Source organism: Gymnodraco acuticeps, unplaced genomic scaffold (genome assembly GCF_902827175.1).
Source record: "Gymnodraco acuticeps unplaced genomic scaffold, fGymAcu1.1, whole genome shotgun sequence".
Lineage (NCBI taxonomy): Eukaryota > Metazoa > Chordata > Actinopteri > Perciformes > Bathydraconidae > Gymnodraco > Gymnodraco acuticeps.
This window is the reverse complement of record NW_022991064.1, coordinates 1,097,330-1,169,418: the sequence shown is the minus strand read 5'-3', so window position 1 is coordinate 1,169,418 and position 72,089 is coordinate 1,097,330. Positions and strand designations below refer to the sequence as shown.

General features: G+C 41.6%; 2 protein-coding genes across 4 annotated transcripts; both read right to left on the bottom strand.

The window, feature by feature from the left end:
* Positions 1-16,082: 16,082 nt before the first annotated feature.
* LOC117559965 (alpha-2,8-sialyltransferase 8F-like) lies at positions 16,083-28,718 on the bottom strand. 2 transcript variants are annotated; one of them, XM_034236708.1, is made up of 8 exons: positions 26,832-28,718; positions 26,684-26,784; positions 20,444-20,503; positions 20,011-20,085; positions 19,397-19,541; positions 17,150-17,262; positions 16,926-17,018; positions 16,083-16,849 (listed from the first exon to the last, which is right to left on the bottom strand). In XM_034236708.1, the coding sequence occupies exons 2-8, from the start codon at positions 26,776-26,778 to the stop codon at positions 16,360-16,362; spliced, it is 1,071 nt and encodes a 356-aa protein (XP_034092599.1). In that variant the 5' UTR covers positions 26,779-26,784; positions 26,832-28,718; the 3' UTR covers positions 16,083-16,359. The 2 variants fall into 2 exon arrangements, with proteins under 2 accessions (XP_034092599.1, XP_034092598.1); XM_034236707.1 differs by having other exon boundaries at positions 20,444-20,518; positions 26,832-28,717.
* A 6,783-nt stretch (positions 28,719-35,501) lies between these two features.
* Positions 35,502-50,156, bottom strand: LOC117559964 (alpha-2,8-sialyltransferase 8F-like). Of its 2 annotated transcripts, XR_004571080.1 has the most exons (9): positions 49,860-50,156; positions 47,384-47,458; positions 47,043-47,117; positions 46,429-46,573; positions 44,133-44,245; positions 43,909-44,001; positions 42,551-43,832; positions 36,663-36,796; positions 35,502-36,504 (listed from the first exon to the last, which is right to left on the bottom strand). XR_004571080.1 is itself a non-coding variant. In XM_034236706.1 (7 exons), exons 1-7 carry the CDS (start codon positions 49,952-49,954, stop codon positions 43,331-43,333), a joined length of 1,098 nt encoding a protein of 365 aa, XP_034092597.1. In that variant the 5' UTR covers positions 49,955-50,156; the 3' UTR covers positions 42,372-43,330. The 2 variants fall into 2 exon arrangements, 1 of the variants encoding a protein (XP_034092597.1); XM_034236706.1 differs by lacking the exons at positions 35,502-36,504; positions 36,663-36,796 and having other exon boundaries at positions 42,372-43,832.
* Positions 50,157-72,089: the final 21,933 nt, after the last annotated feature.

Below are 72,089 nucleotides of genomic sequence, written 5' to 3'. Positions count from 1 at the left end.
ATCTCTACAGTATCTCTAGTTGTGAGAATGACCTTCAGAGATACACAAATCATATTATAACTTCAAAGGCTTCATGAATCATTTATGAGTCCTCGCCATGCTACATAAATGATGCCAGGAGTTGTGCAGCAGCCGTCTGAGTGTACCAGACTTAAATCCAGTCATATTCTACAATATTACCAAAAAAATGTGTTAATGGATGCAAACTGCCGACAGCTTTTTTTATCTGGAGTCATAAAGCTTTAGGCCATTGGTGTCAAACTAAATGAAATCACAGGCCAGATCTGGCCCTTAATTCCTTACATTTATTATAGCGCTTTTCTAGATGCTCAAAGCGCTTTACAAATACACATTACACATATTTTTTATACATGCAATGGTCACTGTGGACAATACCCACAGGAGCAAGTTCAGGAGAAGTGTCTTGCCCAAGGACACAACGGCTTTACAGACGCAGCAGCGGCGGGTTTCACCCCTTGATCTGATTATCATTGCACAGTGCACTGCGCCACACCGTCCATCTTCACGCCTCGAGGTCATCGAGGCGCTTTTACAAGTACACATTGATATCATACATGTACTGTGGACATTACCCACAGGAGCAAATCCGGGTGAAGTGTCTTGCCCAAGGATACGGCCTGACACAGTGGCGGCAGGAGCGGGGTTCGAACTAGAGTTCCCCAACGCCCCCCTTGATCTGATGATCAGATGCACAGACCACTGCGCCACCCGTCCTTGAGTTTGACAACCTTGCTTTAGGCATTATAGAAGAAAATGCAAGGTGGGATCTAATGTCAGCCTCCAATTTACTGAATATTGACGGTTGCATGCAGAGGCATTTCTTCTAATTAAACAGCGAGTATTAAAGTTAGTCTGTAGATTCTGTCCATTTATATAAGGTTGAGGAATGAAACAGCTCAGAGGAAGCGAGCTAATTTCATTGACCTTTGAGCCTTTTTATTGATCGAGGAATAGATTGAGAGGAAATTAACATTCAGCTCTCCTTTAACGACAAAGGATATGTTTGTGTTGTTGGCCTCCAGTGTTGAAGAGAATATTTTACTTTCTGCCGCAGTGTGATGTGTTAATGCTCCATGGTCTTACACAACATTGATCAGCAGAGGATGCAAGGCTGGAGACACGATGGGCTTCAGTGTAGGTAGAATATTCACTTCTAAACCTCAATCACTTTGTCAAAATGCTTATTGAGGTTGGTCTCGGCACGGCATCAATCAGTAAAAAAGCAGGAAATGTAATTGCATGACAGAGCAGAGCAAGGTGACAAGGCTGTTTATTCTCTGCTGGATGAATACACACACAAAAAAACTGAGTTGGAACATGATAAAAACAGATAGTTTGTATAGTTTGCATAGAAATACAGGCTTTAATACAGATCATGACACTGACCTAAAAGTTAGTTTTGTATTGAAAATATCTTTATGTATTATGTATCAGAGATATTTGATAGACGTCCAGTCTGGTGCAAAATGAAAAGACAAAGAAGTAGAGCAGTCCAGAGGGATGTGGACATTTATTTACTTAAAGTAAGAAGAGTTCTGAAAGTTTTGTTACTTGTTTGCTTGTGCTGGGATTTGGTGTTTTGCTTCTGCCAGTGGTGGCGGAAGTATCAAAACCCTTTAGTTAAAGTGGACCTATCATGCTATATTGGAAACATATATTGTAGGGCCATACCTATAAAAAACATGTCTGTGAAGTTTTTTGCTTGAAATACCAAACAGTTCACTCGTTGTAGCCATGCCTCATACTGCTCATACTGTACCGCTCTTTTGCAGCCCTGTTAGAGAAACGCGGATTTTGGGTCCTTAGCTTGAAAAAAAAGAAAAGAAGAGGAGGCGGAGCTAATGCCTGATCAGAATTCTACCGGAGATAAAGTTAAATACTGCTGTGATAAAACGCCATCCTGTTTAAACCACATCAAGGATTCTTTCTGAAACAGTATGGAGCTCAAATGCTTTTTCTCTTGCGGGTTTATCACAAGGTGAGTTCCTTTTTTTATTTCCTGCTTTTTAAACACATGTGCTCTCTCCAGTACAGGTTAGCTCTGAGTGTTAGCGAGGCTTGCTAATGTAAACAAAAACGAGATTACGTCCAAAACACGTCAGGCATTGTTTCTGATAGCAACTCTCTGTGGGTCTGCCGCCGATTTGCTTTCAGACGGAGGGTGAAAAGAGGTGCTGCAGCAAAGGCAGTATGAGAAAAATAAAAAGCTTTTTGAACATTAAAGCATGGAGACATGTCACAGTAGAGAAATTAAATACGGATATGAACCTGAAAATTAGTAGAATGTTTCCTCTTTAAATAAAAAAAACTGTCTTTCCTGCTAATTTGACCGCATAGGTTTTAATTACTGATCCATAACATCAGCAGGCCGTGGGTAATTTTGACTTAATGACCCACTAGAACATATATTAAACATTGTTAAACGTTGTTGAGAAAACAAGGTCTTTGAAAGGTCTCCTTACTGTTACATGTGAATAGGATAATGAGTTATAAACATAGATCTCACACATTTAACATCTGGTGGAGAACTGACAGATGGCTAATGCTGAGAGACATTAACAGTCCTCAGTAGAAGCACAACACATCAATATTTTAAGGTCAACATTTGAATTAGCACCCCCGGGCATTTAGACCAGCGAGAGCTTTTTCTGTGGCTATTAGAAAGTATAGCGTTCGCTAAAGAAAAATCTCATAATCTGGAATCTAAAGCTTTGTTATTATTGAGGGAAAAATTCATAAAGTCGTCACTTATTGTTATGCCAATTTTGAATGAGGTTATTATTTAAAAAAAAGGGGAGATGACATTTCCACAGATACCATTTAAAGTGCTTTAAAGTTGACCTTAAAGAAAAATACTGATCAAATTGTCAGTAAATCACTTAAGTAACTTAATTCCTCACTTGTTTTAAGCATAGGATTCAATCATGTCCTTTTAATTGTAGTTTCTTTGACGTCAATCAACATTAGTCATAGTTTTAGTATTTGTGAATCATTGTAATATTATTTTGTGGCATTTCTTTTTGTATTGGTACCTTTCACTGGAGCCAGGGAGGGCATTACAGATAGAAGCCCCGAAATGGCAAAAGTTTGATCAAATAAAATCACTATATCTAAACTTTCAAGAGCATGACTCCTCACGGCACGGAGATGGAGCAAATGGAAGCTCTGGTGAGTCCTGCGACGGTAATGGAGTTAAACATGTATTTAGAATATCCATAGTTTGTGAATGTTTTATTTATTATTTAAGGTTAGGTTTCTTCTTCTAGTTAGCTGAGTTTCTTCCCGTTAAGTGGGTATGCATCATTAATAGGTTGTTAAATGTTAAGAAGCCACGAGATGCTGTTTCTTGCAAGATGCAAGCTTTTTTTTGTTTTTATTTGAATCCAAAATTGAACCACCTTTTTCATATTTTCTGTAAAGTAAAATTAGATAATTGTTGTTGGTATTATCTGAAAGTGTGAACCTAATGTTTTGCTTAATCTGTACTGTAGGTGACTTACAATCAGAAAATAACTTTCACAATTGTTTTTAGTGACTTGTGGTTGGTTGAGTGATAATATTTCACACCAGGTTCTCATTGTGTATCCTCTTTGTTAATTGCATATCCTATATATTGCTTTGGATTAAAAAAATCAGGTGAACACCAATTATAACATTAATAATAATAATAGATTTATTTTGCTTGCGCTTTTACAGATGCTCAAAGATGCTTTACAGATAGTGAAAAGAAAAGAACAACAAATAAATATATATATATATTAAAGTCAAATAAAAATTAAGCAATGCAAAAACAATCACACATTAAAAGCCAGATTGAAGAGGTGAGTTTTTGTGAGTGTTTTGAAGGTGGTGAGGTCAGTGTAGTCTCTGATGGGTTGTGGGAGTGAGTTCCAGAGGGAGGGGGCAGCGACGGAGAAGGCTCCGTCCCCCCAGGTCAGGTGCTTGATGTGGGTGGGGATGGATAGGATGTTGGCTTCTGATGAGCGGAGGCCACGGGAAGGGCTGTGGTGGTGCAGCAGGTCTGTGAGGGAGGGGGGAGCCTGGTTGTTGAGGGCTTTGTGAGTAATCAGGAGGACTTTGAAGTGGATTATTTGACGGACGGGGAGCCAGTGGAGGTTCTGGAGGACGGGAGTGATGTGGTCTCGGGTGTGGGTGAGGAGGCGGGCAGCAGAGTTCTGGATATGTTGGAGTTTATTGAGGAGGTTGGATGGTATGCCGTAGAGAGGATGCTATTGCATTGCTATTGGTTTCAGCAGCAGAGGAGAGTGATGGGCGGAGACGGGCAATCTTTGATATCGTTTTATATAGAGGTTAGGAACAGGGCAGTGTTTGGAGTAAGATGCTTGTGTCTTTGTATATGAAAAGTATTATCACCAATGAAGACGTATGCAATAATAATGTGCAGAAAAGACATAAAGAAATGTATATAGGCAGAGGTGGGAAGTAGTGGAGTATAAATAATTTGTAACTGTACTTAAGTACATTTTTCTGGTATCAGTACTTTACTCCACTACTTATTTTGACGACTTTTGACTTTAACTTCTTACATTTTGAACACAAATACCTGTACTTTCTACTTGTTACATTTTGAACACAAATACCTGTACTTTCTACTTCTTACATGTTGAACACAAATACCTGTACTTTCTACTTCTTACATGTTGAACTCAAATACCTGTACTTTCTACTTCTCTCATTTTCCAAACAGCTGGTTCCTTTAGTCTGAATGTGTGTTTGGTGCGTGATCATTATTCTTTAGAGTCATTGCGTGCCTATTGATTTGAACACGATCCGTGTATCCATCATTTCCTGGTCTTCTCTAAAGAAGAGGGACCAATGGAAACGTTGTCATGTTGCCGTTGTTCAGCATGGAAACATTCATTAGCTAACAATGACATTATTGTTCTATTAATATAAAGGGAGGTCAGGTACTCTTTAAAACAGCTGCTAGTTATGGGTACTTTTTACTGAAGTACATTTCAAAGCCTCTTTACTTTGACTTGAGTAAAGAAGTTTAGTCAGTACTTCTACTTTTACCAGAGTATTTTTAAACACGGGTAAAGGATGTGTGTACTTTTGCAATTTCTGTATAGGGTACAACAAGTGACATTTTATAACCATCTCCTCATGTAATTTGTACTAAATCTGTAAAAAAAATAAAGGATACGTAAACAATTGTTAGCTAAATGATGTTATGTAATGGATTTATTTGACCTCCTTAATCCTGAATATACTTTATTTAGATGATTTGTTTGCACATGTACGTCAGCTGTTAGCATGTTCTCTCCTTACTGTGGCCATGAATAAAACAGACAGCCGATGTTGAGGCTGACGGGGACAAAGACGGAAGACAATAGCGCGAGAGATTAATAAGAAATAATAGAGTGTATGCCCATACATGATTAATACCAATTAGCTGTTTGTGTGCAAGCTCGTTATCAGAGGAAGGCAGCGTTGTGTGTTCATAAAAACAAATGTCAGGGTGAGTAGAAAGCCTAAAGTCAGCGTAGCAAAACGTTCTCTACACGTGTTTGACTTGTGTTTGAGTTATAATTATGTTTAACCCTTGTATGGTCTTCGGGTCTGTGGGACCAGTTTTCATTATTTATCTAAAGAAAAATGATATGATCAATTATTTTTTCAAACTCACACTCAATGGCCTTGGCTCATTTTCTGTGAATAAGATATATCAGAACACATTTTCAATGACCACCCACTGTACCCCCCCCTACACATTTATATTACATACAGGGTGTTCGGGTCCCGGGGCTGACGTCCTGACCTTTAGTGTGTGTGTGTGTGTGTGTGTGTGTGTGTGTGTGTGTGTGTGTGTGTGTGTGTGTGTGTGTGTGTGTGTGTGTGTGTGTGTGTGTGTGTGTGTGTGTGACTTTTGTGTTTCTACCCCTGCCATTCCCGCACAAGGTTGCAACATTGTTGATAAGTTCAAGCATGGACACCTGTCTGCTCTCACATTGCCGCATTATGTTTTGCGGGAAACCAATCTTTATTTTTTTCATATTGTATCCCAGCTGCAAATTTGGGGCAAGACACAATAAATAAAGCTTTGTCAGTTTGGGTCCGTATTGTTATGATTCTGTTTAGTTTTATTTTTGTTGTGTGCTTTTGTGTGCCTTTTCCTGTCTCACCCCTCTCTTCTCTGTGCTCCTCTGCAGGGCTGGCGTGTGACAGGGAGTTGGCTGGCTCCTCCCAGGAGCAGACGAGGCACACCTGTTTCCACTCACCTCTTCACCTGTAGATTTATAAGCCCGGTCCTCATGCCACTTCCCTGCCAGATAATTCCTCTGTGTTTCGACCCTCCGGTGTGTCTCGCTGCTCTCCTCGTCGTTTGGATTAAGTGTTTGGATTTTTGCCTCCTGTCCCTGACGACTCAGTGCCAGCCAACTTCCTGACTCCACTGCCGTATTTTCTGTTTTCTGCTTGAATACAGCTTTTTGTTTATTGACCATCTCTCTCCAGTCTTTTGCTTTGGGGTCCAAAATTCTATAGGCCGTAACACGTATTACAACTGATCAAGATGGCCAAAAGATTCTCTGCCCAGAGGGCCTTGCAAATGATTCTGGAAGAGAGAAAACCATTTGATGTAGAGGAAGAGGCTTCAGAATGTGAGGATCACATTTCTGAGAATTCTGAGTCTGACAGTGACTTTGAAGAAGAGGATGAGATTGAGCATCAGCTAGTTACAAAAAAAAGACGAGCAACAGTACCAGCCGGTCAGCGGGCAAAACAACAAGTAGCACTTTAATTCATAATGTGCAGTGATGCGTCCTAAAATCCGGAAGTAAACTCCTTCCGGTTCCCTCGACAAAAAAGCAATGCAATTTCTCCATAGGAATTTGGAAAATAGCTCGAAATAACGTCTGTGGTTGACACACATTTAAGAGACGGATCACGTTTTGTTCAGTCGGATAATCTCCACGTCTACCCTACTTTTATAATTTTCGAATCATAAATCTAATTGATAGATTTATGATAGATAGATTTATGATTCGAAAATGATAAAAGTAGGTGAGACGTGGAGATTATCCGACTGAACAAAACGTGATCCGTCTCTTAAATGTTGCCTAAAGTTGCTCTTGTATTTCCATCTTTAAAGCAAAAATACATCTTAATCATTTGAGTTTCCACAATATTTAAGTTACCTAACTAGATTTACTCAAGTTCTCTACTTAAGTATAATTTTGATGAATTTGAGTATTTCCATTTCATGCAACTTTATACTTTTCCATCACAACATTTTAGAGTGAAATATTTTCCTTTTTACCTGACATGGCGCTTTCACATCAAGTACTTTTCCCACAAAGGTTCCTGAGAACTCTTTAGTTCTCATGAACTAAGAACAGATCGCGTTCACACCGGAAATTAGTTCCTGGGGGTGGATTAAGCAAATGAAGCCGCTGACGTCACTTCTTCTTCTTCTGCTTTGGGTTTACTGGCAGGCCGCAAACAACTTCACGGCGTATACTGCCACCCGAAGTCCCCGGAGTTGGGGACTGGGACTCCCAGCAGCTTCTACTGAAGCCTTCCGAGTAAACGGCCAGAATGCCGACACCTCCTCATCTCCACTGCTGCCATGTTTTTTGTGTTGTCATAAGTTATTCTCTCTGCATTTCTGCGCTGGGCTAATGCTAATGCTAATAATGCAATGCGAGGATAATAAAATGGCGGCTTCACAAAAGTTTTTGGGAGTTTGACGGGGCGTGGTTTGCATTCCGCCCAGCCAATCAGACACAGGAACCTTTTTCTCCCACGAAAGCTGAAAATGGGGTAAAAAAGGTTCTCTAGAACTAATTTAGTTCCTGGGACTTTTTGGTGTGAACGCAACTAAATCGTAGTTCTCAGGAACCTTTGTGGGAAAAGTACTTGGTGTGAACGCGCCTATATATTTGACAGCTTTATTTACTTTTCGGATGAAAATAAGGTCACCATATACATTATGATACAGTAAATCAAATTCCTAAAAGAAAGAAATACTTGTGTTAATGTTCATATTTAAATAGTTATGTATACATTAACATGCCGCTTATATGGTAATGCTTCATACAATTCATGTTGGCCATTTTTGCGTTTAACTTCTGGTTTCTAAAATAAACAGATATTTTAAGTAATGATTAAGCTTATAAAATGTTAACGCAGCACTTCTAGTCAACAGAGTAATATCACACTGCAGTTATCATTAGCAACTAAATGGGTATTGCCATAAAGTGCCATAAAAAATACTCAATGGCAGTGGTGTAACGAAGTATATTTATTTAAGCACTGTACTTAGGTACAGTGCTTCAGTACAATTTTCAGGGACTTTACTTTACGTACTTTACTGAGTATTTACATTTTTGGTAACGCTTTATATTAAGGTAAACAAATTAACCATCAACAAGTTGTTAATTAACATGCATATTAGCAGTATATTGGCTCTTTATTAGTCATTATAAAACACTTATTAATGCCTTATTCTACATGACCATATTCTATAAATAATAAGCCATTAGTTGAGAGTTTTTCCTCAATAACCCTCTAATTAGTGCTTATTTATTGCAAGTAAGGAAGTTGTTGTACATGAGTTTTGGTCTTAATATGCTCTGCTCAATATGGGCCTAATAAGGCAGTAGTACCACAAGAATAGTTATTCTCCCATAATAACACTTAACAAATATGATCTATTCTTATGTAACAAGACATGAAACTATAAGTGTTAATTGTGTCTAAATAACTCAAAATTACGTATTAATATCTAAGACCATGTTCCCTATTTTAAAGTGAAGTCTTGTTCATAACCAATAAGCTAGTAGTTTGACTCTAATTAGGTATTTCTATCTAAGAATATGTTCCCTATTCTAAAGTGAAGTCTTGTTCATAACCAATAAGCTAGTAGTTTGACTATAATTGATCTGAACAGGTTCCTTATTCTAAAGTTGCCTCTTCTTCACACTTTGTATACATTATAGCACACAACTACTGAAATTAACCTCAACAGTACATGAACAAAGTAGGCACATGTTGAAATGTCTGTTTTATTAATGAACCACTAAAGAGAGGTTCAGACACATACATGTCCCAAAACATGTCAAGTTTCACCAAGGCTGAGAACACATATGCAGCCTGTACTTTTGAATAAAAACAAATTTTTAACAGATTGTATGTATTTGTGATCATACTGTGCAACCCAGTCGCACAGCATTTTGTGTTATAGTCATGACATTTAATCTATTGATTCATGTTCACCAACACGATTTCCCCCTTTTTTTCGTGTCACACAAAACGATTTTAAAAGCAATGTATTTCTATTGGTAGAATGTTTCGTGCCTGCAGCACGTATTTTTGTCCGTTTGGGTCTTAGAAGACCGGAAGCTGTGGGGTTCATAAAAACATCTTCTTACTCAATATCAAGCCACGATTATTGTTTTTACCAGCAGCAGTATTTTGAAATATATTCTTTGACATACAGGAAGCCAGTGTAAAGACTTCAGAACAGGAGTGATGTGATCCACTTTCTTAGTGTTAGTGAGGACTCGAGCAGCAGCGTTCTGAATCAGCTGCAGCTTTCTAATAGATTTTTTAGTGAGACCTGCAAAGACACCATTGCAGTAGTCAAGTCTACTGAAGATAAAAGCATGGACAAGTTTTTCCAAATCCTGCTGTGACATTAGTCTTTTAATCCTAGATATATTCTTTAGGTGATAGTAGGCTGATTTAGTAACTGTTTTAATGTGACTGTTGAAACTCAGGTCAGAGTCCATGACTACACCTAGATTTCTGGCTTTATCTGTTGTTTTGAACATTGCAGACTGAAGCTCAGCACTAACTTTTATACGTTCTGCCTTGGCTCCAAAAACCATTACCTCAGTTTTGTCTTTGTTTAATTGGAGAAAGTTCTGACACATTCAGTCATTGATTTGTTCAATGCACTTACTCAGTGTTTGAATTGGAGCATAGTCTCCTGGTGAAATTGTTATGTAAATGTGTGTGTCATCTGCATAGCTATGGTAACTTATTTTGTTGTTCTTCATTATCTGAGCCAGTGGTAGCATGTAGATGTTAAAGAGAAGAGGCCCCAAGATGGAGCCTTGAGGTACCCCACATGTCATATTTGTCAACTCAGATTTGTATTTACCTATAGAAACAAAGTTGTTTCTGTCCTTTAAGTAGGATTCAAACCAATTTAGAACTATTTCCGAAAGTCCCACCCAGTTTTCCAGTCGGTCTAGTAATATGTTGTGGTCAACAGTGTCAAACGCAGCACTGATATCTAATAATACTAACACTGAAGTTCTGCCACTGTCTGTGTTTAAGTGGATGTCATTAAAGACCTTTACAAGAGCAGTCTCAGTGCTGTGGTTTGGACGAAAGCCTGACTGGAACACATCAAAACAGTTATTTAAATGCAAGAAATTACTCAACTGTTGAAAAACAACTTTTTCAATGATTTTACCTAGAAATGGCAGGTTTGATATGGGCCTGTAATTGTTCATTACTGAAGCGTCTAGATTATTCTTTTTTTAAGAGCGGTTTAATGACTGCAGTTTTCAGGGCCTGTGGAAAAATACCTGAGTGAAGAGATTTGTTTACTATATGAAGTAGATCTGAGGCCATGCAAGGCAAAACATCTTTGAAAAATCCTGTTGGAATAATATCAAGGCAGCAGGAGGAGGATTTCAGAAGTTGAATAATGTCCTCTAGGTTTTTATCATTAATCTGATGGAATTGTGTCATGGTGTTTGAATTGATATTAGGTGGACATAGGGACAACACATTTGCTGTTCCTGATGCAGAGGCACTGACTGCTTGTCTGATTTTCTGAATTTTGTCAATGAAGAAGGAGGCAAAATTATTGCATGCCCTGGTGGATAGAAATTCAGAGGCTACTGACACTGGGGGGTTAGTTAGTCTGTCAACGGTAGCAAACAAGGCACGTGCATTTTTTTTGTTTTTGGTAATGATGTCAGAGAAGAAAGACTGTCGTGCGTTTTTCAATTCCAAATTATAAAGGCCAAGTCTCTCTTTATAGATTTCAAAGTGAACCTGGAGATTTGTTTTTCGCCACCTACGTTCAGCTTTTCTGCTCTCACGGTCATGGCCTTTCTCCATGGAGATATTTTCTTCTCAGTCACTTCCTTTACCTTAGTTGGAGCAATGGCATTTATAAAACATTTAATTTTTGAATTAAAATGATCTACTAGCTAATTTATTGAGATGTTAGCAGGGGCAAGTGTGGAAGAGAAATTCTGAGTAAACATTTCCCTAGTATTTTCAGTTAAATATCGCTTTGTGGTTACCTCTTTTTGAACATTCTTGTGAACAGAAATAGAGCTCTCAAAGAACACACAGGAATGATCAGAGAGTGCAACATCAGTCACCACAACCTTAGAGATATTCAGACCCTTTGAGATAATTAAGTCCAGAGTGTGCCCCTTATTGTGCGTGGGCTCCGTCACATGCTGAGTCAGTCCATAGCTATCAAGAACACAAAACAGTTCTTTAGCCCCTCTGTCCTGGGGGTTGTCAACATGGATGTTAAAATCACCAACAATGACTAGACGGTCAAAGTCAATACACACTATAGACAGCAGTTCAGTAAAGTCATCAAAAAAGCTTGCACAGTATTTGGGTGGTCTATAGATATTTAGGAACAGAGCTCGAGAGGAGCATTTCAGCTGAAGGGCCACATATTCAAAAGAAGCAAAGTTTCCATACGATGTCTTCCTGCATTGAAGGGAATCATTGAACAGAATAGCAACTCCACCCCCTTTCTTATGCATTCTTTCCTGACTCATAAAACTAAAGTTGGGAGGGGTTGATTCGATAAGAACAGCTGCACTTTTATTTTGTTCAATCCAAGTTTCTGTTAAAAACATAAAATCGAGATTGTGCTCAGTGATAAAATCATTGATTAAAAATGTTTTTCCTGCCAGAGACCTGACATTTAATAAAGCTAGTTTAAGTTTGTTAGATACACTATCAGTAAGATTTTTTGTGACAAGCTGTGGCTGACATGGAATCACTGCTAAATTTGATAAACTCACACAAACATTTGAGCACTTCCTGTTTCTATGCTGATTCACCGCTCTTAATCTATTACCTACCAACACAGATATCGGCAAAGCTACTGGGAGGCAGGGCCCCGGCATGTCTTGGAAAGAGTTGAGAGTGCTATACGCCCTTGAGCCTGGACCCAGCACATATCAGTAAGAGTTTGTTGCATTTTGTACACACACACATCCTTATCAGGCTTCGGAGACTGCAGATGCTTTCTTGAAGGGAGGGGAGGTGGTTGACGTAGGCACGGTGATGGAGACGGGGGAGATGGTGCGAGGGTAGAGGACATGCTGCCAGGGGGGGGAGGTGGTTGACGTAGGCACGGTGATGAAGACGGGGGAGATGGTGCGCGTCTCTGCGGTGATTTTGGTGGGCGTCGTTGAGGAGCGGGGGTAAAGGACATGCTGCCAGCCCTGCGTATCGCCTTAGTTTGGTCTTTGAACTCCAGGAAGGAATCTGTGCCAACCCTCTGTATCTCCTTTGTGTGTTCAGCGATCTCCAGGAGGGTGGGCGAGGGTGAAAGGGTGAACGGAGAGTAGAGAGAGCTGTGGGGTGAAGGAAGAGTATCCTCAGAGGTGATAGGGCGGTGGAGACTCCTCAATTTGTCTCCCATAATCAAGACATTCCTGAGGCGGGTGTAGTGATAGATTTTCAAGGTTTTCTGAGCGATGTGTTGTGTCTTTCTCTTGTTTTGATTCCTCTTGTTGCTTGTCCTTGGCAGAGGGAACAGATTGATGACCCAGGCAGTTGAATACGTTAAAGATAAACAATTTCACTCCTGACTTGTTCAGGCAAACTCCATTTGCCTTAAAAAGATGTCTGCGGTCCCAGAAAAAGTTAAAGTTGTCAATAAAATGAACAGAATGGTCAGTACAGGCCGTTGAAAGCCAGGTGTTCAGTGCAAACAATCTGCTGAATCTCTCCACTCCTCTTTTGACTGGCGGTAGAGGGCCACTGATGAACACCTCTGCATTTAGAGAGCTGACCGTTTCCAACAGACATTTAAAGTCTTTTTCAGCACTTCTGATTGTTGTTTCACAACATCCTTTGTTCCAATATGTAGTACCACATTCTTCACAGTTGGATGTTCAGCCCCAATATGCAGGATCTTCTCAGCCAAGTCAGAGACCACATCCTTGGGAAAACAGAGTACTTTGGTGTTGTTCTTACTACACAGACCTTTTACATCTCTTACAGCAGAGTCACCCACAATCAGAGTCTCAGGCCCAGTCGTTAGCTTTCCCTCTAGCCTTTTACTTATGGAGTAGCTATTGGTCCTTACCCTGCTGTGTGAAGAGGACAGGTTATCCAGGTCATCAGAAAGAGATCTCCGGCTCTCGGTCAGCAGAGCGTATCTGTTCTGGATTGGCACACTCGGTGGTTTAGGAGGATTGTTTGTAGTTCTCCCTTTAGCAGCTGTCCACGGCTGTTTCCTAGTAGGAACAGGGGTTGAAGAGGCGCTCTTCCTGGGTGATAACAATGCAGGCCAGCCGGTCGCATCACAGATTTCAGAGCGCTGGGCTCTGCCTGTTGTTCGTCCTCCCAAATCCCATGGAAATGATTTACTCTTCGGCCTTGCACCCAGAGAGTTCGAGGGAGGACTACCACTTGTAGATTTATTACCCGGTACACAGCCCTCCTGTTCCTTGGAATCCTTGTAGCTGCTAACTAGCTTTGAGTTAGCATGCCTTTGTCCATTCTTTTGCAACACTGGTAAAGTGGTGTCATTCCAACCTAGTCCATTCACTTCCACGTTAACTTCCAACCGTTGCATTTTCATTTCCAACACTGCCATCTTCTGTAGAAGTTTGTGGAAGTCATCTGTAGAGAACGGAGGCATTTTGCTGCTAACTAGCTTAAGCTAAATAGCATGCAGTACCAGGCTTTAGCTGTTGCTAGGCCACGCTACTGTAAGACTGAGGTCGTCGTAAAAATATTGAAATATGGCTGAAACCCTCCGTCTATTTACGAAGAATAACTGTCCCAGTGATAGGTTAATTTCCAGGAGCCGCTGCTCGAAGTTTTCAGAAAAGAAAAATAGAAAAACAGCATAAAAAAGTAAGCAGAGGCAAGAGCAAGCAGAAACACGTCTGCACTGTAAGAAGGCTACACCACAATTATACACATTTTTAACTCTGTAACACATGGTAAGAACCGGTTTTCGGGTAAAAAAGAGCCGGCTCCGCTGCGGTGTGAACAGGAAAAACGGTGTTTATCAGGCTCAAGCTCCGAACCGGTCCTGGAACCGCGTTGGTGTGAAACGGGCATAAGAGCTGATATGGGGGGAGAGTGAGTGGCAGAGATGTTCACAAGTCTTTTTTTGCAAGTCCAAGTCAAGTCTCAAGTCTTTGGTCACGAGTCCAAGTCAAGTCTCAAGTCTTTGTGGGGTGAGACTTGATCAAGTCTCAAGTCTTTGGTCACGAGTCCATAAAAGTCATAAAAGTCTCATGTCTCTTCTGGTTGTAATAAGCCTTCTATTGTCTGCTGCTATCCAGTCTGTTAAGAATACTGCACAGCTATATCTAAGACATTCAAAGCATTTACTGTATTATTATCACTCCTACATCTATTAGCATACAGTATCAGTACTGATTAGTTGTTTGTTATATGATCACTTTAAACAGGCTATTGCAATGCAATATGAGGAAAAACATCACACTTTAGCTAAATGCAAACAACTTATAAACAAAACACTTCAGAATCAGAAATCAGTATCACAAATACTTTATTAATCCCCCGCAGGGAAACTGTGTTAAAAGTACTTAAAAGTAAACATTTGTTCTGTGCCATTTGCAACTAAAAAACTATTGCTGCAATATTATCTGAAATTTACTGAACTGGTGATATTAAAACATGACCTGTTCCAAAAGAGATATCTACCATTAACACCATTTACCAGCCAAATGCTGGTAAATCATGCAAGTGGCTGGTACTGTATGTTGCACGCACCAGCCACAAATAACAATGGCAATCTATTGAGTGGCTGGTAAAATTTCAACATTCACTAGGCTAGCCATTTGGCCAGTGGACAACATTTTTTAAATTTGACCTCTGCAACCGTATTGTTTAATTACACTGGGTCTCTAATGACATATTTTAAGTCTACTATAAATAAACATATTCCTCTATCCTCTCACTCAAACCCAGTGTAATGGTAACCTGATAAACCTGTAACATTAACGTTACGTGGTCAACAATAAACCTGTAACCTGCCTATAAACCGACAGATGTATTTATGTATGTAACTATGTATTTTTCTACGTTTAACGTTAGCCAGTAGATGGTGGCAGCGGAACGTAATGATTAACGTTACCGACCTTTTTTATGTCATGTCAAGAGTTGGATGTCAACGCCACTCAACGCAAACAAGTGTGACAAGCACTCATCTTTTCAAATATTCAGTTACAAAGCTAGTAGCAAGCTAAGTTAACATTACATAGCTGATGCTGAGCTAAACATATTTGCTAACCGTCCATATGCGTTAATGTGACTGACCTCTCCGGGTGAGTTTTCAAGTGCCTGATGAAATTTGACGTTGTTGCACCAGCATCCTTGATTTTAATATTGCAGACTTTGCAGTGTGCGCTCCTTTTGTTGGTGCCGCCGGCGTTTTGTTCGAAGTTTTTATAGTTGAACCTAATTACAAGCGGTACAGCTGCAGGTGTGCCGCCGGTCGCCATGGTGTTACCATGATGTTAATGTTAATGTTAAAGGTGGGGTAGGTAAGTTTGAGAAACCGGCTCGAGATACACTTTTTGTTATATTCCATGGAATGCTCTTAACATCCCGATAGCCGGCCCGACTAAAATAACTGGATGGCCTACCTGCCTGTCAGCCTCCCATCGGGGCACAAACTTATCTCGTGCCCTCATTGGTCATGTGCGCGTTCGTGTGTGTTGGAGGAGGGGCTCTGTGAGGAAGTGGCAGATTTTCTCCGGTTGTGTATTTTCAAATTCTAGCGATCTCGAGCCGGTTTCTCAAACTTACCTACCCCACCTTTAATACGCCAAAAATAGAAAACACAATGATTGTTCACGAGTCCCAAAACACGAGTCCAAGTCAAGTCCGAAGTCTTTTGAGCAGGAGTCCAAGTCAAGTCTGAAGTATCTGTGTGTGCGACTTAAGTGCGACTCGAGTCCGAGTCACAAACTCGAGTCCCCATCTCTGGTGAGTGGATTGGATTGAAAAGGCATAGTTTAGAGACAAATTCTGAGATTAGTCCTCAGTCCACCAGGAAATGTCCCAATTTTTCAGATGCCCAGTCTCATCTGTCTCTGGACCTGGGAACTAATTTTTACCCGGTCGACAGTTCCCCAGGTGAAGCCTGAGCACACCTTGACTGTGCAGCTGCAACAACAGGTTAAACTCAGCAGACATGGAATGCGTTCCCCAGTTAGCTGTTTCATCATCAAAATAGTGGTTTTTCACGGCATTGAGTTCAAATGGATGAATACTGAAGGGCCAGAAACCGTACACATGCACGTTGGCACAGTTTTCCAGCGCTATGTTAACCATCAGTAAGCCGGTGCTGAGTATGCCTCTGTTTAGGACTCTGTGTAGGCCTCTGGAGCGCCAGAAGTTGTTCAGTCTCCGGAGGTAATCAGGGTTGAAGTAGGTGGGCCTAATTGGACTTTCAAGGTCCCTAATGCTGTATGCAGCCTTCAGGCACAAAGGAGTACAAAAGTCAAAGGCAAAGGCAGGTAGAAGCAGCAGGGACTTGCCGTAGATATGTAGACTCTCCACAAATGGACGTCTAGGCCCGTCTAAGGACCCATACCTGAAAATAGAAAGAATGTTTGGCAACAAAACTAAAACAAATGTTATGGTAAAGTGAGAATAATTGTTTTGCTCACTTTCTAACGAGGATGCTCGGATTTGCTGTCACAATGTCAGTCTTGTTGCCCACATGTTTCTCATAGCCTTTTCCCAAAGAAGGTAGGTTGCACCTGAAAAGCATAACGGACGAATCAGAAATTATGATTGGGAATTTTATGATCTTTTTAATTCTTTATGTTTAATTCTGTAGATTGATGTCGCCATCAGCCTTTCAGTCCCCTAATCTTGACAGCTTTCTCACCTGATAACAAGCTGAGCCGAATCGATCATCTCTCCACAGTTGCTGTTTGTCAGAATCCCTGAGTTCCCAACAACAGCACACGTGTCAAATATTTTCTTTGGAAATGGATTCTCCTGGAAATAAAACCAATGAAAAAATATATTAGAGAACAATAACATGCATATGATTATATAATGTGTGTGAATGAGCAAGAGCCATGGGGATGTTTACAAATCCCCTATAACAGTTCCAACATGTGTTAACGTGTGTGAGTGAGAGTATTTATTTAATGTACACTCGAGGTGTGAGAGATGCGTTATTGATTTCCAGTGTTGTGCTAGTTACTGAAAACCAGTAACTAGTTACCATTACTAGTTACTTCATTTCAAAAGTAACTCAGTTACTTTACTGATTACTTACACCAAAAAGTAATGCGTTACTGTGAAAAGTAACGTGTTAGTTACTTAAAAAAGGGCTCCCATTAATGCCCTTATAGCCTTCATTTCAGTACTGTTATTGCATTGGAGAATAATACAATCTGTTGATCAACTTGACATGCATTATATGCAATCTGGATTGCATCGATATTAGCTGGCTTTCCATTTTTGTATATTCTTTCTCCAGGTAGTTGGAAAAAGTTTTCTAGCTCCCTGAAAGTGGGTGCCTCCACTGTAGCAATAGCCTGCATGTGTTCTACAACATACCGTGAAATGGCTTTATCGACTTTTCAATGGCTAGCAGTCCCTTGGTTGAAATACAGCCGCTGTTGCTTAGGTGGAGGTGGAGTGGCGTCGGCTGAGTCTGGGTCTGTGCCGGTCTTAGCTACTAGCTTCGTCCCAGCATGTTGTTTCTGCAGATGTTTTAAGAGATTTGAATGACTGGTTTGGGCAGTAGATAGGCTCTTTGACCCGCCAAGACACAACTTACATTTAACAAAAACTTTCTTTTCTTTGTGCTTGACAAAAGTGAAATAGTGAGAATATCTCCAGGTGGTGAAACTAGACTTGAGCTCCGCCGCCGCCATGATAGTCTTGTTAGTAAACAACACAAACACGCCCACAGCCCGTCTCCGCATGTGACACAGGAAGTATCTAAGTACATTTACTCAAGTACTGTACTTAAGTACAGTTCTCATCTCTGTTCGCCTGGCTGTTGACTATATAAAAAAACTAACTCAGTAACGGAGTAACGCACCATGTAGTAACGGTAACTGAGTTACTGCATTTAAAAAGTAATGCGTTAGAGTACTAGTTACTGCCAAAAATAACGGCGTTACAACACTGTTGATTTCCTACATTCTTTTACGATTAAAACAGCGCACAATTCTCCAAAATGACTGACTATAGTGTATCTATCTTTCAAAACACTGACCAAAACACACCTCTTCAGACTGGCTTTTAATTTGTGAATTATGCTGTGTTGCTGTTTTAATATTTATTTATTTTTTATTTCTATTTTTTATTCTATTTTATCATGTTTTATCAAACCACTGTAAAGCGTCTTTGAGCACCTGGAAAAGCGCTTTGAAATAAAATGTATTATTATTATTATCTGAGATCAAAATAAGAGAGTTTGAGCTAGAGGGTACAGGTAGTGGCCATTGGGCCCTCAACTTTGCGCCCCTTGGCCTGATTTGGCATCTCAGCTGATCACACACAGTGAAATGTAGCCTCTGTATTTGAACTATCCCAGTATCAGGAGCGGTGGGTTGTATCCTGGAACCTGGAACCTGAAACGTACTCTGAATCTGTGACTGTTTTTTTCTGAACTATTCCAGTTAGTCCTGACAAAGTTGTTGTGTCCATGGATCAGACAGTTGATATCAAAATGAATGCAAACTTTGTAGACTGGTGTTGTAGAAAGGGTACTGGATGCTCTTTTTTCAGGAGCTGAAGCCGGTTACACATTTGAGAATGAATGAAAATCAAAAACCGAGTCAGTACCAATTTTCTAAAAACTAGAATTATTTCACATTTACAAATCAGCAATTATATCATTAAAAGCAGACATGCTGTGTATTGAAATAAGATTGTAGTTTTTTTTTAGCATTCGTCAGATTAAGCAGTCCTCACTTCAAATCATAATTATGTTTGTTTGCGTGAGTGTGTGCGTGCATGTGTGTGTTTGTGAAAGGGTGGTCATAGGTGGTCGTTTGTATCAACCAGTCACCATAAACACATCATTTATAATCTCTGAGCCCTTTAAGGAACAATAAAGACAACAAGCAGAAGATGATGTGATACTATCCATGAATGAAAAACTACATACCTTTATGAAGGTGCTGAAAATCTCTGGAGTCACCATGCGGGTCGTCGTGCTTTCCGCAGAGTACACAATATTTGATCCCACTGGAGAGTTGGCCTGGGTAATTATGGCGCTGTCAAATCCCTGGCACTGACTTCTCAGCTGAGAACTGGGGTAACACAAGGACTTTGTTAAAAAAACATCCAAGTCAGGAGTTTTGTTGAACTGAAAGCTTTATGATTGACCAAACACAGTAAGTGGCAATTTGTTCAGATTATATATCAAACGTATCTTCTTTCTTATAAGGATTTTTAATTGATATAATCCTCAACGTGAGTTAAAGTTATCTTCAGGTGAAGTCCCTCTGTTTTACTCTCTGACTCGTGCTATACATTTGTTAAGATTTTTGATTACCAATGGATTCAGTTGCAAATTGTTGAATGATGTGGCACTCTTGGGCTTCTTCTAAATACTTTTAAAACCAACTCACAGAATAGTCTCAAACTGTGACAATGTTTAGTGTTTATACTCTTCCCCTGAGAAACAGCAAATATTTGCCTGCATGGACTATTAATTGCAATTCTGGCCAAAACCTTTTTTGTCAACATGTTATACAAAATGTAATGAAATACAATTACCTGAAGTTTCTGTAATTATCTTCTTGCTTCTTCCAAGTTTTTGAGTAGAGTTCTCTTACTTTTTCAATAAGCTCCCTGTCACACACACACACACACACACACACACACACACACACACACACACACACACCACACACACACACACACACACACACACACACACACACACACACACACACACACACACACACACACACACACACACACACACACACACACACACACACACACACACACACACACACACACACACACACACACACACACACACACACACACACACACACACACACACACACACACACACACACACACACACACACACACACACACAGTCAGGTGTGTGACCCCTCGTGATAACATGAATTGTTCTGATGAAGGCATTAACAGAAAGGTCCCTTCAAGGAGAAGCATGGACGGTGTTTGCTCTCACCTGCATCCTTTGCAAGGGTCAGAGGGCCAAGGGGGGATTTTCTTGGGTGAAGGTGGTTCACTTGGTAAAAGATGGCTGTGCAACAAACAAGAGACAAACAGCACAGCACATTCATTTATACATAGTCCACACCAAAAGGCAAATGAGCTATGATGACAGGTGTGGTTTACCAAAAACTACAAAAAAAACATCAACTAAACTCATTTTAAAACAACGACTAAGCAATCCAATACAAAACAAAGACTGAGAATAACAACTGATTGACAGAGGAGTTATTGAATGTCGTTCTGCGCTGAAAAATGTGAAAGGACTGTGTCATTAATTCAAAGTAAATGTTTTAAATGGTCTATTTAAAAATTGTGGTTTCTTTTTTCAGCAGGATTTCTTTTCGGTTGACCCGTGCAAAACACATTCCCCCTGAATCGACCTAAAACAATAATTTAACCTAAATAGTTTTTTTCACTTCAAATAATGTCACATGACCACATGATGTGGACAAAGCAAGGTCACTGCAAGATTTGCTGCGGCCGTCATTAACCCGCTACCCACTACACCGCGCTGTCCGTGAGAAGGACCAATCCAGAAACACTTAAATAATCTCTGTAAAATATTACCATGATTTCACAATATTTAGCTGTAATATTTTACAATAAATGACTGTTTTACCACTTTACAGTCTTTACCTGTAATGTTCACAATATAATACTGTCATTTTGAATTTCACAGTGAAATCTATACATTCACAGTTAATTACTGTGAATGTACAGGATAAATGATTACCAGGATTTCACAACATGTTACTATATTATTCCACAGTAAAATACTGTATTCAGGCCATCCTCTGTGATAACACAACAAATTAAGTGATTTTCTTGCTTTTACCGCTCTTGCTTGGCTTTAAATACTAATTTATTTCTTTGGTGCAGGTTTTACTTAAATTGAAAGGGGCACCGCTGCATCTGCCTTCAAATAAACGATGCAACATATAAATCTATGTAACATTTAAATTGTTGTCTTGGCTTATTGCTTTCAGGTGCTTCCTGGGCCTTAACCCTGAGACGGGCTGGAAAGCCAAAAAGAGGCATGGCAATTTGAGCCCCCATGTCAGCACATTCTTCAGAAAAATGGTTGACTTCGAGTGGATGTCTGTGTAGACATGTGTTACGTGCTCCCCTCCTTGATTTATTTTCTGTCTCCCGGCTGCGCAGGTGCACCGGGTCTGCCCCTGGCTCCGCCTCTGCCCAGGTGCACCTGGTCTGCCCCTGGCTCCGCCTCTGCCCAGGTGTTCCAAATTCCACTCAGCCGTGTATATATAAAGAGAAGCTGGAGGAGAAGGATGTCTCGCCTATCCTGATGCCGGGAGACACTCCTTAGAATACCTCTTTGCCATTTTGAGCTGTAGGCCATATTTTTGCAGATGTGTTTATGTTTAGCCTGGAGGACCTGGTAGTCCAGTTTTCACTGCTTTATTTTGTTTCCCATAGGGTTTATAATTTATTTCTGGTTAGTGGGGGAAGCTCTGGGTCCTACGGCCCGTGGTGTGGCTGGCTCGGGTTCCCTCCTTCTGTTTGCTCCTTTTGGCCAGTCCTCCAGACCTCTTTTTGTTTCCCGTTTCGCTTGTGTGAGCAAACGGCTGATTATCAATAAATGTGTTACGGTGGGTGAAGCAAGCAGGACCCAAATGCAGATAACGCTGAAAATGCCTTTATTTCAAGGATAACGAAAAAATACTAGGACAAAATAGAACACTCACCGGTGAACTCAGTCACAAACAAAAGACGAACCAACACTGAACACAGGAAGGGACAAGACTAAATATAGGGAGGGGTAATCACAAGACGAGAAACAGCCGGGCAGGGGAGGAGAAACACAAGGGCGACAGGTGAACACAATCAGACACACCAGGGAAACTAACAGGGGGAAAACACAGGAAGAAGGACCAGACAATATACAAGGGAGAAAACATGACAGGGAGAACAGCAAAACACCCAAAACAAGACATACAAAACGTGACATAACACAATAATCGTAACAAAATGCTCGTTACCAAGTACCGGTTATTGCGTGTATTCTTTCATGTTGCGGTCTCAGCACGAGCCACTACCGCGGAGTAGAGGTTGGGGCCGTAACAACATGTCCAAGACACTGTGAAATGTACTTTGCACTTCAATGGAGTAATACAAAGTTTAAATGGGCATTTTCTTTGTTTTTCTTTGTTGATTGAGCTGATTGAATTGTGTAGCTATGGTAAAATCCCAGTTAACTAGTCAAATGTACAATATATTTTCGTAAATTACTGGCTACTGTGTTGCATTACTTCTACAGTAATAGTGTGAAAATACAGGTAATTACTGTAATGTATGTACAGCAAGGTAACATAATACCACAGCTCTGTACTGCTATATCACAGTAATTCCATGGGTATGGCAACTGTAAAGTCACAGTATTTAGTTGTACTTTTATTCTAATTTACTGTCAAATATCTACAGTCAATTACTGGGAAATATTTACAGTAAATTACTGTGAAATCCATGCAAATACTAGCCAGTAATTTACTGTAATTTTACAGCCAAACATTTTACAGTGAAGGTAATGATTTGAAATTGTGTTGTTTTAAAGTTGAATGTCTTACCGCCTGTCTTAGTACTTGTCTATGTGTAAGCAAAGTTTAGCCGCGTGTTAAATACTTTTTTAAGGCTTGCTTAACCAGATCATTTTTTAAATGTATCATGCAAACGGCTAACTTTGTTGTTACTGTTTGACTATTGAAAAGTTTAAATTGTTGCATATGTAATATTGGTTTTGTGAGGGAATAATTCTCCTTCTACTCCTAAGATATCAAACCTTTTTGTGCCTGTTGACTAGGGCTGTGCATCTTCACTGGTCTCACGATTTGATTCGATACGATTATCCTGTCATTCGATTTGATATCCCGATGCATCACGATGCATCACAATTCATACCAATGCGTTGCATCCTCAATTTTCTATATTACTGCACATGGCTTCTTTTTCATCAATGAATACATGCAGTAAATACATATGAACTCTCTTTTTATTATTTAAGTGCTTCAGAAATCAATAACATAAATGTCTTGACATTCATTTATAAACCAAAATAAATCAATTGTATAGCTCTAGCATCCCTATACAGTATCTGTGTGTGAAATCCTCAAAAACAAAAAACTAATGCTTCTGCAGTCTAGCTGCAGCTTATAGCAACGGTCTTCTGTTTAAAGAAAGGACACTGAATGTGGCATCACTAACATGACTTGAGTCTGAACACAGCAGACAACAGGAGTATTTACAGCATATAAACAAAAATACTGCATGTGGGTGCACACTTACATTCTCTGTCTTACTGTTACATAAATCCCATTAATGTAGGAGATTAAGTTAGATTCATCATATCTCAATCAGTGATTAAGTGAATAACAAAGTTTATATCAGGTCACTATCAGCCTGTCACTCATTATTTTCAGGGGGGCGGGGTTTGGAGCAGCAGAGAGGAGACGGTGATCGCGGAAGCTTTCCTCCTGCCTTCACAAACTTTACACACGTATATCGTCTGAAAATAGCAAGAGGATATTCATACTCTGCAAACCAAGACTTAACTAAATCCACCAAAAACCTGACATGGTTGTAACACGAGTATTTAAAAAAAACATAAATCCCTGTGTGTCTGAGCCGCAGCGACACGGACTGATTCAGAGCGGGTCCTTCTGCTGTTGGTTCTGGACTGGTGTTCTTGTGTTGGTGGATAAAGCAGACTGCTCCGTGTTTGGTGTCGCTGTCACGTCTGTTCCCTGATCTCTGCGTCACCGACCGATTTTATATTAAATTGACAGAAAAAAAACGTGATTGTAAAGCCGCGGGCGTAAAATCAGGAAGCAACGTTACTACGCTATAATCGATTAGGTTCTGTCACTGCATCGATGCAGAATCATCCACGTCCGCATCGCGGTGCATCGTAGAAACGATTAATTTCAACACCCCTACTGTTGATGTTTATGACCAACCCTGAGTCTGTTATCTCTCTTAAGGAATGGGAGGCTCCAGCTATCTTGATAAACCAGTTTATGACCTGTCAACTCTCGGTCACAAAATGCCCAGCTGTTTAGTCTCCAAATATGTTGTTTACTCTCTCTGAACTAGTTAAAAGGGCTATCGAGAGAGAGGCGCGGCAGATTTGATGTGGCAACTCTCCGTGCAGTCAGAACCTCTGGCTGCTGTGACTTGTGATGTGAAATTCTCTAGCCGATACTCGTAATAAACCATCAGTGTTTGACATCAAAGCTCCAACTCTCCTCGTGTCTCTCTGAGTCCTGACTCTCCATTGCTGCAGAAGTTTCCCTTACAGGTTTCACATAAGGTATTTGGATAGGGCTATGGGTTAGCAAGTTTAGCCACGTGTTAGCTAATTTTTAAAGCTAGTTCAACCAGGTTGTTTTCATAAATGTCTCATGCAAGGGGCAAACTTTTGTTGAGTTTGACAAGTGAAATATGTAAACTGATATATATATATATTAGTGCTGTCAAAATGATCGCGTTAACGGCGGCAATTAATTTTTTGAATTAATTGCCTTAAAATATTTAACGCATTTAACGCATGTGCAGAATGGCCCACCCCATACGTGCCACCAGTGGCAGCGCCAGGGTATGGCTGGGGTAGGCTACACCCAAACCAACAAATGGCTTAGCCCCACCATGAAAAATGATGTTAAAGTAAGCAAAATATAAGTCCGCCAACTCGCGCGGAGTAAATTGCACAGACAGCAGTTAGTAAGATTGATTTCAGTAGCCACGGTTTTGAAAACTTTTGTCACGTAGTGATCGTCTTCTCAATAGAACATCTTTGATAATGTCTTCTGGCCAATCAGAATCAAGATAACGGCGTGGTGTTGTTGCAGGAAGTCCCGACGGAGAATACTTTTGCTGTAGTACAGGGGTGCACATAACTGGTACGCAGGTTATGTGCGTAATCTGAAATGCTTACCGTCACTTGTGTCACAAAGCGCATTTGCGTACCGACGTACTTGTGAAGCTTTTCCAGAAGGCGGTTAGATCACCGGACGATAGAGTTGGTCTCCGTGTGCACAGACAGGGCTGCTGTTAACGTCGGTCTGTACAACGGAATTGTGCAAAAACTACGCCACCCGGCTGGAGGGAGACTCCCCCCCTTCACTGGAGAACTGCGCTAAAACAGCTGATCACAACGTTCACACTCTGTGGTCACCAAGTACTCCACTAGCCCCCCCCCCCTCTGTCGACTTTCCTGAAGTACTCCCCCGTTGATAGAAATCAACATGTAATGAATTAAGACCCCACGGTTTGATGATTGATAGGTGTGTTGGTTGTCTTTCATTTTGACACACAGAACAACGTTATAATAAACATAGATACTGTATGTTAAATGGATATACCCGCCTTCTTTCACTTATCTTTCCATTCCCACAACAATATACATAAATAAATGGCATATTTTGGACATAGTTCGAATGGTGATTAATCATGATTAATTAATTTTTAAGCTGTGATTAATCTGATTAATTGTAATCGTTTGACAGCCCTAATATATATATACCTATAACTGTTGAGGAGAAAATGTTTAGGCGCACACACACACACACACACACACACACACACACACACACACACACACACACACACACACACAGAAAGACAGTTGACAGAAGCCTGAAATGCAAATTAGTGTGAGAGGCCTTTGGAATAAAAACAAGGGAGTTGTTGATTCAAGCGTTTTGAATATGTGGGACCTGCACATCTGACACAGAGCTTGAGCAGTGTACAATGGCGGTGCTTGGCATCAGGGTGGAGGACTATCCTCTCCTGCCACTGCAGCACATCGGACTCATTGTTGAAGATGTGGAAGTCTTCAATGAGATGCCATCAGTTGCACATGCATGTGCCATGTTATTGGGCTTCATATTTGCTCTAAACTTGAGCTATGTGAGTTCAAATACATGAACTGCAGAAAACATTCATGGCGAATGAACCAAAGAAAATGACACGCAGAGTTTACAGTCTGAGTGTCAAGCTTTAAGTATTGGAGTATTGGAACCCTAACCCTACAAACTCATATTTTTTGTATTCAAGTGCTCACATCAGGTTTTACACGCTCTCGCATTTTGCACCATATCTACCTTCATACATATCCTCATACTCGGGTAAATAAAAAACCTGATCCACAGGTTGTTGGAACAAGTACTGACACGCTTACCCGTTGTCCACAATGATCCAGAGGGCAGTGATCAGCAGGCTCCCCAAACAGAGTACAATTAAAGGGATGGATAACTTCTCAGGGTGTCGCTTCATCCCGATCTCTTTCTGCACACACACTTGTCCCCTCACCTCCTGTCCACACACACCTTGTATCTAGATGTCAAACTTTGGATTCTCTGCTCTCCCCTCAGTTTGTAGCCTATATCTCTTGCCTCTTTTCTCCGGCAAGTCCTCTGTCTTCTTTGCACTTGGTCTTTCCCCTTCTGTTTGCATCGGTGTCAGACGGGTCGAAGAACTGATGTCCTTGTTTGATTGAACTCCTACTTTAGTCTTCGTCATGTCTCTTTGGTCCGCCCATTTTTTACATGTCCCTCCCTCCATCATTTGTTTCAACACATGCAATACAATGACTCATACGGTGACAGTAGCAATAAAGAGGCTTGTTAAGTTAACCCAGAGGAACACATTGGCCTTTATGCTTTTTTAGTTACTTTGAAGATTTAGATCAATTATAGAAAAAGATAATCAACAAAAATAAAATCAAACAAAACTGATTGAACCCTAATATGAATAGTGTGACCTCTTGGCAGTTGGAAGTTCCTGTTCTATTGACGATTAAGTTCCCCCTTACTTTGCCATTGACAATCAGTATATGAATAGGCTATGAGATTATTATATGCTAATGATGAATCATTTATTTGCCTAAAGTTGCTCTTGTATTTACATTTTTAAAGCATAAATACATCTTAATCATTTGAGTTTCCACAATATTTAAGTTACCTAACTATTTACTCAAGTTCTCTACTTAAGTACCATTTTGATGAATTTGAGTATTTTCATTTTATCCCATAATTTCAGAGTGAACTATTTTCCTTTTTAGCTGACATCTATTTGACAGCTTTAGTTACTTTTCAGATAAAAAAACATGTTCTCATGAGGATTTGTATTCCATAATCATCAAGGTGAGTTAAAGTTATCTTCTGGTGAAGTCCCTCTGTGTTATCAAACTCTCTAACTCGTGCTATACCGTTCTTACGTTTTTTGGCCACTTTTTCAATTACATAAGAAAGCCAATGGATTCAGTTGCAAATTGTTGAATGAAATCGCTTCTTTTAACTACTTTTAAGACCTACTCATGTATGGGATTAGTTTTGTTTCATAAAGATAAAGCAACACTTTCTCAGATTCAAGCAAAACTAAGAGTTTAAGAGAAAAAAACTGAGTCAAGCAAAATAGATTTAATTTAAAAAATAAAACTAAGTTGCAAACAAATCATTAGTGTAATCATGTAAACTAAGTATTTTTTCTTTGTTTTAACATATATTTTTGTTTGCAGTTCTCTTTGCTTCTTTCTCAATGATCAGACTTTTGCTCTCACTGCAGCTCCCTCATTTTTTATTTTCAATTCTGACACAAACATCCCAGGTAGGCGGGACTTTCAGGGGTGCGTCCCCATTGGCTTGTTGGAACAAGTACTGACACGCTTATCCGTTGTCCACAATGATCCAGAGGGCAGTGATCAGCAGGCTTCCCAAACAGAGTACAATTAAAGGGATGGATAACTTCTCATGGTGTCGCTTCATCCCGATCTCTTTCTGCAAACACACTCCATGTCAAACTTTGGACTCTCTGCTCTCCCCTCAGTTTGTAGCCTATATCTCTTGCCTCTTTTCTCAGACAAGTCCTCTGTCTTCTTTGCACTTGGTCTTTCCCCTTTGGTTTGCGTCGTTGTCAGACGGGTCGAATAACTAATGTCCTTGTTTGATTGAACTCCTACTTTAGTCTTCGTCATGTCTCTTTGGTCCGCCCATTTTTTACATGTCCCTCCCTCCATCATTTGTTTCAACACATGCAATACAATGACTCATACGGTGACAGTAGCAATAAAGAGGCTTGTTAAGTTAACCCAGAGGAACACATTGTCCTTTATACTTTTTTAGTTACTATGAAGATTTAGATCAATTATAGAAAAAGATAATCAACAAAAACAAAATCAAACAAAACTGATTGAACCCTAATATGAATAGTGTACCTCTTGGCAGTTGGAAGTTCCTGTTCTATTGATGAGTAAGTTCCCCCTTATATAGCCGCGTTCACACCGCAGTACTTTTCCCACTTTAGTTCCGATATAGTTCCGAAATGTTGCGTTCACACCAAAAAGAGCCGGAACTAAAATGAGTTTATCAGAACCTTTTTTACCCCCTGCTAGAGAGGAGGGACTTTCGTGGGAGAAAAAGGTTCCTATGTCTGATTGGCTGGGCGGGTTGCAAACCACGCCCCGTAAAACTCCCAAAAAGTTTTGTGAAGCCGCATTTTATTATCCTCGCATTAGCTTTATTAGCATCAGCATTAGCCCAGCGCACAAACGGAGAGAGACTAACTTATGGCAACACAAAATAAAACATGGGAGCGGTGGAGATGAGGAGGTGTCGGCGTTCTGGCGATTTACTCGGAAGGCTTCAGTAGAAGCTGCTGGGAGTCCTGGGAGCTTCTACTGAAGCCAGTCCCCAACTCCGGGGACTTCCGGCCAGGGACTTCGGGTGGCAGTATACGCCGTGAAGTGAGAAGAAGAAGAAGAAGAAGAAGAAGAAGAAGAAGAAGAAGAAGAAGAGAAGAAGAAGAAGAAGAAGAAGAAAGAAGAAGAAGAGAAGAAAGAAGAGAAGAAGAAGAAGAAGAAGAAGAAGAAGAAGAAGAAGAAGAAGAAGAAGAAGAAGAAGAAGAAGAAGAAGAAGAAGTCATAGGTTGCGTTCCGATAATCCAAAAATCAGCTCCTAAATTCTAACCCTATCTCCTATTCCTTGACCTCTGAGTGAAACGTCACGGGGTTAAGGGATAGTGTATAGGAGAATTCAAAAGGACTTAGGAGAGAGAGACTGCAGTACTTTAGAGAATCCGAATGCACTTTCACTATCCGACGTGTTTATGATGCGCCAGCATCATATTTATCTTTTTGATTATAATACTGATGAACGTTCAAAACAAAGCACTTTGGCAAGTTACCACTTACGTTTTAAAATGCTTAATAAGCATCGTAACTTTCATGATATAACTTCTCCGTCATAATAGTTTGTTTCCGTGAACGGCCGACTGTTGTGTGATGCCAAATGCTGCGGCTGCAAGGCATTGTGGGGCAGCATTTTCTCCTCTCCTTTTGGTAAGGGAGGTCCAGTGGTTCCTAAGCTAAAGGAGGTTATAAAGGAAGTTTGAAACCTCTTTTCCTTTCATTTAGAGAATTGGAACGGCACTTAACATGGCTGCCACTGACGTACTTCCGGGTCATTTCACTTGGTTAGGAAGGTTCCTAAGCTAAATGGACTATTGGAACGCAACCCATAGCTCTCCACTCTGAACTGAGCCACCTGGAGCATCGTGGGAGCTACGTCAGATTGCTCTTTATTGACTACAGCTCAGCGTTCAACACAATCATCCCGGACATTCTAGTTTGCAAACTATCATACCTAGGCCTTCCCCCACCTGTTCCTGGATCAAAGATTTCCTCACTAACCGCCCCCAGCGTGTGAGACTTGGCCCCCATCACTCCTCCACCCACACTCTCAGCACCGGCTCTCCTCAGGGCTGTGTGCTGAGCCCTCTCCTGTACTCGCTCTACACCCACGACTGCAGTCCAACCCACCCAGAGAACATCATCGTCAAGTTTGCTGACGACACCACTGTGGTGGGGCTTATCTCCGGAGGAGACGAGTCGGCCTACAGGAGTGAGGTACTGAAGCTCTCAGCGTTCAATCAATCAATCAATGTTTATTTATATAGCCCAATATCACAAATGTTACATTTGTCTCAGTGGACTTTACAGTTTGTACAAAATATCAGTATGACAATACGACACCCTCTGTCCTTAGACCCTCACATCGTACAAGGAAAAACTTCCGGAGAAAACCCACAGTTTAAAGGGAAAAATGGGAGAAACCTCAGGGAGAGCAACAGAGGAGGGATCCCTCTCCCAGGACGGACAGACGTGCAATAGATGCCGTGTGTAAATTGAAAAGATAATACATTTGCAACATAGGTAGTCCAAATGTTTGGAAATGCATGTGTGTATAATAGGAAGATGAATCCACGAGGATATCCATCCAGGACCTATGATCCAGGACCACAGCCACGACTCAAGATCCAGGGCTCGCGATCCAGGACAGAGGAGCGCAGGATCATCCATGACTCCGGATCCCGGCGTATATAGACACCAAAAAGAAAGACATTTGGGGAAGCTGGGTTAATCGGAACATGAGAGTACACAGGTATAGACAGAGAGAAGGAAGAAGTAAGATGTCCCCCGACAAACTAAGCCTATATCAGCAAAACTAGGGGCTGAATCTAATCAGCCCTAACTATAAGCTTTATCAAAAAGGAAGGTCTTAAGCGCACTCTTAAAAACGGATAGGGTGTCTGCCGCCCGAACACAAACTGGAAGCTGATTCCACAAATGTGGAGCTTGATAAGAAAAGGCTCTGGCGTGGTGTTCAGTGAACAACCTGGCACTGAACCCCACAAAAACCAAAGAGATCATCGTAGACTTCAGGAGGAATACTACCGACCTCGCTCCCCTCGATATTAACGGCGAGTGTGTGGAGAGGGTCCACACCTTCAAGTTCCTTGGCGTCCTCATCACCAACAACCTTTCCTGGAAGGACAACACCACAGCTGTCATCAAGAAGGCCCAGCAGCGTCTGCACTTCCTGAGGGTGCTCAGGAAGAACAACTTGGCCACTAAGCTGCTGGTGACCTTCCACCGCTCTACCATCGAGAGCCTACTGACTTACTGCATCACAGTGTGGTACGCCAGCTGCACTGAGGCCGACAGGATGAGGCTCCAGAGAGTCGTAAAAGCAGCAGAGGATCATCGGCTGCCCTCTCCCCTCCCTGATGGACATTTACACCTCCTGCTGCCTCAGTAGAGCCAAAAACATTATCAAGGACAGCTCACACCCCGGCGTTCACCTGTTCAACCTGCTGCCCTCCGGCAGGCGCTACAGGTGTATCACATCCAAAACAAACAGACTCAAAGACAGTTTTTTCCCAAGAGCCATCATTGCTCTTAACACCTGAAATCATGTGAATCAATGTGACTCTGTACATATATACATATATATCATTACTACTATTATTATTATAAATACACACTATTATTATTATTATTATTTATTACATTACAGATTTTATTTTTATACTCCTGGAAATAATTACTGCACTTTATTCCGTTATTCCTTATTCCTAAGTATGTATGCTGCGTGTATTTTGTTGTCTTATGTTGTGATGTTTTTGTTTTGATGGCACCCTTGAAAGGGAGAAGTATTTATTATTATCTCATTGTACATGTATAATGACATTAAACGATTCTATTCTAAGTGACGTCAGCGGCTTCATTTGCCTAACGGTACGTCCACACAGCAGCTTTAGACAAATCTTCCACCGCTTCCAATGCTTCTCTGCCCATTGACTTTGAATGGGGATGACGTCACTTTGCCTCGCTTTTCGCCGAACTGCATTGTGGGGGAGCGAAGCGAAGATTTCCAGGATTCAAAAGTTGAGCAATGTTCAACTTTTGAAGCTGAGCTGGAAGCGTCAGCCAATCAAATCACGTTTATGCAAATCTGACAGTAGAAGCGCTAGCCAATCAAACCGCGTCTAAGCAGGGAGAGCCAGACCGCAGTTCATTTCCTCATATTCCAAACGAGAAATTACGGTAGCAAATCACCCGGTTCTTTACGACCAGAACTATTAACGGGATACAAACCGGAGGAACCATGCATGGAGGGAGGTGGCAGAGACAGTGGGTGAAACTGGTAGGTTTTCGCCTGTTTGGGGAGTTTATATATATATTGCTCGCATAAAATCCCCGGGGTTTTTTGCTTTGTATGTCGGGGGCGGGAGATTCATGTGATTGGTTGTTGGTCGCGTTGCTCGCAAAAAATCTCCAAGCTTTCAGACACGCTCAGCTCCAAGATTTTCAAGATTTTTGAAAAGCTGCTGTGTGGACGTACCGTAATCCTCCCTCAGGGAACTTATTCCGGTGTGAACGTGATCTGTACTTAGTTCATGAGAACTAAAGAGTTCTCATGAACTAAGTTCTTATGAACCTTTGTGGGAAAAGTACTACGGTGTGAATGCGCTTTATGAGATTATTACATGTGTTGAGAGCTTTATAGTATGTTGAATACTTAAAACGAAAGTTAGTTATAATCAAATATAATCAATTATATTCTTGTATAACCCACAATGAAAATACTTCATATTTTAGGTTTTTCTATATTTACAGCATAAACAAAACACCAGTGGTTTGTTAAGTTGAGTGTAAGACCTATAAATGATTTATGTCTTACTCTCTGATAAGAGAGTAGGCAGTTTTCTCCCTCTCCTCTCACAAGGGTGCACAGGGAGGGGGGCTCCTGACTTAAGGAGAAACACATTGAGGCCTCAAAAAGGTGGTTATGTCATAGCCAGGGTTGGGTTGTAACGGAATACATGTAACGGCGTTACGTAATCAGAATACAAAAATCAAGTAACTGTATTCAGCTCGCGTTACATTTGAAAAACGAGTAATCTGATTACAGTTACTTTCGTAAACCTGAAGTGAATACATTTTGGATTACATATTGGAATTATTGGTGGAAAGATTTCCTCACAACATTTAATATTCATTACTAAAGGTACAGCCGAATCATCACAGCGCACAAAAACCTTTACCGCAGCAGATGTACCAAAAAAGGGAGCGTTTGAAAAAAAAGGGGCGGGTCCGCTCAGTGAAACAATAACAACGAAACATGGGGGAACAAAAGTCTGCGTTTAAGTCGTGTGTGTGTAGAGATGTGTGTGGTTAAAACACATCAGCCTGCGGTCGCTCTTTAGCCTTATGATTCTGAAGGTAAACACAGCGAAGGCGGTGCGTGAAAGGCGGTGCGTGAAAGGCACTGCGCGCTCGTCTTCTCAGAGGCTGAGTTAACCCTCCCGCTGCCTCCTGGCGCTGCAGAGATTTCATGAAGTGAAGGAGGTTTTCCTTCTATAAAACAGCTGTGGGCAGCAGATACTGTGAGTGTCACGGACATGAATTCATAGATCAAGGCAGACTGGTTCACACACTCTCCTGTTTTGTCAATCCGGTGGTTAAACAAATATAGCTCTACACCCCTGGCCGTAATGTCCTTAAAATGAAGTCCGAGTTTGACATTTTAATTCATGTCCTGCCAACACTGGCAGGACAGAAGGCGACACGCTCGTACTAAGCCGTGTCCCTCACTCCTCACATCCCAAGCTGCATCCCCAAAAAGTGTATTATGTTGTTACATCGTTTCAGATGTTGTGTTTCAGTTGTGCTCTTGATAAACCATTAAAACAGTAAAAACACGTTCAGTGTCCTTTTGCTTTTTGTGTCTCCTGTTCACCAAAACATACCCATCTGTGATGGAAAAAGAAAGTAATCCAAAAGTAATCTAAAAGTAATCTGATTATGTTACTTTTTTAAGACACGTAACTGTAACTGTATTCTGATTACTTTCAGAGCCATGTATTCAGTAATCAGTAACTGATTACATTTACAAAGTAACCCTCCCAAACCTGGTCATAGCCATAGAAAATGTCTAGTCATGTTTTAGTTTTGTTTATACACACATGGGAAGGTGTGTCTTAGGCCATAGCCAATAGAAGATGTTGGTTGGGAATAGAGGAGGTGTTTTTTGGGGTTTCGATCCGGTTTTTTGAGCATAAAGAGACTGGTTTTTTGAGAGAGCGTGAGAGAGAGGGGGAAACCCCTGGTATACTCTCTCCCGGTAGGCTCTGTCCTCTGTCCTTATAACTAATGGCTTTATTTAGATCCTGGATAGATGAGAAATATGAATTAAGGTTTTAAATAAAAATATAACCCCAGTATGATATGTTGCGTATGATTATAATGTGTTAAAAGGTAAAAACCCTGTATTAGTTTTGGACCTATTTTTCTTCAAATAAACTGATCTCACCTGTTGGATTGGAACAACTAAAAGAAAATCTGTGCTCTCCTCTCCTGCTTCAAAGGTAAGACTGCACCCTGCCACACACACACTTAGGTAGGAACACACTCCATTTACTGATATCAAAATCCTTCGGGATCCCTTAAACAGATTAAAAAAGAGTTGTCTGAATAGAAACAGCAGTTAATTGAACCTGGTTCTTCGGGGAGTTAATAGAGGTGAGATCTTCCTGATGTTGGTGGATCTGAGCCAAGCAGTAAACTTACATAGACTCAATAACTTCGGTCAGGTCAATTAGTAGGTCAGAGTAATTTACCGGAATAAATTATCAGGACCTCACCGACTCTAAACACATGCTAATGATGAATCATTTATTTGCCTAAATTTGCTCTTGTATTTCCATTTTTAAAGCATAAATACATCTTAAGCAGAGTTGGGTGTAACGCGTTACTGTAATAATATTACTTTTGTCGGTAACGGAGTAGTGTAACGGGCTACTTTTATAATTCAGTCACACTACAGTTACTAACATTGCCCCGACACACGTTACTTCGTTACTTTTATAAAATCAGTCATAATCACACTGACAGACAAGAGGGGTTTCCGCCGCAGGTTTATATGTACGTAATCTGCGCGACTTGCGCATCCACATCTCCGCGTGCAGTGCTGCATAAACATGGCTGAGTCAGCGATAACTTTCGAGGGGTGGAGGTATGCCCATTATTTTGAGTTTGTCCGAAGAATAGACAGGAATGTGACGGTGAGGTGCAAACTGTGTCCAGGCCAGTTATCCACTGCTGTAAACACCACGTCAAACCTCAACAAACACCTGCAAAGAACACATGCTAAGGTGAAGCTAATAGCTAAGGACCCCCGAGTAAAGTAACAAGTTACTTTATGTAGAGAGTAACGAAGTAGTGTAATATATTACTTTTTTGGGTCGACAGCCCAGAGGCAAGTCAGAGGAACCGGAGGTGGTCTCGGGTGGATGACCCGGGGGCAAGGCAGAGTTCGAGGAGGGCGTCTCGGGCGGACGGCAGAGTTAAAAAAGGGGTGAAGGCCACAGCGGGCCAACTCAGGGGGCCGGGCATGAGGGCGAAGGCAGCGGCTGGAAGAGTCAGGGGGCCGGGCTTGAGGGCGAAGGCCGCGGCTGGGGAACTCAGGGGGCCGGGCTCGAGGGCGAAAGCCGCTGGGGAACTCAGGAGGCCGGGCACAAGGTCGGGTAAGAAGGCGGCGGCCACAATGAGGACAGCCTCAAAACCCGAGCGTCATGCAAGCTCCCAGGCATTCCTGCAAACACATTCCAGAAATGTCCCTTTCCATCTACAACTCCTTGAAGGATGATGGAGTGCCAGCCTTTACGGTTGAAATAGTCGCAGTGGTATTCCTATGGTGCCAAGATGGGTATGTGTGATCTATCAATAGCACCTACACACTGAGGGAGCCCCCACCTGTTCTCAGTGTAGGCAGCCATTTCTGCAAACTGCTCCCGGTCTGGTGAACAAATTAGTTCCGGTACTAACAACGTCTCTGCAGCAGCACAGAAGTCTTGCACACACCGGCACACAGTTGTGTTGCTCACTCCGAAAAGATGTCCAATGCTTCTGTACTCTGAGCCGGTCGCAAGCTTCCACAGTGCGATGGCCACCCTCTTCTTTAGAGGTATACACTCGCGGAATGGTGTGTCCTGTCTCTCCATCGCTGGCCGCAGTTTGTTGCACAGGTAGACGTAGGTTTCCTCAGACATCCTGAAGTTCTTCACCCACTGAGTGTGTGTGAAAGATGGAACAATCACACCCCACCACTCGGTTGCTCGGTCAAGCATCCACACACATGGTCTGCGGTGGCAACCTAACTTCTGAAATACACAAACAAAAGCATACATATTTTAATACGTAAAAGTGGTAGCTACAATTAATTAAATACTTGAAACACTTTTGTCATATAATGAGCGTGAAACACTTTGGTCGTATAGTAAGCGTGAAACACATTGCTAGTTAGCGAACGTTAGCTTACCGAGTAGCGTTGTCGTTGAGTCGTCCTGGAGTAGTCTCTGCCGCGTTGTACGATTGCCATAAGTCTCCCCTCAGCTTCTTCTGTATTACGTCTTGCAATTAGCAGCCTTTTCCGAAACAAAGTTTTCCTTCTTGCTGTGATAAAAAACCACATACCAAGAAGCAAGGACACGATGGCTTCCACATCCTCCATTGTTTTTGTGTGTTTTGTGAGTTGTGTCGCATTGAAGGTGACGTCACGGCAGTTGTATGCAGCGTTGCTCCGCCCGCCAAAAAGCTGATCGCCCCGCCTACACTGCGTTACTATAGTAACTACCCCAGTTCCTAAACTGTAATGGAAGCGCAGCATTAAAGTGAGCCGGGCCTAACAAGGCCAAACCAAACCGAGCGAGGCCGACGCGCCATTAGAGGCTTCAGACAAGTCTTCAGGACTACTTGTGAGAAGCTGTAGCCACTCAGGCAACAAGCTCCTGAGCCAGGGCTTGCGAGCAACCTCCTGACGTGCCTCCTTCAAGGCAGCCTCTCTACCCCGTCTAGATGAGGCGTTATTCCAAGTGTAAAAAATGTACTCCAGAGAGTACCCAAGCCTGTAGAGCAAAATAATCTGAGTCTGCTGAGTCCAAAGTTGGTCGGTTCATTCTGTTATGATCTCTGTTAAGATCGCGGAAAAAGGTAGGACCCAAATGCAGACTACAAAAAAGGTAAAATAGGTCTATAAACAAAAAGCGAGCTTTATTCAAAAGCCGATGACAAAAAACATGACATGAACACAACGGTAGCACAAGGAAGAAACATAAAAAACTGACCGTGACTGACATGGAGGAAGACAGGAGAAACAGGGGAACGACAAGACTAAGGGAACGACAAGACTAAATACAGAGAGGGGTAATCACGGGACGAGAAACAGCGGGGTATGGGAGGCAGAAACACAAGGGCAACAGGTGAAAACAATGAGACAATCAGACACAGGAGGAAAACAAGAGAGAGGGAGAACAGAACAGCAAAAACAAAACCCATTACCAGACAGACAACACTAAAACCGTGACATAGAAGACATCCAGAATTTCAACTTCACCATTGACAGCCACACTCTATCTCCCCCCCCTCACATCCGCAACCTCGGAGTCATCTTCGACAGTCAGCTCAAATTCAACCACCACATCAATCACATCACCAGGACCGCCTTTTTCCACCTCAAAAACATTGCCCGTCTCCGCCCATCACTCTCCTCCTCTGCTGCTGAAACCCTGATTCATGCATTCATCACATCACGACTCGACTACTGCAATAGCATCCTCTACGGCAGGGCTATTCAACTTCATTAGCAAGTGGGCCAAATAGGAAAATCACTGGGGGTTTGTGGGCCACACAATACTTTGTCAAGGAACCACTACAAATAACTTTTGCTTACAGTAGTGTTAATAGATACTAATACATTAAATGAACTAGTCAAGTGCATCCCTTTTTTTTTTAACTTTAATTGTATCAACATAAATCATTACAGAAAGCAACCAGTCCATAAAAAAGTAGGAAAGCTTCGGTTACAAGGCTTGACACAAAAATAGAAAATGTTGCATCTTTAAAACTAAGGAGACATGAGTTTTTTCCCCCAACAGTTCCATGTCCACTAATGTACAAAACAAGATGAATATAATAAAACAGTATTCATCACATTAACAGTAAGTAGCCCTGTGTATAATATCCTCAACACTTCCAAGCATACATAAGGTGCATTGAAGACAACACAAGTCCATACAATGTAATACTAAATGCAAATAGAACATAGTAAAACAATAGCCATCAGACTCACAATAACATTCATATCTTGGAAACATTTTTACAATTTTCGAAACAGTAAGTAGGCTTGTTTGAATGACCATAAAATGAATGACCATAAAAACAGATCTGCATACATACCATGAATCAGACTTCTATCATGTTTAGCCTGTTTGAGTCAGTGAGAGAAATTACACTGCCTTGATTTAGGTATTTCAGCATAGTTTGTCTGAAGTGGTAAGAGCAATCCTGAGACACTCATGCAACTTCTCATTGGTCATGGAGCGACGTGCCCTCGTTTTGATGGCATTCATATGAGAAAAGCTAGACTCACAAGTATAGGTAGATCCAAACATTGTCAGCATAAGCAAGGCCACCTTCCTCATTGTTGGCCACTTGACTCCGTTCAAATTATGCTAGCAGTCCCTGTACTTTCCTTCTCCGTTCCTCTGAGCCCACGGGAAAACTGGCAGAAAACGAGCCGTGATTTGAGTTGTAGTGTCGCTTTACGTTGTATTCTTTCATCACGGATATACTTTCGTTGCACAATAAACACACCGGTTTATTACTTGTTGCGGCTGGCAAAGTAAATACGTATTTGTCAGTCCATTCATTCTGGAATTGGCGATTTTCCGAATCAACTTTACGTTTCTTGGGCTTGGAGAGAGACATCTTGAAGCTGTTGTTAACTAAAGTACTTTCTCTGTGGCCCGCGAACCTAGTGTGTAACGTGAGTTTGACTGAGCCAATGACAAGTGAGGACACAGTGCGTTTTGTTTTTTTAATGAGCAGAGCGCGGCAGGCAAAATAATGGATTCAAAATAATTCAAATGAATGGAAAAACCAGCGTTTTCGCCGCATCGTCAGATTTAGTGTGATCAGACATTAGTTTTATTTATGCTATTACACATATGCCATTTCGATTTGCAGGTAACCTCTTGTGGGCCAGAAAAAAGTTCTGAAGGGCCTGATTCGGCCCGTGGGCCGCTAGTTGAATAGGCCTGCTCTACGGCATACCATCCAACCTCCTCAATAAACTCCAACATATCCAGAACTCTGCTGCCCGCCTCCTCACCCACACCCGCTCCCGAGACCACATCACTCCCTTCCTCCAGAACCTCCACTGGCTCCCCGTCCGTCAAAGAATCCACTTCAAAGTCCTCCTGATTACTCACAAAGCCCTCAACAACCAGGCTCCCCCCTCCCTCACAGACCTGCTGCACCACCACACCCCTTCCCGCTGCCACATCAATCACCGGACCTGGGGGGACAGAGCCTTCTCCGTCGCTGCCCCTTCCCTCTGGAACTCACTCCCACAACCCATCAGAGACTGCACTGACCTCACCACCTTCAAAAAACTTACAAAAACTCACCTCTTCAATCTGGCTTTTAATTTGTGATTGTTTTTGTATTATTTGACTTTAACTTTAACTATATATTTATTTGTTGTTCCTTTATTTTATTATACCAGTTTATTTATGAATTGTACATCTAACATAGGTCCACCCCAAATAGATCAGCTTGCTGAAAGTGCTAGCTGCATTAGAATATAATATAATATGTATACTGAGAGGGCAAGGTATGTGTCACTGTCAACCCTCAAAAACTGGCAAGTAATACCCTAATCATAGTACATACAAATAAGGCGGGACACACAAGTGATGGTCTTGTATCCAAGCATCAAGCAAAGTATCAGAAACTAGGGCTGTGCGATTATGGCAAAAATCATAATCACGATTATTTGGGTCAATAATTGATATCACGATTATTTTTACGATTATTCATTGACCATTTATTGAACTTTAAAACAAATAATATTTTACCAATAAACAAGATCAACAAATATGTTGGAGCGCACTTCCAAAACCATACTAAACATATATTATTAATATGATAAATACAAATAAATTAGACCAAAATAAATTAAATCAAATATGATGCAGTGCACTGTCACAACCTACTGAAAACTCCTTAACATATAGCCAACATTTTGGTAAAACATATTCAACATATTCCACTCAGTTAAACGTTGAAGGCTGGCCAACCGTCATGGTCCAGAAGTAACAGGAAATAAATGTTGAACTACAATTTAAGACCAAATAAAAATGTTTAGGCCACCATGGCAAATGCTGGTAGGGCTGCTCATGTCATCTCTTAAAGATTTTTTGCAAGAAACACCAGCCTGTTTACATGGTCTGGTTTCAGAGATGAGCGCAGGCAGGTGACAATATTGCCACCTGTACTGAAGACCCTCAGCCACGCCCCGACACATGGGGTGACGCCGGCCAATCACAAAGCTTTGGTGCGTTCAAGTGTATTATTCTGGCACAGGAAGATTATGATACAGGACATTAACGATAAAACAGAATATTGTTGTTCTATTTTTAGACACATCTCGCGATCGACTGGTTGGGCACCTCTAGGACCATAGGTCTGTTGTGGTAGCAAAGTAGTCAGCTGAAGCCACATCTCTCTCAACTTCCCCACGGCATTTGTCATATAGTGCAGGCAGCGCAGACCTGCTGAAATAATACCGAGACGGCATCGCGTAACGCTTGTCCAACGTGTTGACAAGTTGTTTAAAGCCCTGGTTGCTAACAGTGCTAACTGGTTACATATCTTTAGCGATGTGAAATGTAATGGCAAAGTACTTGCAAATAGTGGAAATAGTTGTACCCTTCTTTTTAACGAGTTGCTGCTCTTGTTCTGACATCTTCGCTCGTGCTAAACACTCACAACACATGTCACTCCCACGTGACCGAGTGGGCTTTTAGGGAGGGGCGAAAGCGCACCCAGCAAAAATAATCGTATTTTGTCAATTTTGCCTTTTTCATAATCGTCGCAAGCCATAATCGTAATCGCGATTAAAATACGATTAATTGCACAGCCCTATCAGAAACTATACATTACATTCCATTACATTGCATGTACACCCATATAATTATTAGATGTTAATTATGCCCAGTCCCAAAGCCACCACTGTGTATTTGTATCCAACTGGAATTCCTTTACATCTCACAATATGTCAGTAAACACACATCTTTTCAAATATCAAAACCTTTCCATGACTGAAAGTTATATTTTCAATTACCATTACCTTGCAAGTTTGCTGGAAAAAGTAAGAAATGATTATGACTATTATTATGGCCAAAATGACAATACTAATTATTTTTGTACCAAAGTTGAGATCATAATTATTTATCAAATGTATTAATTGGTGTAAGTGACAATATATTCTATCGCACTTTCTGCTTTTGCCCTCTGCTCAGAGGGTCTATTGCCCCTTTCACACCAACGCAGCTCCCGTTTTAGCTCCGTGTTTGCGCTCTTCTCGTTCGGAACAGGTTTTTCTTTTCAGCCCCCGTTTTGTTAGTACCGCCCAGAGCCCGAGTGGTGCTGAGTCATTGCGTCATAGTTTGCGTCATGACGTAACCGTTTACGTGCCTGCTTCATAAAGCCAAACCGTGCGGAAACCCCTCACATCGACAACAACAAAAATGGCTGATTGTATTGAAGCGCTGCTCGTTTTGCTTTTGCTTTGTCGAAACCAAATGCAAATAATAGGTACACGGTACGGTCATAACCAGCGGTTGCCATCTCTCGCTGCAATTGCTGTAAAATTGCTTTGGACCGCGTGCTCCCCTCCAGCTTCCTCTGTACCTCTTGGGAAGACCAGATTCCCAGTAGGTAGCTGGTCTCTTCAGTGGACCACTGCTGTTTAAGTTTGGGGTTTTCCATCGTTGTGTACAAACTGGACAAAACGTGGGCTTTTTGTTGTTGTTCAGGAGGTTGATCCCGCCCCTTCCCCTCCCCCCGCCTCCGACGTAAGCGTGACATATGCAGTTCTTGCTTTTAGACGAAAATGTTTTCGAGCATGTGTAACGGGTCACAACCGTAAGCGACCTGTTATCTATCAGGAAATGACAGCGAGGGATCTGGGTGTCTTTTCTGGCATTTATTCTGAGAACAAAAATAATATTCCCTTTGCATCCGCGTCGCACATCCTCAGCAGTGCTCACTTCAATGTCTTCTAGTATTTATTTATACATTGAGAAATTATTAAATTACCAAGAAAATCTTATTTTTAAGTTATCATACAAAATACAAACATACCTGAGAACAAAAATAATATTCTCTTTGCATCCGCATAGCACATCTTTACAAAAGAAAAGAAAGAAAAGTCAGAAAGTGTAACCAATGTAAACAAAGAAAATGACGCAGAACGCGTCTATTTCCCGCCAAAACCACACCGTGGATATCGCTCAAAAATACAATTTCTTACGGTGGAAACTTAACAAAAACGGGTTAATAATATACCCAAATTGACACTTAACAACATACATCACTTTCATAAACTTAAATTGCCGGTTTAACACACAAAATTGTAATGAACTATAACACAATTCCTAGCACAGCTTACCCTCAGCAGTGCTCACTTCGATGTGAGGGGAAAGCGGAAATGACATCCAGGAAATAGAAAACGATGTGCAACGGGAAAGTGTTCCCACTAGAAACAATACTCAAAAATATTAAAAGGAAACAATCTCATAGAAATAAAATTCACAACCTATTGTAAATTGTAATTTATAATTAATAATTGTGTATACACATTTGTAACTCCGTAACACATGGTAAGAACCGGTTTTCAGGTAAAAAACAGCCGGCTCCGCTGCGGTGTGAACAGGAAAAACGGTGCTTATCAGGCTCAAGCTCCGAACCGGCCCTGGAACCGCGTTGGTGTGAAAGGGGCATAAGAGCTGATATGGGGAGAGAGTGAGTGGATTGGATTGAAAAGGCATAGTTTAGAGACAAATTCTGAGATTAGTCCTCAGTCCACAAGGAAATGTCCCAATTATTCAGATGCCCAGTCTCATCTGTCTCTGGACCTGAAAACTAATTGTTACCTGGTCGACAGTTCCCCAGGTGAAGCCTGAGCACACCTTGACTGTGCAGCTGCAACAACAGATTAAACTCAGCAGGCATGGAATGCGCTCCCCAGTTAACTGTTTCATCATCGAAATAGTGGTTTTTCACGGCATTGAGTTCAAATGGATGAATACTGAAGGGCCAGAAACCGTACACATGCACGTTGGCACAGTTTTCCAGCGCTATGTTAACCATCACTAAGCCGGTGCTGAGTATGCCTCTGTGTAGGCCTCTGTGTAGGCCTCTGTGTAGGCCTCTGGAGCGCCAGAAGTTGTTCAGTCTCCGGAGGTAATCAGGGTTGAAGTAGGTGGGCCTAATTGGACTTTCAAGGTCCCTCATGCTGTATGCAGCCTTCAGGCACAAAGGAGTACAAAAGTCAAAGGCAAAGGCAGGTAGAAGCAGCAGGGACTTGCCGTAAATATGTAGACTCTCCACAAATGGACGGCTAGGCCCGTCTAAGGGCCCATACCTGAAAATAGAAAGAATGTTTGGCAACAAAACTAAAATAAATGTTATGGTACAGTGAGACTAATTGTTTTGCTCACTTTCTAACGAGGATCCTCGGATTTGCTGTCACAATGTCAGTCTTGTTGCCCACATGTTTCTCATAGCCTTTTCCCAAAGAAGGTAGGTTGCACCTGAAAAGCATAACGGACGAATCAGAAATTATTATTGGGAATTTTATGATCTTTTTAATTCTTTATGTTTAATTCTGTAGATTGATGTCGCCATCAGCCTTTCAGTCCCCTAATCTTGACAGATTTCTCACCTGATAACAAGCTGAGCCGAATCGATCATCTCTCCACAGTTGCTGTTTGTCAGAATCCCTGAGTTCCCAACAACAGCACACGTGTCATATATTTTCTTTGGAAATGGATTCTCCTGGAAATAAAACCAATGAAAAAATATATTACAGAACAATAACATGCATATGATTATATAATGTTTGTGAATGAGCAAGAGCCATGGGGATGTTTACAAATCCCCTATAACAGTTCCAACATTTGTTAACGTGTGTGAGTGAGAGTATTTATTTAATGTACACTCGAGGTGTTAGAGATGCGTTATTGATTTCCTACATTCTTTTACGATTTTAAACGTACTGAAACAGCGCACAATTCTCCAAAATGACTGACTATAGTGTATAAGAGAGTTTGAAGCTGCGGTTTGAGCTAGGGCGCAGGTAGTGGCCATTGGGCCCTCAACTTTGCGCCCCTTGGCTGATTTGCCATCTCAGCTGATCACACACAGTGAAATGTAGCCTCTGTATTTAAACCATCCCAGTATCAGGAGCAGTGGGCTGTATCCTGGAATCTGAAACCTGAAACTTCTGAACTATTCTGGTTAGTCCTGACAAAGTTGTTGTGTCCATGGATCAGACAGTTGATATTTAGATTTACAAATCAGCAATTATATAATTAAAAGCAGACATGCTGTGTATTGAAATAAGATTGTAGTTTTTTTTTTAGCATTCGTCAGATTAAGAAGTCCTCACTTCAAATCATAATTATGTGTGTGTGCGTGAGTGTGTGCGTGCATGTGTGTGTTTGTGAAAGGGTGGTCATAGGTCAGGGGTGCCAAACCTTTTTTTAACCGAGAGCTACTTTTAAAGTTGCCAGTCTGCCGAGATCTACCAGTCCAAATAGAGAAGCGTAGCCATTACTGACAGCCTACTACCAGGTAAATACACTCTTCTACTTGTATAAAACTGACCTTTGTACAATTAATACTTCATAAAATACTGCAGATCCTTTATCTTACCTCTTTCTAATCTACACACATACAAGTATTTAACTGAAGCTACACAACAGTGTTGTTGATACAGAGTTGGAGTTTATTCACACGTCACATACTACAGTGGGTAATGTTTTCAAGAAACATTGAACAGTGCTGCCACATATGACACAGGACAAAAAGAAAAGACTCTGAACCCTTTCTTTGCCATTAAAATTAGGCTTACTAATAAGACAACTCAGATCTGAAGCTACACAGGAATCTGCTGCAACAGTGCAATAAAAAAGACAACATTAATAGAATCAAACCGTTTTTTTTGTTGCATTTTAGTAGAGTATAAAAATAAATGCCTTTAAAATAGGATGCAAGCAACACTAGTTTCTTAACCTGAACTGATAATAGACTATAATCAATTTCAGTTTGCATTCTTATACCATTTTGTACAATAATTATAATGAATAAGTTCAAACAAACTAAAACTTACAGCTGATTAATAACGGTATCTAACTTGAGTTTTTATCAAAAACCTGTTGAAATACTGCTGTTATTTTTACTGTCCCCAAAAAGCGCGTCGGCAGCCTCCAGGAATGCTTCTTTCACAACTTCGCCGTCTTTGAAAGACTTCATGTGTTTCTCAAGAACGTGACTGACACGATAAGATGCTCTGGTAGCAGCCTTGCTCTTGTTGTTGGGCCTGGTGAAAATGGACTGCTGTGCATTTAGCTGTCCTTTCAGGCCCCTCCCCTTTTGGAGCGTAGGGCAGAATTAGGAGGGAATTCCGTCTCGTAGCGTTTGTGCACTGTTTTGAAATGCCGCTCCTAAATTACCCTTCTTCGATAAAGCCACGCTCGCATTGCAGATGAGACAGATGGACTTTGAATTGGAATAGATACAAAAATAATCATCCTCCCACTCGGAGTGAAAATTATATTTATTTTTTTTTTGCTTCTGCCATAATTGCGGTCTTGTGTGTGTGTGCACTGTCACTCCTGTTGACACGGACAACGTCAGCGAAATAGTGCCCACTGTCCGCCAGCCACGCCCCGACACATGGGGTCACGCCGGCCAATCACAAAGCTTTGATGCGTTCAAGTGCATTATTCTGGCACAGGAAGATTATGTTACAGGACATTAACGATAAAACAGAATATTGTTGTTCATTCCCGGTCGATCGCGATCGACTGGTTGGGCACCCCTGTGGGTGGTCGTTTCTATCAAACAGTCACCATGTAACTAAACACATCATTTATAATCTCTGAGCCCTTTAAGGAACAATAAAGACAACAAGCAGAAGATGATGTGATACTATCCATGAATGAAAAACTACATACCTTTATGAAGGTGCTGAACATCTCTGGAGTCACCATGCGGGTCGTCGTGCTTTCCTCAGAGTACACAATATTTGATCCCACTGGAGAGTTGGCCTGGGTAATGATGGCGCTGTCAAGTCCCTGGCCCTGACTTCTCAGCTGAGAACTGGGGTAACACAAGGACTTTGTTAAAAAAACATCCAAGTCAGGAGTTTTGTTGAACTGAAAGCTTTATGATTGACCAAACACAGTAAGTGGCAATTTGTTCAGATTATATATCAAACGTATCTTCTTTCTTATAAGGATTTTTAATTGATATAATCCTCAACGTGAGTTAAAGTTATCTTCAGGTGAAGTCCCTCTGTTTTACTCTCTGACTCGTGCTATACATTTGTTAAGATTTTTGATTACCAATGGATTCAGTTGCAAATTGTTGAATGATGTGGCACTCTTGGGCTTCTTCTAAATACTTTTAAAACCAACTCACTGAATAGTCTCAAACTGTGACAATGTTTAGTGTTTATACTCTTCCCCTGAGAAACAGCAAATATTTGCCTGCATGGACTATTAATTGCAATTCTGGCCACAACCTTTTTTATCAACATTTTATACAAAATGTAATGAAATACAATTACCTGAAGTTTCTGTAATTATCTTCTTGCTTCTTCCAAGTTTTTGAGTAGAGTTCTCTTACTTTTTCAATGAGCTCCCTGTCTCTCACACACACACACACACACACACACACACACACACACACACACACACACACACACACACACACACACACACACACACACACCACACACACACACACACACACACACACACACACACACACACACACACACACACACACACACACACACACACACACACAGTCAGGTGTGTGACCCCTCGTGATAACATGAATTGTTCTGATGAAGGCATTAACAGAAAGGTCCCTTCAAGGAGAAGCATGGACGGTGTTTGCTCTCACCTGCATCCTTTGCAAAGGTCAGAGGGCCAAGGGGGGATTTTCTTGGGTGAAGGTGGTTCACTTGGTAAAAGATGGCTGTGCAACAAACAAGAGACAAACAGCACAGCACATTCATTTATACATAGTCCACACCAAAAGGCAAATGAGCTATGATGACAGGTGTGGTTTACCAAAAACTACAAAAAAACATCAACTAAACTCATTTTAAAACAACGAGAAAGCAATCCAATACAAAATAAAGACTGAGAATAACAACTGATTGACAGGGGAGTTATTGAATGTCGTTCTGCGCTGAAAAATGTGAAAGGACTGTGTCATTAATTCAAAGTAAATGTTTTAAATGGTCTATTTAAAAATGGTGGTTTCTTTTTTCAGCAGGATTTATTTTCGGTTGACCCGTGCAAAACACATTCCCCCTGATTCGACCTAAAACAATAATTTAACCTAAATAGTTTTTCTCACTTCAAAGAATGTCACATGACCACATGATGTGGACAAAGCAAGGTCACTGCAAGATTTGCTGCGGCCGTCATTAACCCGCTACCCACTACACCGCGCTGTCCGTGAGAAGGACCAATCCAGAAACACTTAAATAAGGTAATGATTTGAAATTGTGTTGTTTTTAAAGTTGAATGTCTTACCGCCTGTCTTAGTACTTGTCTATGTGTAAGCAAAGTTTAGCCGTGTGTTAAATACTTTTTTAAGGCTTGCTTAACCAGATAATTTTTTAAATGTATCATGCAAATGGCTAACTTTGTTGTTACTGTTTGACTATTGAAAAGTTTAAATTGTTGCATATGTAATATTGGTTTTGTGAGGGAATAATTCTCCTTCTACTCCTAAGATATCAAACCTTTTTTTGCCTGTTGACGTTTATGACCAACCCTGAGTCTGTTATCTCTCTTAAGGAATGGGAGGCTCTAGCTATCTCGATAAACCAGTTTATGACCTGTCAACTGTCTGTCACGAAATGGTTTATGGTTGTGGGAACGCTGGCTTCGAGGCCATTAAGGGTCAGACGTAAGTGATTCAGGGTGCCCAGCTGTTTAGTCTCCAAATATGTTGTTTACTCTCTCTGAACTAGTTAAAAGGGCTATCGAGAGAGAGGCGCGGCAGATTTGATGTGGCAACTCTCCGTGCAGTCAGAACCTCTGGCTGCTGTGACTTGTGATGTGAAATTCTCTGGCCGATACTCGTAATAAACCATCAGTGTTTGACATCAAAGCTCCAACTCTCCTCGTGTCTCTCTGAGTCCTGACTCTCCATTGCTGCAGAAGTTTCCCTTACAGGTTTCACATAAGGTATTTGGATAGGGCTTAGGGTTAGCAAGTTTAGCCACGTGTTAGCTAGTTTTTAAAGCTAGTTCAACCAGGTTGTTTTCATAAATGTCTCATACAAGGGGCAAACTTTTGTTGAGTTTGACAAGTGAAATATTTAAACTGATATATATATATACCTATAACTGTTGAGGAGAAATTTTTTAGGAGTGCACACACACACACACACACACACACACACACACACACACACACACACACACACACACACACACACACACACAGAAAGACAGTTGACAGAAGCCTGAAATGCAAATTAGTGTGAGAGGCCTTTGGAATAAAAACAAGGGAGTTGTTGATTCAAGCGTTTTGAATATGTGGGACCTGCACATCTGACACAGAGCTTGAGCAGTGTACAATGGCAGTGCTTGGCATCAGGGTGGAGGACTATCCTCTCCTGCCACTGCAGCACATCGGACTCATTGTTGAAGGTGTGGAAGTCTTCAATGAGTTGCCATAAGTTGCACATGCATGTGCCATGTTATTTGGCTTCATCTTTGCTCTAAACTTGAGCTATGTGAGTTCAAATACACCTTTGATGCACTGCAGAAAACGTTCATGGCGATTGAACCAAAGAAAATGACACGCAGAGTTTGCAGTCTGAGTGTCAAGCTTTAAGTATTGGATACATGAAAGACTTTTGAATGTTTTTTGTTCTAAAGCTTGTGTTCAAATACAGTGTAATGCAAGGGTTCTTTGTTTAATTAAAATTTTAAGAGGAAATTGAATAAAAGAGGAACTATTCAGCAAAAGAAAACTTGAACTGCATTAATCTTATTATTATAAAACAGAATAGGTGATGCATATTTTAAAGACATCTCAATAAATGTTAAGGTCTTTTGAAGAGAATATTCCTGTCTTTATTGATATGTGAACAGAGTGTAAAGAAGTGTTTTAAGTTTAAAAGTCAAAATGCTTCTTTGATATATAGTAGTAAATGTAATGCTTTGAACTAAATAAATTATATTACTGTATAATTAAAAACTTTACTTTGATCTAATAATAAACATGAACTCAGTCCAAAAGGAGAAATGTAGTTATAACAAAGTACATGGTGCCTTGTGAGAAACATATCCTCATACCCAGGTAAATAGAAAACCTGCTCCACAGGTTGTTGGAACAAGTACTGACACGCTTACCCGTTGTCCACAATGATCCAGAAGGCAGTGATCAGCAGGCTCCCCAAACAGAGTACAATTAAAGGGATGGATAACTTCTCAGGGTGTCGCTTCATCCCGATCTTGTATCTAGATGTCAAACTTTGGACTCTCTGCTCTCTACTCAGTTTGTAGCCTATATCTCTTGCCTCTTTTCTCAGACAAGTCCTCTGTCTTCTTTGCACTTGGTCTTTCCCGTTTGGTTTGCGTCGTTGTCAGACGGGTCGAAGAACTAATGTCCTTGTTTGATTGAACTCCTACTTTAGTCTTCGTCATGTCTCTTTGGTCCACCCATTTTTTACATGTCCCTCCCTCCATCATTTGTTTCAACACATGCAATACAATGACTCATACGGTGACAGTAGCAATAAAGAGGCTTGTTAAGTTAACCCAGAGGAACACATTGGCCTTTATACTTTTTTAGTTACTATGAAGATTTAGATCAATTATAGAAAAAGATAATCAACAAAAACAAAATCAAACAAAACTGAATCTTACAACCGAGTCCCCTCTCGAGTTCCCCTCTCGAGTCCCCTCTCGAGTCCCCTCTCGAGTTCCCCCTTGGTTCCCCTCTCGAGTCTCCTCTCGAGTCCCCTCTCGAGTCACGTCTCAAGTCCCTACCCAATGTCCTGGTCCGTTGGAGGTTCTGCTGGGGGTCCTGCCAACTCCATGTCCAATCCCGTTGGAGGCCCCGTCGACTACTCCTCTGCCGGGGGTCCTACCAATCGTATGTCTGTCCCGTTGGAGGTCCCGCCGTCTACTCTCCTGCCGGGGGTCCTGTCAGCTCCTTGTCCTGTCTCGTTGGAGGTCCCGCCGACTACTCTCCTGCCGGGGGTCCTGCCAACCCTTTGTCCTGTGCCGTTGGAGGTCCCGCCGTCTACTCTCCTGCCGGGGGTCCTGCCAACCCTTTGTCCTGTGCCGTTGGAGGCCCCGCCGACTACTCTCCTGCCGGGGGTCCTGCCAACCGTTTGTCCTGTGCCATTGGAGGCCCCGCCGACTACTCTCCTGCCGGGGGTCCTACCAACCCCTTGTCCTGTTCCGTTGGAGGCCCCGCCATGCTCTGTCTCGCCGGGGGTCCTGCCAATCCTGTGTCCTGGTCCTCTTCCGTGGGTATCCTGCCGAGGCCTGTCCCACCAGCTCCGGTTCCTGTCCGGCCGACACCGGGTCCTGCCCGGCCTCCGGCGCTGGACCGTCAGCGCCTTCCTGCCCGGCCTCCGGAGCTCTCTGGTCTTCGCCCTCGAGCCCGGCCCCCTGAGAGCCGCGGTCTTCGCCCTCGATCCCGGCCCTCTGTGAGCCGTGGTCTTCGCCCTCGAGCCCGGCCCCCTGAGAGCCGCGGTCTTCGCCCTCGATCCCGGCCCCCTGAGAGCCGTGGTCTTCGCCCGCGATCCCGGCCCTCTGTGAGCCGTGGTCTTCGCCCGCGATCCCGGCCCTCTGTGAGCCGTGGTCTTCGCCCGCGATCCCGGCCCCCTGACTCTTCCTGCCACTGCCCTCGTCCTCGAGCCCGGCCCCCTGACTCTTCCTGCCGCGGCCTTCGCCCTCGAGCCCGGCCCCCTGACTTTCCCGGCCGCGGTCCTCGCCCTCATGCTCGGCCCCCTGAGTTCGCCCGCGATGGCCTTCGCCCCTCCATAACCCCCACCTTGGACTCTGCCTTGCCCCCGGGCCGTCCGCCCGAATACCCCTTTTTGAACTCTGCCTTGCCCCCGGGCCGTCCGCCCGAGAACCCCTCCTTGAACTCTGCCTTGCCCCCGGGCCGTCCGCCCGAGATCCCTTCCTGGTCCTCTGCTGTGCTCCTGGGCGGTCAGCTCAGTCCCGTCCTCCTGACCCCCTCCACCCACCCTGGTGGCCTAGTGATACGCACCGTGACACATTGTCAATCATACCAACACAGTCTCACTCCCTAAACGTCCAGGAGCGACGCTTGGTCAGGGTCCCGTGGCGTGCAGGTGGGACGCGCCGAGGCTCCTTCAGCTTCATAAACGGACGCAAAGAGCTTTCAACTGATTGCAATGTATTCCCATCGGCGGCGGTATTTGACGCTCAGGGAAGCACCGTTGCTGTTAAAGGCAATGTGAGCGTCCATTCCCATTGGATAACGGAGAATTGTACACCCGGAAGTAAGTATTCTCCTTACTGTCGATTGATTTGACAGTGATATCTCCACTACTCATCAACTCAAAAACACCATATTACCTTTGTTAATTAAACGACATTGATAGGTTTAAATTGTGTTCAATGCTTTTGTGTTTTTCCCCTTCAATTCTGAGAAACAACTTGTTTTCTCTGAAATGTGGAGCGCCAAAGAGACTACACTACCCACAATCCCCAGCTATTGTTGTGATGATGCCTGTCCGCTTTGCGACAAACCTCGTGATAAGTCAACAAGCTCTGTGATTGGATGAAACATAAATTCATACAAAAAAAATCCAACCCTGTCTCCTAAAAATTACGTTCCCACAGAACTAAACTGTATTCTCAATTACGTTTAGCTAGAAACGTATTTTCTCCCACGTTACGTTTGTTATGAACGTGTCTCAAATACGTTTATTTTCTACATATCTTCTAGAAACATATTTTCTCCCACGTTACGTTTGTTATGAACGTATCTTAAATACGTTTATTTTCTACATATATTTGCCATTTATTGTCTTGCTTATAATAATGATAATAGTCATTTATAAATATCATTTTAGAGCACACATTTGAAATCGAGAATCGGGCTCGATATATGGTTAAATTAAAATCAGTAGGCGAGGCTGTAATTTCGCCAGCTGTTACTCTCATGAGCGAGGCAGAAAATAATAGTTCAATCAGGAGAGACATTGATGTATGAAATACATATTTATTACTGGGACACGTCATATGAATGAAATAATGATTGCCAGAATTGAGACAGGAGAATGGAATGGTGTTTGGCGATTAGGCCCCGGTTTGCAGGGTTATCATTCTGGAGGGGAAGAACCGCTCCGAAGAAACCCTCCGGGGTCTAGTAGACACTGGTGGTGGTGATAAGTAGGTGGGACCGGTCTGAAGGGAGAAGGATTAGCTTGGTCCTGTAGGAGACGGGAGGCGAGAGGGGTGGAGGAGGGTTGCATATTGTCACCTGGAATGACTGCTGACAGGAGGGAAGAGCAGATATAAAGGGATTAGCGGGTGCAACGATAGGCTTGTGAGAATGGAGAGGAGTGATTGGTTAGCTGGGGAGTGACGCCCCCGATCACTTAATGAGGGAGGAGAGGGTAGAGAAGTGACGTGTAATATCAATGAAGAGCTTGGTCTTCCTGCTTGAACTTGCGCTAAGCTTCATTTCAATCAGGAGAGACATTGATGTATGAAATACATATTTATTACTGGGACACGTCATATGAATGAAATAATGATTGCCAGAATTGAGACAGGAGAATGGAATGGTGTTTGGCGATTAGGCCCCGGTTTGCAGGATTATCATTCAGGAGGGGAAGAACCGCTCCGAAGAAACCCCCAAAGAAGTGAAGTATGACATACTGAGCTGTAATGAGTGCGGTGATCTATGGATGAAATGAGAGATTAACATGTGGATTAAACAATCGGCCGGAATCACTGCCGGGTTTACTGTACATCATAAAATGCTTGACCCGAGAGCCGACGGCCGGAATCAGTGCCGGGCTTACGTACTACCACTAAACAACAGCCGGAATCGCTGCCGGGCTTACTGTACATCATAAGATGCTGACCCGAAGGTCGACGGCCGGAATCAGCGCCGGGCTTATGTGAACACTACCACTAAACGAACGGCCAGAATCACTGCCGGGCTTACTGTACATCATAAGATGCTGACCCGGAGGTCGACGGCCGGAATCAGTGCCGGGCTTACGTGAACACTAACACTAAACATTGCCGACACGATGGTCGATGACCTGCGATGCAGGGTTAAACATACACAGATGAACACTACCACTAAAATGCATAAATACCAGGTTAGAGAGATCTTTGGATGGCCTCGCGGCGCTGATGTCCGGGCGAATGTAGGATGTGAAGGCAGAGGAGGACCACCGTCTGGTTGTTGTAGGGATGAGGAATAATTACCTTGATTGCGGCAGTGTTGCTGCACCTATCCTGAATGAAGCCCTGAAATGCTATTAAGACACCACCACCAGTTATATGCATGTTTACCATAGGTAAACTGGAGAGATCTTGGATTGCCGGCACAAGCCGATGTCCGGGCGAAGAGGGAGATGTAGACAATGTAATGCAGCTGTTAGCTTGAGTACAATGATACATGAATATCATACCCTGGCTTATCGTAAGCCATGTGAGCATGAAACCAAATATAAATTAGTGCAATATGCACAGCATAAAATGATGTATGCTTAGGTAAATACTGAAACATGACCCATGATATAGGACTAGCTTAATTAGCAGTTTAATTACGCCACGTGAGACATAGATGCACTTGATTGGGTGATTAGACTGTCTTCTATCATCTTACATGAACTTCTCTTTCTCCCTGAAAGAAACCCCCCAAAACCACAGATGGGGCAGCATCCGTGAATAACAAAAAAGAAGACTCATTGAGTGTCTGGACTCAATGGCAATGGACTTGTCGCACTCCGGGGAAGGCAAAATAAGGCTGACGAGATTAATGTCTTTCCCTTAGAGAATTTTCGCTCTAAGCCGTGAGGCAATGTTAGCGGCTTGGGGAATGTAAATCCTGCTTGAAGGAGGAGCTGGGAGGGCGGAAGCCAGGGAGTGAGAGGGAGCTACCGCTTGTGGATGTAAAAGACCCTGACCCGGCATAAACCCTGGCAGTACCGAAGCAGAAGACCCGGCCCTGTTCGCGGAAGAGGTTGAAGCTCCAGCAGGGCCCTTTTCCATGGACTGGAGGCGAGCGTCGATTAGCAGCAAGGAGCTTGCCAGAGATTGCAGGGTGTTTGCTAAGCTAACGTCCGTGAGGGGCTGGTTTCCGGTGCTCCCGGGCTGGTCGGCGCTGGGGTGAGCCTGGGAAGGGGTGGATTTTTTTGACGAGCGAGCTCGTGGAGGACTCGCCTTCCTTGTCCCTTTTCCCCCGCGCCTGCGCCCGCGCCCTCACCCTGATCCCTCGGGAGAGCTGGCTGGAGCTGCTGGCTTGGGCTGGGGGACCGCGCCGGAGACTTGGTCCGAGAACTCCCGAAGCTGGGAGAGAGGGAGATCTGGGGCTGCAGAAATGCCCTGCTGCAGTAGATGGGAGAAGAGGAAGTCTGCCTCTGCCATACGTGAGCCGCCACGGGAAGCCAGACGGGCGCTCATGCGCCGGTGGCTTGAGGAGTTGGAAGCTACTTCTGGAGGTACGTCGGAGCCAGGATCGAGATCCTTCGAAAAAAGGTTTGTTGTCGGAAAAGTCTGAATTAGACATCTTGAGGTTATATATTCCTGAGTGTTTAACGGAAGAGGAGTATTAGTGTACTACCATTTGCGTATTGTCATCTGGAATGACAGCTGACAAGAAGGAAGAGCAGATATAAAGGGATTAGCGGGTGCAACGATAGGCTTGTGAGAATGGAGAGAGAAGTGATTGGGTAGCTGGGGAGTGACGCCCCCGATCACTTAATGAGGGAGGAGAGGGTAGAGAAGTGACGTGTAATATGAATGAAGAGCTTGGTCTTCCTGCTTGAACTTGCGCTAAGCTTCATTTTTAACATGCCAAAAAGCTGCTGTGTCGTTTATTGCACCTCAAACATTAAGAGTGCGTTCACACCTGCCTTGTATAGTCCGGTTGAATCGAACCCTGGTGCGTTTAGCCGCTTGGTGTGGTTCATTTGGGTCGGTGTGAACACAATCCGAGACCTCTTAAGTGAACTAAACAACCGGACTCTGGTCCGCTAAAATAGGTGGTCTCGGAGCACTTGCTTGCGAACTCTGGAGCGGTTCATTGCTGGTGTGAACGCAGTCCGCACCAAAGCATAGGAAGCGTAGTATTTACGTGTCACAAGAACGCGGATATCTTCAAAATGTTTAGCGAAAGAGTCTTTCAAGACATCTGCGGTTATTTAGTTAAAGAGTGAAGCAGAATGAAGTGTTGAACAGTGTTGTGTAAAGTAAAAATTCTCCGTCAGCTACATACAATTAAGAACACCTGTCGTCGGTGAAACGCCCCTCCTTACTGCAGAACGTCTCTCATTATGTGTTATAATTATTTTTAACGGACGTTGTCTGATTATATAATCATATGCGCGGGCCGCTAGGCGCTAGTGTCTGTTGATCTCCAGATTAACATCATCATGAGAATAACCTGCCGAAAGTGCCGATGTTCCATGGCAGAGGCTCCGGTAGAAATTGCCGGGTTTTAATAATAATACATTTGATTTATATAGGAAATTTGCGTTTTTACCCCCTTAACCTGTTAAACCCCAAGGTCCCCGTCGAGTGTTTCACGACACTGTGTCTCAGGGGATCTTAATATTTAAGAACCTATTAATGTGTTATACCAGATTAACGGAAATAATCTCAGCTAACTGACAATGCAAACCCTTTTTACCAAAACAAAACACAAGTCTCATAAGAAGCATCTAAATGACCCCTTAGCGAAAAATGCTAACGGACATTGGCACAGAACTCAAGATAAAAGTACCTTTATTACTTATCATAGCTGCACATACAAGATATCCGATTAAAACTGAGGTTCCACCGATTATTTAGGTATTGTTAACTGTGTTTAAGGTACATTATGCTATCAAAACATTGATTTTAATTTCTAACAGTATATAGTATCATCACTGAGTGATCCAGACTCGCGACAGGGGAAGCAAATACAGACATCACAACACGTACCTTTACGGAGCTTCTAGGGAGATCGTCTCACCGTAGCTGTCAATCTGATCAAAAGACGTGTTTAATGGCATTAAAACCAGAAAAAATGGTGGGTGTGTCTACAGAAGGTCCAGTTGTGATAGCCACGGTTCGCCACTGGTTTTCACTATAAGTATAAAATATTTTTTGGACGGACACTATAATTTACAGTTTTTTACTATGTTCAATCTGAATTTTCTTTAACATAAAAAACATCTATATTGAATCTGACTTTTCTACATCCAACTCACAGGTTTATCATTACTTTGAGAAAAAAGATTATTAATTTAACCCTTTTAGAAGGGAAGATATGGTCATTTGTTCTGGGAATGTCATTTTCGAGCCTGAAACCTGAAAAACTGGCTCGGGGTTTAACAGGTTAATGTCTGACCAATGGTTGAACAGCATTTCCGTGCACATGACTTGTGTTTAAAGTTTATAGTCCATTTGAGTTTTGCCCGTGTGAACGCAAACCGAACCTTCTGAAAAATGAAACAATGTAACAAACTGTCATCTGGTGCGCACCAGAAAACGGACTATTAGGTGTGAATGCACCCTAAAACAAATCGAGAGTTACGTGTTTCTGTACTTCCTCTAAGAAGAAAGGACAGTAAAGAAGAGCTCTGTGGCTTCAGGCTTGATCGCCATTCAAATGACAGCGTTGTTTTCCCCAAAAGAGGGCGGGGCTGTAAAGTGACGTATATTTGACATCTATTATTCAAAACCATTCTACAGTATTTATTCTAACGTAAATTACATGCCACTGTTTTACCTTTTTATTATTTATATTTGTATACTTTATTTGCTATGAGTTATATCTGAAGCAAATTATGTTTCTGAAGATGTGTAGTCAATTCCACCCTTCAATGTAGCATAAATGTGAACTCTCATTACAGGAACAAGACCGGAAACAGACGTAGGAAAGGTCCTCAGCTCGCTGATTGGATGTTTTAGCCGCAATGCACGTTGGGAAGCCTGTGAAATCCGAAAACATTTTTAAAAAATAATTATAATTATTCCGAGTTTTCTTGCTTTTCTCTTTGGAAGTCATCACATAACGGCATTGTAATACATGGTTCGGCTGCATTAAATATTACACATCTGCTGTAGTTCTTTATTTATAGAGCCCTGATGAGAAGACTTCTGGACAAACATGAGGAACTGCCGCCAAAACTGAATACGTGACGTGGATCATAAATATATCAACAATTAAACAACATTTTACATTTCTTTTCACAAAATACGTCTCCTTGCAGTATCAATAGTAATTCAGCTGACTTTTATATTTGATCCAATTGTTATTGTTATATTTACACCGTAACGGTGCACAGCTGATAGAAAAGGACTTGTAGTTTTTAAAGATATTACTGATTTTCTTTGAATATCAGAATGTAAATACTGAGTTGAGAGAATAGTCAGGGTTTTTGGGTGATGGGAGACACATCTATGGAATCACAATTTCAATAGCTTACCATTAAATGACGGATATGCCTTTCTGTCTGTGATGTTTTACAAATCAGATATTAATGTGTAGAAGTAAAACATGAGAAATAGTATAGCAATATCCTGTGAAATTATGTAAAAACATGAATAAAACTACACATCTTCAGATGTCATACATACATAAGTGTCCTACACTAATATTACAAAGTTATTATTAGTATGCTGTGTGTACCTTGTGTGCACCGCTTAGTGGTTAAAGCACGTTATTTAATTATTTTTGTTGAATAATGTTATTTGATATAAAAATTATTAAGAGTACATACTTTCATATGGGGAAAGTATAAGGTCAATGATAGAAATATTGAATATAAAAAATCAAGAAGATACTGTAAGTGATCTCTACAATAAAACAGTTTAGTGCAGGATGTTCAAAGATATTAATATGAGGATGTGCAAAACAGACAAACTAATTAACCTTTATTAACACATTAAAGAATACTTTAGGTTAAGGTCTTCTTTCAAATAAGAAAAAAGCTTTGGCGGTATCTATCTACAGATAACTATTAAGCCTGACAAAGTACTTAACGTCTAATATATTGCTTTCCTGCAATGTTAACTATGTTGAAGCACTTATTTTGACTGATATTATACACATTAATTATACTCTTATGTATGTAGATAGAAAGAAATGTGCAGAATTTGACAGTTTAATGGTGGACATATTGATAGATGTCTTGTAATGCACTGTTGAGGAACCTGTGACCCAAGTTTTTCATTCATTGCATGACTACACCGTAGTTGTGTAAATGCCAGGCCATGACAATATGTCAATAAACCTTAGAAAATCTTGAAATCTTGAAATGGATGTGCAAAATAGCCATACAGTTTTTAATTAACTATTAGTAGAGAATAACGATTAAGTTACCTACATTTACTCAAGTTCCCTAATTAAGTACCATTTTGATGAATTTGAGTATTTCCATTTTATCACATCATTTCAGAGTGAAATATTGTCCTTTTTAGCTGACATCTATTTGACAGCTTTAGTTACTTTTCAGATAAAAAAACATGTTCTCATGAGGATTTGTATTCCATAATCATCAAGGTGAGTTAAAGTTATCTTCTGGTGAAGTCCCTCTGTGTTATCAAACTCTCTAACTCGTGATCGTTCAGATTAATATTGTCGGGTTTTTTTAGTGTTCTTTTTCTGCTTTGCCAAACGCCACTGTGTCAAGTGTCCTATTAGAGTTGCCGTATGTAGTTGTCAAATATGGCGGACCATCTCGCACATGCACACTGCAGATCGGGTAGGGATGCGGATCGGGTAGTGACACTGCCCACTGGGAGCACAGAACCAGTGTGTCTCATTTGTTCAGAGACCGTGGCGCTCATTAAAAGTGCCAAAACGCCACTATGAGACAAAACACAAAGTGTTTGACCAAACATTCCCTCTCAAGTCAGAACTGAGGTCACAAAAACTAAATATCGTTCCAGGGTAGGCTAACCGAGGCTAACCAATGAGCAGTGGCGTTTTCTCCAGGAGGCCAAGGGAAGCCAGGCTTCCCCTGTTTTTTCGGATTGTAGTTATAATTTAAATAAATAAATAAAAACACTTTGTTTTGTTTCGATAATTCTCCTTTGCTGTGTGTTGCTGCCGGCCCGTCTCTCCCCCATTCTCATTGAGTATTTTACAAAGAGTGAAACAAACAGCGCCCCTCTAGATGTTATGGTGAAACAGTAGATTGCACTCACTGTTGCGAGAGGAGGCCAGCCGAATCTGGCTTCCCTTGGTGAAAAAAAATGGAGGGATTGACCAATCAGATGAGGCTCACGTGATACCCCTGCCAACCTGTGATTGGTCAGGGCCATGCCAAGGGAAGCCAGAGGCGGCTGGCTTCCCTTGCCTCACAATCCAATCAAATCGCATCAACTTAGTGTTGCAGTGACGCATCCTAAAACCCGGAAGTAAGCTGCGCTCGGTTTCCCTCGACAAAAAAGCAACGGGATTTCTCCATAGGATTTAGGAAAATAGCTCGAAATAAGGTCAGTGGAAAACGAACCTGTTAGATAAATGCAAGTTTTGTTCAGTCGGATAATATCCACATGTCTACCCTACTTTTATAATTTTCGAATCATAAATCTAATCGATAGAAGATAGATAGCGCCACTGCACCACTCTCACCGCCGTTAGAAAGTAGCAAGCAACTGAAGCAAGTGCAATTATGGAGGGTGGAGATTTGGAGGATTTCATCAAAAATAATTGTACTAAACTTCCGCTACAGCAGCAACAACAAATACAATCTGATGACAGGCCGATGCCCAAACTGGAGCTGTGTACAGCGAGGAAAAAAGGAGCGAATCGGACGTAAAACGTTAAAGGTCTCCTGATTTAGTTTGTGAATGAATGCTTATTAGAGTTTCGGCTGGAGAGTGCATGCGGACCTGTCGGTTAGATAACAGGCGTGTGTAAGTCCTGCATCTGATACAAATGTGTGTAAAATGATACCGGGTGCTGTAATCACTCATCTGGTTACGTTATTACATTGACCACCACACCCCCGACCCAAAAGAAAGGACGTATTATTGGCTTCCCCTAATTTTTTTCCCACGCCACGCTACTGCCAATGAGCACCTACATGTGTGTATGAGAAAGGCTCTGACACCATTTCAGCCCAGATTTAAACTCCTGGCAGGACAAGCTCAAGCTCAATTCTCGCACTGAACAGAACAAAGTGAGTGAGGGACTGCAATATAAGAGGGAAAGAAAGAGAAACTTTAAAACTGTTCAATTGTTATGATGTGTAAAGACTGATATTGTTCTATAATCGTCTGAAACTGTTAAGTCATGATGTGAAACGGTTAACAAAGAAAAAGGGAAACTCAAGCTGCTACACTTTATTTTATTTATATCTAAAATTAAAGGTGGGGTAGGTAAGTTTCAGAAACCGGCTCGAGTGCACTAAAATTTGAAAGTACACAGCCGAAAAGAATCCGCCCCTTCCTTCAGACTTCCTTACAGAGCACCTCCTCCAACACACATGAACGCGCAATGCACGCCCAATGAGGGCACGAGATACATTTGTGCGTGCATGAGATGGAAGGCTGACAGACAGGGCGGCAATCCAATCCGTTTAGCCGGGCCGGCTAAATTGATTGGTCGTGCTTTTTACAGTATTACGGCTTCCACAGATGACATTTTTTTATGTATTTATTGTCAAAGCACTTAAGATATTCATTGCTATCGGGATGTTAAGAGCATTCCATGGAATATAACCAAAAGTGTATCTCGAGCCGGTTTCTCAAACTTACCTACCCCACCTTTAAGCACTTTTAAGATGCACACATTTTCAAAAGCTATTTTATTTATTTTCTCTATTTTATTTTTTAAATGCAGCCCGAGAGGAACATTACACATATCCACAGTATTTACTGTATATTTGTATAGTTCAATGTTAATTGACAATAAATATTGTTGTTTATGAATTGTACTTTCTTTATTTGGCAGTCAGTTGTTGATTACATGCAGACGTTGATAAAGCTACAGGCTACTTCAATATATATCACTCTAATTCATAAAGCAAGTTAGACATTTTGAAGCTCCGGACCTTTGCATGGGGAGATTTTCTCTAACTGGACCTCGTTGAATTTGAGTTGAATACCCCTGGTGTAGAGGAAGAGGAAGGTGTTTCAGAATGTGAGGATCACTCTTCTGAGAATTCTGAGTCTGAAAGTGACTTTGAAGAAGAGGAAGAGATTGAGCATCAGCTAGTTACAAAAAAAAGATGAGCCACAGGACCAGCCGGTCAGCGGGCAAGATAACAAGTAGCACTTTAATTAATTAATGTGATCTAACAAATGTAAAAGGGCAAATATTAACCATATGTTGTTTATATTGCTTGTAATTGGGATGAAATAAACATCTGTTGAGTATTTTAACATAAAATAGTTTGATTGTGTTGAATTGAAACCCAAAAAGGCAGTAGGTCCACCAGACCCACGGACACTGGCTGAATAACAAACATATGAACACCACACAAGGGTTAATACTTGGATTATATGATTGAAGATGTCTTTTCCCTACATGTTAAGCCTTTTGAGTTCAAAGACTTTCACTTTGGTTGATTGGGGCGTGTGGGAGGATATTGGAGGGTCAGGAAAAGATTTCTCACAAAGGGTGAAGAGGTCCGGCTCATTAACACTGATTCAAAAACTCTTTAAGGATGGCAGGAGAGCAACAGAGGACATGTTTTGATGTTATTCATATTTATATCAATACATTTATCTTCTGTTTGAGACTAAGGCACTGGCTATATAGTTTATAGTATTTAGTTTAAAGAGGACACACACTGCTCATTTTCAGATTTGTTTTTGCTGCCTCTACTGTGGCAGAGTCTGCTCTGATTGGTTAGCTGGCCGGCTCTGTTGTGATTGGTCAACCGCTTAGATATGTCCCGCCCTTTAGCCTATCACGTACAATATGTTGGAGAGCTAGCCAATAGGAGCAAGAGTGTTACATAGTGATGTCACTTTGTGTTTTTTTTCAGGTGGGGGGGAGTGTGAGGGAAAAAACTCAGAACACAGGGATTTCAGCCTTTGCAGACCATTTACATGCACTAAATCCTATAGAACACACTGCAGTGAAGGGAAACCCAAAAAAACAGAAAAGGGCCTCCTTTAGAAATGGATAAACAACAGAACAGTTTAGAGACCTTTTATAATAATATGAACTATTTTGAGAACACTTGAGAAGACATAACCAGTATGGACATTTGTATAAATAAAATGATTAAATATGACTGATGTGCCAAGATCATTTGTTCCGTATTGTGTCCCACTGAACCACAAACTGTCCTGCTGCCACACGATGGTATTAGACACAGCCGTGATAATAACCTCATGCTGTTCGCTGTGTTTGATCTGAAACAATGCTTTAAATGCAGCTCGAGGATTGAAGATGCGCTCAGTCAAAGCTCATCAGCACTTCAAAACTGTGGAGCAGATAACAGGAGTTGAAAAGTGTCTGCGGTGATCCGAGCCTCTCTTTGTACTGAGAGCCCGATCGTAAGTAGATGATGTTGAGGAAATGATTACTATTGTTTTCTCTCTCTCTCTCTCTGTCTCTCTCTCTCTGTCTCTCTCTCCTCTCTCTCTATTCTCTCTCTCTCTCTCTCTCTCTATTCTCTCTCTCTCTCTCTATGTCTCTCTCTCTCTGTCTCTCTCTCTCTCTCCTCTCTCTCTCTGTCTCTCTCTCTGTCTCTCTCTCTCTGTCTCTCTCTCTCTCTCTCTCTCTCTCTCTCTCTCTCTCTCTCTCTCTCTCTCTCTCTCTGTTCACTTGCATGTTTCTCTCTTTCCTCTCTCTCTCACATCAAACGCAGAGTTTTCAGCTTAATGGGCCATTAGCACCGCTCCAAGTTTCCGTCCAAAAAACCTCCCCGGGTTTCTCCTCGTAACATTTCACTCACATGTTTAGGGGCTACAAGATAAAACAGATAGATTTGTGCTTCCTTCTGAGGAAAGATGTGCCTCCACTGCTACTAAAGATCATATTCATCTTTAAAGTAAATCCTAAAGTACAAGGAGAAGCCAGAACATGTGTAAGTTGATATTGGCTTAGGAAAGTGTGTATGCATTTAAAATCAATTTTCATTTGTTTATAAAATAATTGAACAAAATAGGAACGTTTCGGTGCGATGGATTTTTATTAATGTTTTTTTTTACTTATTCATCCCTTTCAAGTGAGTTAGGAGAGTATTTCCATGCATGCACGTTTAATATCTTTTAAATATTCTTAACATTTTCACACCTCTCTGATTCGCTCCCATTCAATTTCCACAAAAAAACAACAACTCTGAAAACGTTTTACTCCACCAAAAGAGGTAATAAGCATTGTTTCAGTAATCAAACATATGCAAACTCATTACAATGTTATAATCAGGCTTGTCAACTCAAGTCATATTAATGCACATTTGGTAAAAGTGTAAGAGACCGTTTATTTTTGCATCCTGTTTCCAAGTTTCCTAAAATTACACACAAACTAGAGCACTCTAAAATATTAGATCTTGCAACTCACAAAGCCTAAATTGTATAAAAGACCACGAATCTAGCATTTTAAAGAACAGAAACCCACATTTTATAAGTCCATTCTGTGTCTACACTGATTTTGTTTCTCTCTTTGTACAGGTCGATTGATAACCTTTAAACGTTCCTCGTGTTGGGATGCGTAAAGTTTTGTTCTGTTGAATAAATGTAAAGATGTAAGAAAAGGTCAGCAAACAGCTCTTTTTCCCAGAGTGGAAACGCCACATCCGGACGGTGTGCAGACCCCCCCCCCCTTTACACATTATGAGTGCTGAATATCATAAGTGACTCAGACACTGATCCGGCCGTGCCCACATTATCATGCACACACACTACGCCCTTGTCTCAGCACACACTGTCAGTGTCAGGTAGAAAAACTGCACGGACCAGTGAGCCATTTCATGCATGGATACCTTCCACCCCCCCCCCCACCAGTGTGACTGAGTGAAAGTTGTTGGAGTGGAGTTCAGTCAGAGCTTCACCTTCTGTCAAGGTGCACCAAGAACAGAGACGTCTTGAAGATTAAAACTGCAGCAACAGTTGGTGTACTAAAATATATATTACTACTGCAGGTCATACAATTATAACAAGCTACATTATGTAAGCCAGCTGATGTAGTGGCAGCTCGGTTTTTCTTCAAAAAAAGGACATTTCCGTACAACTATACTGCTTGGTATTAAGATAAGATAAGATAAGTAGTACTTCATTGATCCCAAGTTGGGAAATGTTTGTGTTGCAGCAGCATAAAAAGACATGGCATTGTACAATACAAATTAAAAGATGAGAAATAAACATTTCAAATTGTCAATATCTCAATAGCAAAATGTAGAAAATATACATGTTGAATTACATGACAAAATATACAGGATATTATACATAAGGGATTAATGGAATATTAAATATTAGATTGGATATACATGTACATTGTATAGTGTGATTTAGAGTCCAGTTGTCCAAGAAGCTATGGAGCAGTTTGAGGGAAACATATTTTGTCTTGGATTACTTTTGACGTAGAACAGACACGTTTCTTATCAAATGCTAAGGAAGTATGTAGAGGGACAGAGGATAAAGAGGCCCATTCTGCTTAAAAAAAGTAATATGTTACTTTACTTCGCGTTACTTTATACTCGTTACTTTATACTCGTTACTTTATACCCGTTACTTTACTTGTTACTTTACTCACAGGGCTGCCCCTCCCTACAGGCAGATCACGCAGACTGCGGAGGGTGCTTCATTTTGCGGAGGGAGCCTCATCTGAAGCGCAAATGTGGCGCACCTACAGTGTAAGCACGCCACAGTTTCGCCGCCTCGAGGCTCCACTAGCACCCCCGTGTCGGCGGCGCACACTCAACATCCTCACTCTGGATTCGAAGGTCCTCCTTAGCTATTAGCTTCACGTTAGCATGTTGTCTTAGCAGGTAATTGTTGAGGTTTGACGTTGTGTTTGCAGCAGTGGATAACAGCTTCTGGCCTGGACACCGTTTGCACCTCACCGTCACATTCCTGTCCTTTCTTCGGACGAACTCAAAATAATGGGCATACCGCCCCCCCTCTTCCCACATGTTTGATTGTCATTGTCAAATAAATTAAAAAAAATATATATATATATATTTTTTTTTTTAATGAACAAGGTAAATATTATATAATTGGTATCATTAAAATGTATAATCTACAATAAAATCTCGTTTAAAATTGTTTTACGATGTCTAACGTTTCTGATAAGTCACATGTTTCCTGCCTGGCCGCAGCGTGCATCATTACCCTCTCTCGTCCGGGCGGTAAGAAAGGAGCCCTCAGCCAGAGCAGCAGCAGCCAACAAGCTGACTGTTGCTATCTGTAAACTATGCCGCCGAAACATAATTTCAGCCAATCAGCGTCGTCAGATCTGATGCTCAAAGGACGCCCTGTCAGCGCCCTGGCCTGTGTGTCTGTGAGTTGTTTGGACTCGTATCCAAGGTGACGCGACAGTAGTTGTCAAGGATGGCTGCGTCTGCAGGTTGAGGCTCCGGGTGCTAATGGATCGCCGGAGCTGTAGATTAACATTTACATGCTTATTGTAGTTGTAAGTGCAATGCCTGCACCATGGAGCATATGTGTGGGCTGGACCTGTATTTTACAGGAAAGGAGTGAGCAGGGGGTCGAGTTGCCGATTCTTGTTCAGTTTTCTGTGACTCCTCACCCTCTCAGACTTTGAGTTGTGCGCGCTGCTAAAGAGACGCGCTACCAAGGAAACCAAACAATGGTGTAGCTGTATTAAAGTCAGAGTGGAAACAGTCGTGAGTAAATCTGATTTTGTCAGAAATCGGGAGAAATGCGGGAGAAATATGACCCCGAGAGGAAACCGGGAGAGGGCAATGAAATCGAGAGTCTCTCGCGAAAATCGGGAGGGTTGGCAAGTATGACACACACACACACACACACACACACACACACACACACACACACACACACACACACACACACACACACACACACACACACACACACACACACACACACACATAATGTTTGTATTCAGTCTCCTGATTTTAAATGGGAATTAAATCATTTGAGTGTTCCCAAAGCACCAGTGTCCTGCAGTTTGAGTGGGCCTACTGTACTGTTGCACAGTAGAAACTATGTCCAGGACAAGGTATTTGGAAGTTTTGGAAGATTCTAACCACACTGAAGATTATGGATTATCTCATATTTTTAAGCCTCAATTTGTCCTCTCCCCCCCCCCCCCCCCCCCCCCCCTCTAACATCACCAGAAGTCATAATTTAAGAGGTCATTTCTCAAAATGTTCTTCCAGGGGAGGCATCCCCCCGGGACCCCCCTAGTATGGTTTGGTCACCATTTCCATAGCCCCACCAAAAATATTTTCCACCAGCCGCCAGCCTCCACCCCTTGAAAGTTATCGCTGTTGACTCAGCCATGTTTATGCACTGCATGTGTGGACCATAGACTGGTGTGGAAGCGCAAGTCGCGCAAATGTTACGTAAATATAAACCTGCGGCGGAAATCCCTCTTGTCTGTCAAAGGGAGAATCTAGTCATTCTGTATGTTAGGCTAACTGTAGTGTGACTACTGATGTTATAAAAGTAACGAAGTAATGTGTGTCGGGCAATGTTAGTAGGCGAACTGTGGTGTGATTACTGAATTATAAAAGTAATGCATTACATTACTCCGTTACTGACAAAAGTCATATTATTACAGTAACGCGTTATGCAAAATGCAAAATGAATGCACACATGTAAGGACATCATGTCTGTGTGAAAGGGCTATGATGAGGCTAATGGTGCTTTAATGCTAGACATTAGCGAGATCACCTTATGTCACATATATTTATTCTCGCTCCCCTTCCAGTTGTGTGATTTCACATCCTTTGCAGTGCTTTGTTCAGCAGCCTGGAATAGCTTTTAGATAAACTAATCAGCCGTTTGATGATTAATTGAATTCATCGTTGTGCCTTATCACATTTTTTAAATTACTTTCTTTTCTTGGGTTTTGATTCACGCTATCAACGCTTCAGTTGTTGAATCTACCGGGTTTATTAAAAGGGAAAATTGTCAATCATATTTTGTTCAGTGAATGATAAGTTTCTTTTTGTAGAGATTCCTGATAAGAGTACGACTTAATAATTATAATTTTTAGACAGAAGAAGAAGGAAAGAGAGGGGAGGAAATGCAGAAAAAGGGCCAGGGTTAGGAAAGGACTCACAGGCTGCCCATCATTTAAAATCTTAATGAATAATAGCTATAAATATTTCGAATTTAGATTGCAAAGAAGCTAACGTTGGATTACTTTTTTTTAAGCAATTCTAAATAACATTTCTTTACCATTGACTCAGTTTGAGATAATTCCTTTAAGCAACAGCCCTATCCAAACATTGTTAGGATTCTCTAACATCTAACATTTACATTTCCTGTCATGGATTCTGAATATGACGCATTCAGCTGCTTTGATGAGATCTGAACCAGTGTATTTAGCACATTTATGCTACATTGAAGGGTGGAATTGACTACACATCTTCAGAAACATAATTTGCTTCAGATATAACTCATACCAAATAAAGTATAAAAATACAAGTAATAAAAAGATAAAACACTGTTATGTAATTTACGTTAGAATAAATAGAATGGTTTTGAATAATAGATGAGAGTAAAATCTACGTCACTTTACAGCCCCGCCCACTTTTGGGGAAACCAACGCTGTCATTTGAATGGCGATCAAGCCTGAAGCCACAGAGCTCTTCTTTACTGTCCTTTCTTCTTAGAGGAAGTACAGAAACACGTAACTCTGGATTTGTTTTAATGTTTGAGGTGCAATAAACGACACAGCAGCTTTTTGGCATGTTAAAACCTACATTCTCCCACACCACTCCGCTCCTCCGCTCCCTTCACTGGCTTCCGGTAACTGCTAGAATCCACTTCAAGACACTGGTACTTGCTTACCATGCTGCGAATGGATCTGGCCCTTCCTACATCCAGGACATGGTTAAACCGTACACCCCAGCGCGTGCACTACGCTCTGCATCAGCCAAACGACTCGCTGCACCCTTGCTGCGAGGGGGACCCAAGTTCCCATCGGCGAAAACACGTGGGTTTGCTGTCCTGGCACCAGGATGGTGGAATGAGCTCCCCATTGACATCAGGACAGCAGATAGCTTGCACATCTTCCGGCGCAAACTGAAAACTCATCTCTTTCGACTCCACTTCGAGCGTTAGAACTATTAACGAAGCACTTTTATACTAATAAAGGACTGGCTTATCTAAAGCCAGTTGAGTAGCACTTGAAATGTTTGGCTCTATGAAACCTGATGTACTTATATGATTCTGTTTTCTTCAAGTTTGTATTTTGTTGGTCGAACGCACTTATTGTAAGTCGCTTTGGATAAAAGCGTCAGCTAAATGCAATGTAATGTAAAACTATTATTTTCTGCCTCGCTCATGAGAGTAACAGCTGGCGAAATTACAGCCTTGCCTACTGATTTCAAATGTGTGCTCTAAAATGATATTTATAAAATGACTATTACCATTATTATAAGCAAGACAATAAATGGCAAAGATATGTAGAAAATAAACGTAGGCTATTTAAGATACGTTCATAATAAACGTAACGTGGGAGAAAATATGTTTCTAGAAGATATGTAGAAAATAAACGTATTTGAGTTCATAACGAACGTAACGTGGGAGAAAATACGTTTCTAGCTAAACGTAATTGAGAATGCAGTTTAGTTCTGTGGGAACGTAATTTTTAGGAGACAGGGTTGCCATAATACATTCTGACGAAAAATACAAATTACTATGAATACAAATAAAATAAAAGAAGCCTCCCGTGAGTTACTACAAGCTATAAAGTAGATTTTAAAAACGTTTTATAGAATAAAAGCTCACTGCTGGACGTTGTAGAAATGCGTGTGTGCACCACGACAAAGGAGCCTCATTCACTTTACTTTGCGGTTGTTTCCGTGGTGCAGACAGTACATGTAGCAAAGTTTGTCTCCACCACGCAATGCGGTGTTAAGGAGTCGTGGTGGAGTCACGCATTCTGGTGAGATCAGGTTGGACATTTACCTGCCTCCATTTCTCAGCATCTTGGTGAGAAATAATCCCCCAATATCTGTTTCTGCAGCATTTAAAAACTGATATACTACATGGTGTTTGAACCAAAAAACAACAACAACCATGCCTCGATACATTCATACAGACGTAAACGGCTCGTGTGATAGAGCACTGAGGGGGACTTCAAGCATTTACACTCTGAAAGCCTGAGTGTTACGATTATTGTGTTATGTCACGTTTTCTATGTCTTGTTTTGGGTGTTTTTCTGTTCTCCCAGTCATGTTTTCCTCTTGTTATATTGTCTGGTCCTTTTCCCTGTGTTTTTCCTCCCGTCGTTAGTTTCCCTGGTGTGTCTAGTTGTCTGATTGTTTTCACCTGTGGCCCTTGTGTTTCTCCTCCCCTGCCCGGCTGTTTCTCGTCTTGTGATTACCCCTCCCTGTATTTAGTCTTGTCTCTTCCTGTGTTCAGTGTCGGTTCGTCTTGTGTCATGACTAGTTCGTCGGTGAGTGTTCTGTTTTGTCTTTGTTTATCACCTAGCCTTGAAATAAAGGAATTTTCACTTTCATCTGCATTTGGGTCCTGCCTGCTTCACACACCGTAACACTGAGAAACGAGACGTGTCATTAACACACCGGTGTAGATTCAGCCGGTACAGATAGCACACAGGCAAAGGTAATCACATGGGATTAAAAGGACAGATGTGAGGCGAAGAAGATATTTTGGGCTGAGAGGAGGGGAGCAAAGAGGAAAAGGCAGAGATGATGGATTGAACATGAGAAGATAATGAGGAATGAAATACTGTTCAACAAAATGTCATCTCTCAGACAGCGGTCTGGGGAGCATCGCTGCCATTTCACCCAGATTGTTGCTGTAGATTAATTTCACCTACTAAGACATCCATTCCTCGGGTGCAGCATTTGCCTGATTTCGCAGCGATAGAGGCAGGCTTTGAAATCCCAGCTTTGAAAGCGGACAGCTCCAATGAGCCTGCTCTGGCATTGAGATGAAGGTTTAAAAGAAAAAGAGCACGCATATATCGTTAGATCAAGCATTGCTATGAATATTTCTTATATATACACATCCCCTATTCAGATCTATAAGGGAAAAGTGCAACTGTGGCTTTGTTGACTTTCTACATGGATTAGTTTGGCTTTAGCTAAACTGGGAAAGGTCATCTGTAGCTCGGGTTAAGTGGAATATGGTATATTTTTTTCTGAGCTCGGGATCTTGTGATTTTTCTGCAGAGATGTTTCTATCTGAGGTTTCCAGTGTTTTTAAAAGACGGTGGATGTTCGAGGTCTGAGAGAAGGTCGACCAACTGTCAATTAAAGGTGGTAAAAGGAGTTATATGAACTATTACCTTGTGTGACTTTGAAACTGAACTTTGTACAAACAAGGCAAAGTAATCGAAAGGTCTGTGAAAGCACACAGAGTACAACAATTTAAAAGTGGAGATGTTCCATTTTAAGAGTTCAAATCGGGGGTCATATAACTGTGGTTGGTTCTCTCTGGTGGTAAAGAGGAAGAAATTACAGGCAACAATTACCGGCTTCTGCTTGTCAGGTCCCTCTTATACTTTTTATATGCTTTCTCTTAAAAACACTCTGTCGTCCATTAACTGTAAATTCAGGTTTCAAAAAGCAGTGTGCAAGTAATCTTTGAAAGAATCAGAAAAGCGGCTAAACACTCAGCAGGGAGCAATTATCTCAAACTTCTTTAATTTGCAATAAAACATCATGAAGGGTACTTTAAAGACAAGTTTTATTTTTATATTAACATACAGTAAGTATCTATCAGTGAGGTGCAATGGCGGAAAGCTTAGGTGTGTAAGCAGAGAGGAGTAACTACAGATCAGTGGAAGTAGTTAGTTAACCCTTAGATGCATAAGTGGGTATTTTTGGACCCGGTGAGGTGGTTTTCTTGAAGTATCTTTTTAATAAAAAAATGGTATCATTTCATATTCCAGCTATTCCTCAAAAAACATGTTTTGGATATCATATCATTCACATTTTTTATTTACATTTTAAGAAATTGTAGTTTTTGTATTTCTACCCCAAGCTTCCATAAGTGGGTCAAAAATGACCCGCATGCATTTCCTATGGGATCCTCTGGGAACCTTTGATTCTCATCACCTGTTGCTGTCAGGAATACATTCACTGTAGAACACACAGACTACATGACAAGTGACACCTCTCAGGAAGATTGTTTTACACAGCAAGATCTGATACCTGTCAGTATAAGTATAATAATAATAATAATAATACATTATATTTTTATAGGGCTTTTCAAGGACTCAAAATCGCTTTACAATATAAGGGAAGGTTAGGGGGGAGGGGTATAGGACTA

Excerpts from the sequence above, each read along its gene's own strand:
- LOC117559965 (XM_034236707.1), bottom strand. The coding sequence starts at position 26,778 with ATGAAGCGACACCCTGAGAAGTTATCCATCCCTTTAATTGTACTCTGT. Across the intron at positions 19,542-20,010 it reads GATAATTACAGAAACTTCAG|TTCTCAGCTGAGAAGTCAGT; the intron begins GTAATTGTATTT and ends GTGTTACCCCAG. Across the intron at positions 16,850-16,925 it reads CCGAGCATCCTCGTTAGAAA|GTATGGGTCCTTAGACGGGC; the intron begins GTGAGCAAAACA and ends TTCTATTTTCAG.
- LOC117559964 (XM_034236706.1), bottom strand. The coding sequence starts at position 49,954 with ATGAAGCGACACCCTGAGAAGTTATCCATCCCTTTAATTGTACTCTGT. Across the intron at positions 47,118-47,383 it reads GACCTTTGCAAAGGATGCAG|GGAGCTCATTGAAAAAGTAA; the intron begins GTGAGAGCAAAC and ends TGTGAGAGACAG. Across the intron at positions 46,574-47,042 it reads GATAATTACAGAAACTTCAG|TTCTCAGCTGAGAAGTCAGG; the intron begins GTAATTGTATTT and ends GTGTTACCCCAG.